This window comes from Chlamydotis macqueenii, chromosome 7, assembly GCF_036417535.1.
Source record: "Chlamydotis macqueenii isolate bChlMac1 chromosome 7, bChlMac1.mat, whole genome shotgun sequence".
NCBI classification, from domain to species: Eukaryota; Metazoa; Chordata; class Aves; order Otidiformes; family Otididae; genus Chlamydotis; species Chlamydotis macqueenii.
Window position 1 is genome coordinate 11,233,569 of NC_141562.1, and position 72,089 is coordinate 11,305,657.

The 72,089-nt window shown below is 43.9% G+C and overlaps 1 protein-coding gene across 1 annotated transcript; it reads left to right on the plus strand.

Moving 5' to 3' along the window:
- Positions 1-14,899: 14,899 nt before the first annotated feature.
- ZNF365 (zinc finger protein 365) lies at positions 14,900-35,090 on the plus strand. Its single transcript, XM_086752736.1, has 5 exons — positions 14,900-14,992; positions 15,278-16,021; positions 26,875-27,055; positions 29,069-29,106; positions 32,590-35,090. Exons 2-5 carry the CDS (start codon positions 15,291-15,293, stop codon positions 32,834-32,836), a joined length of 1,197 nt encoding a protein of 398 aa, XP_086608862.1. The 5' UTR covers positions 14,900-14,992; positions 15,278-15,290; the 3' UTR covers positions 32,837-35,090.
- The last annotated feature ends 36,999 nt before the right edge of the window (positions 35,091-72,089 follow it).

Here is a 72,089-nt window from a genome sequence, read left to right on the forward strand (position 1 = left end):
CGGCACCTGTTCAGCAGTTCCTGTCTCCATCTTGGGCCATGTTCCTGAGGGTAAGGAGGCATCGAGATATTTATGAAATACCTTCGTGCCATCCTGAAGTCTTCTGCATACCATTGGCAGGACGCATGCCACGACTGGGAAGCCCTACCCCAGGTTATGTATTTATAGACACTATGGTTTTTCCTGGTTTTAGATACTCCTCCCATTCTTTAGCTACTGCAACTTTCTCAAAAGAAGTCTTTCTGCACTACGTCCAGTGGTGAAATCCCATCAGAGAGCCAAAAGGCTTTTGCTTAATCAAGGTATGATCCTTACAAGATGCACATGGACAGCCAGGACACCTAAGAGTGGGTTTGAGGGAGATCGACAGGAAAGCCTCCACGTAATCCTGGTGCTTCATGCATCCTAGCAGGAGCCTTGCATTCCCATCTCTGCTACAGAGTTCAGGATTTCAGACACATCAAGAGAGAGCCATCAAAAGAAGGGAGAACCTGAGATGCCAAATCAGAGTGGCCTTTTGCTTCAGGTAAGGCATATCTCTTAAGGTGTGGTCTGGTCGCTGCTGAATCCATTAGGGATGGGATTTGAGCCTCAAAAATCTCTAAGTGATTTTCTGGGCTACAGAGGAAAACTAGAGACAGGAATACGTCACGGAGAGACCATTCCTGGAATATAAGTGGGGAGGAGCTCCAGTCTCAACAAATATCAATGGCTGAAACCCTTTGTGAGTTTTATGTAAACCGTGGGAGCAGCTGGAAATTATAGCCTTACCATAGAGATTAAAAAATAAGGAAAGAATCACTGTAATTCTGCCTCACCAAAATTAATTGATCAACTGACAAGATAGTGTGCTACCACAGAAATCTAACACAATGTTTAAAAAGACACACTGAAACGCTTTCCACCCAGTACCATCCCCAAGCAGTTCAGCACTCCAGGTTAGACTTCAGAACAAACTCACTGGTTCAAGGTTGTCAGAAACGCTCCCTGCGAGACTACCGAGAACACCTGTCTCAGGTGTGCACCAAAAGGGTTTCCTTCAAAGCCAGGGTGGCTACATGGATGCTATAAAAATCACTGCAAAAGGACAAGTTATGCCCCAACCTGTTTCAGGCAATCAGCATCCCTAAAGCCATTTTTGCTGGTGGTGCAGACAGCTCCCAGGAATCTGTGGCAGCTTTCCAATAATTTTAGATGCTAATTAGCATGGTTTTGCAGTACAGTCTGTTCAGCAAATCCTAGTCTTAATAAGTCCCAAAATGTGACTAATAGTGTAAAAAGCCCGTGCCTGCAGCCCTTACACGTTCCTACTGACATTGACTTGAATTGGAACCCTTAAGAAATCAGTGGGAGTTAAATGTGTAGGACTCAGCCCTAATTAACACGAACAGTATCTTCTCAAGTTCAGTGCATATCGGCTCTTGAGCTGGTTCAAATGCCCAGTTTTCCACTACATGAGAAACATGTTACTGCAAAGTCTGGCTTTTCACGCTCTTGCACCTGCTTCTGCTTTGGTCCTTCTTTGCATTCATTTCCTAGAGACATTCCGTTTTTTCTTTATAAAATCAAGCTTCATAATTCAGTTGATCTGTCAGACGCTTAATTTAAAAATTAAACATTTCACCAAACTTCTAGTCCTTTCTCTTAAGGGAACATGAGACTGAGGCTTTAAACAGCATTTCTGGAGGTGCTGTATGAGGCGAGATGTTCCCTCTGCACTCCAAGCCTAGCTCCAGCTACGCTGTCCTGCTGTTGCAGCATGCGTGCTAACTTGAAATGAAGAAGGCTTTATGCCATCTGTATTATCCAGAGAATTGGGATTCGGCTAGCAACTATTCTGCTCCCTAATTTAAGAGTAATCCCAGCAGACAGCAACAATAAAAAAGGAAGCATTGTAATCGTGTTTTCTTCTGCAGACAAGCCTCCGCTGAAGGGCAAAGAAACCCAAGGCACAACCTACAAAACAAGGAAAATCCTGTGCAATCACTGCTGTGCTAGCGCAGAGAAGCCAGAAGGGTGTAGGGTAAATTAAATAGGGGATCTATTTCCTACCTTCTGGGCTTTCTTAAGTGAAACATTTTATTCAGATGAATCACATCTTCACACCATCCTTTTATTTGCCGCTCTATTTGCATTGCAAAGCATTTGGCTTCCTTCTAGTATTAGGGAAACTGGATAGCAGAGGAAAGATCATTGTCTATCTAAATCACTCTTCTGCTCCAGTGTTACATCAGCATATTATTTTAAATGTTAGGCCCATCATTTTGGTTTAGCAGGTACAAAATGTCTACACCTACTCTTGACAGCACTGCAATATTTTTCTTAATTTCTTAGTTCCCACAGCTTGCTACACCTACTCCTTGAATATCATCAGAGTGTGCCAGTAGAAATCTATTCAATTCCTATTCAGATTTATCCTAAATGGAAATAGATGAAGATTTGTAATGAACGCATGGAAATGAATTTGCTAGGCTTTTTATAACTGACTTCTCTTATTTAATTTTAAACTGAAAAACAAACTGTTGTTACTGACTTTGATATGATCATTATAGATAGGTTAAATTGACAGAGACTCTGAAATTTAGGGTGCTTACCTGAATGCTTACTGAAGGCAGGGCTAAGTTAAAAGGCAAAATTATTATTAGCCTCGATAACTCATTTCTTCATTTCAGGCTGCTGAGGTCAATTGAAGTCTTTCCATTTGCTTAGCTGGGCAGAAGGTCAACATGTAGTCCTACAAAACAAATTAAATATGGGTAACTACCTCACTGTCATGTTTTGGTTGGATAAGGTGAAAATTAATTATCTGGCCAATGACAGTGAGCTAAAGCCTAACCCTATCAAGGTGAAAGCAACAGCAAGAGAAGAGTTTGTAGGGTCCATTTTACCTAACTGAGCAGCCTGAAGTAGGTATCTTCTCTAAGGCAGTCATAGAGTCAGTCAACGAAGACGTCCTCCTAAAACGTGCACATGCCTAAATTAGCTAGGTTGCATCATCCTTACCTTTCTTTGAAAATTAGACACAGAGGCCAGACTAGCTTAGAGTAAAATCTTATTATTTCAGGTTAGTTTTACCCTGAGCACTTGCTCATCTTCTGCTCAAGGTTTTTTAATATTCTGCTCTCCTCCTTCAACTGCTGTAGGGCTCCAGGTGGCACTGGGGCCACATCTCTGTGTAATGGTTTCCTACAGTATTTGTGGCACTGTCAACAAAACATTGATACCAGGTGCTTCAAAGAACTATTCTGTTGATCACTGTATATTCCTATAGGATTTCTAAAAGAAACTGTAAAAGACTGAAAAAGTGCAAGAATTGTTTTTCCTTTTTCCAGATAAGAGACCAGAAACTGTCTCTTCCCAGGACTCCTGATGTCAATGCCATCTCAAAATGCCTCCAGATTGAATTACTCTAGCCTGTTTAAATCACCATATATGAGATAAATGCACTCAAAATACACTTAATGACAGAAATATTAAGTCACAAAAAATCCATCCCCATGTGAATTTGCAAAACAATTTCTGAGATCAAACCTAAAAACCTTAAAAATCAAATTAAACAGTGCATGACATTAAACTGCTCTTTGATGGTGCTCCAAGTCTTAAAGGTCGCTCATGCACAAGACAAGTTATGAGGTGTGGTTAACTGCAGTACAGCAGTTACATGTATTCTTCTGCTTCTGCTTAGGAGACCAGGGGCATTGGTTTGAAGCCAATTCACATGTGGTCCCCACATAAGTACAGAATCACCCCCATCAGAAGTCTCCTGTTGGACAAGGATCCTCTCAGGTGATTGACAGCCTCACTAGAAGCCTTCCTCCAGCTGAGGAGACACTTTATGTGGACACACAATGTCTAACAAAGCATGCGTTTTGAGCGTTTCCCTAAGTTTAGAAATGTATATGGTCTCTATGTGGCTTCCTATCTCCACAGCAGTTGAAGGAATGACGTTATCTTTAATTCCTTTCAACATCAAAGCTGGTTGAGATTAGCTACTTTTACCCATTGCTAATAGGGAGACATTTACACACACACACACAGAAATTATGGTCATATTTGATATGCTGTGTAAAATGATACTGCTGTGTAAACCCAGAGAGGTCCTTTCAGCTGCTCAGTATTAAGGGGATGTTCAGTACAAAAAGGATTACTTCGAGGTTCTACACTGTCACTCTTATATCACACCAGGATTTCTCTGTTGGGTATATAGTCCTGCTTTGATTTCTTGTGCATTTACTGCAGGTGGCGTTTGGTGTATAAAATATCTGTCTGAGTTGCATCCAAGTATTTGCTGGGCAGCCTGCTGGTGAAGTCACCATTTTGTGTCACAGGAGACTCTAACTGGGCACTATATGGTCCAGTTTTAGGGGCTGGTCTGCTACAATTTTTCCTAATTTATCTTGCACAGGCAAGTGGATCATTTAAATGAATTGCTATTTTGAATTTGAAACAGGGAGTAAGTGCACTGAGAATATCACAAATCTAAAGATAAACTCCTATTTGAGAAAATAATTACAGGAAATCACCTTCCTTTTGGTAGCCAGAGGACTACCATCTCTTGCCGGAAAAGCAGCCCACTTCTGATAGCAATCTCCCAGAAAAAATGAGAGATTCTCCATTTAGCTCTTGGGATAGGCATCAGATTTGTTGTCTGAAGGAGGATCCAGTGGATACAAGCTAAGTATTTGCCAATGGGCTCTTTTTTCCCATATGATTTAGAATATCTCTGCAGAACACAATACTTGGCAAATGGTCTCTGCCTGAAGTGAGTTTGTAGTCTGGTCTGATTTTTTTTTTCAAAAAAAAAAGGAGTATAGGCATCTAGGGAGAGAAAAATGGCACAGCAATGTGGTCTTGAGGCTGAGGGACAGAAGCTGCCCTCTGGGCAGCCACAGGCCTTCAAGTTCCCCCACTGCACTGCAGCAGTGCTAAGGAGGTAACTCGCGACTGTCCCTTACCAAGGCACGTTTTGAGGTGACAGCTGCCCTCTCAAATAACTGCGGCACAATAGCTTGGGTCTGGCAGGACTGGTGAATCAAACACTTATTTCTTTGCATTTCCACACTTTTTGGATTGTTTTGGTCCTGTCTCAGGGAGGATAATCAAAGGGGTGTGGGTAGGAGTCTATAGTTTACTGCAAACTCTCACTTTGCCCTAAGAAATGTTTCTCATCAGTAAGCAATTAGTTTGTCTCAATAGTTTTCCCAGTTTCACCTAGGGTTATAACCATCTATAGTTCTGTAGTTCTTCCTGCCTGGTCACAAAGCTGTGGTTTTTCTGCATTTTTCTAAGTCCTGAGTCAGGTACCAGCTGGATAAATGGGCATTTCTCATATGGATCAGGCTGAGAGAGAGAGCACCAAAACAAGAAGGATTAAGGCAAATGTTATTTCATGAAAATAACAGAGTAAAAACCAAAGAATATCTCATTACTGTCGATAAACTTTTTTTTAAGCAACATAATAACCATTTGTGGTTGGAAATGTCTATTGGAGGTTTTAAGCCTTCTGGACCTTAAGGAAAACCTGGCTTGCAATTATGTCCTGTTTCGCACAGAAATAGATAGTGACAAACTACTGAGCAGTTTATCACTCAAGTGCTTAGATTAAAGAAATACATCCATAGGGATAAAAGGATTTAAATTTTTAGAATTGCTAGTTAGTTTTCCATTCCAAGCATTCCCTAGTCTGAGCACAACTTCCCCCTAAATCCAAACTTGGCTGCGTGTTTTGTGCTGCCAGCAGTGACCAGAGGCAAGGCAGTGCCCTTTCCTCTCCCTTTTGGAGTGCAATAGCACTGTGAAATAACTTGCCTCCAGGAAACCTCAAAAGAGCCGTAAGGCAACAAAGCGCATTTGCCAAGGCGCAGCCGGTTCTGGGACCCTGCGCAGGGACATAAGGCTGTACCTGGGAACAAGTCCAGTGTCAGAGACTACGTCTTTTATACAGGTGATGACTTTTTGCTGAATCACTCCAGTGTTGGATCAAAATTGTCCATTCACCTGTTAGAGGGACTAAAATATCTTCTTCCTAAGGTAGAAAGATCTAAGGAGAGAAACTTTCTGCAAAGGACCCTGTGAACGCCCCACAGCCAAGGTGACAGGCAGCACATCTTCTTCAAGTTCACCACGGTGTCACTGTGGAAGCCGGTCCAGCTATTTTTACCTATTTCTCCAGTTCCCTTTGAAGTCAAAACCACAGGGAGGGGGTGACATTGCACTACACTTATGTTCTCCTCAATGTGAGATGGAAACGTTCCTTGCTAATGATAGTATTTTTTTGCCTAATAAGATGACCCATTTTTACTCACCACTATGAAAAAACAGGGGTTGAGTAGCAAATATGAGTAACTACCTTTTACCTGAGGTTGGTTTGTCAGAGATTTCTATCATCCTCCTAACCATTTCACACTCAGCACAGTTAAATGAGCTGAGACAACACTTCGTGTCACTGTTAGCATTTTAAATTATAAATAATGGTGACAATAAATAGCATCTCATGTTTTTACAGACAATTTCATCTGGAAGAACAAAAATAACTAGTTCTGCATGGATGCATGGATGACTTACACACGTGCACATATTTACTTGCTTATTTTAAAAACCAATTTGAGTTCTAGGAAGCTATTTCTAGCACTCCATTCTAACCATGTGTTTGTACAGTGTCATTAAAATGTAATCAGGCTGCTTAAAGAAAACCCAACAAACAGCAAGTAAATTTTTTGTAACGGGTTCTCCAAGCAGCTAACGCAGAGCCAGGGGGGAAGTTATCTAAGTCTGACCTAGGACACAGGAGATCACCTTTTTAAGATAATTCCTGAATATGTTTGTGCAGGCAGTGTTTGTACACTAAGGCCCACAATAGGCAGTTTTAACCAACCAGATAAAACCTCTGCTTTTGTTTATTCGTTCTCTGTTCGGGAATGTCTTCCCTGACCCCGTCCATCAACAATCTCTGCAAGACTGAGTCATCCTACTTACATATATAGCAAGTAGATTTTGTGAGGGAAAACACAAGCAAAAGCAAACCACTACCTAACATGAAAATCAATTTTACTTCATTTATTTCATAGTGTGGACACTCACACTACAGTCCCCTGTTCTGTCATACAATCTCTTCCAGACCTGTATCAACTTCCATCTTTAAAGCGCCAGCCCGGGAGGGAGCTTTGAAAGGCACGAGTGAGTTGTCGCTCCTGCCCTTTGTGTTGCTCTGTGTCTCTCCCCAAACGTACATCTCCACACTTTTAGTGAGGAATATGTTCTTTCACACATATATGTGTGTTGTTACATCTGCCTGTTACACAGACAAGTACATGCTCTTGCTGAATTGATTTAAACAGGCAATTGGCACCAACAGGCACTGAAACACCCAGAACATCGTTGGCAGCTTTCATGCAGGCAGTGCACACACTGCTACTCTCAACAAGTTTTTCTCATCACCACGACAGCTGCACAAATTTTTAGGCATTCCTTCTAAATTACGTTACTACATGGCATCACTATATGGGTGGAGAAAAACTACACCTTTGACCATTTTAGGGGTAATAACTTTCATACATGATTGGCACCATATTAGTTTACACACCACCAACTGAATTTTACTGGCAGTCATCTCGATAGCTGGCTAGAAAGTCATCTACAGCAAACTGGCTTTTCCAGGCTACGTCTCTGAGGGTTCAGATTTTTGTAAGGGACAAATCATTCTCTTGTTGCTAGTGGTTTCACCTCTAGGCATTTCTAAACTAAATTTACTGATCTAGCCAAATAGCCTGAGTTTAGGATAAAATGTTTCAATAGACAACAGGAAGCTGACAGTGTGCCCTAACTCAGATCCTGGGTAGCATGGCAGCTTTCATGTAAGCCTTGGAGAGAAACTGGGGGCAAAATTTCACATGCCGGGAAGGCTCACCTGAGTTTAACAGAGGAATTAGTCAGTCTGGAGACGGGAGCAAACCCCATTTGGATGGGATCAGTTTGGGCTCTGTTCCTGCTCCCTGTGGGAGGATCTTTGGCTGCGAATTACATAAAGTTAACAGCCATCTGGGGGCAAGAAATTTGAGGAAAAGATAGAATGCACCACACCACAATACTTTTTTCCTTTGCTGAAGACATGTTCTTCCAGTTTCCAGCCTCATATGGAGTTAGAAGTGTCTAGTCACACAGCCTTCAAGACCTCCTGCCTGAAAGACAGAAGTGTATGTGAAAACATCTGGTTTTGGGAATCAAATTCCGTATCAACTGTTACTTATCTTTCAAATTATAAGTGTTCTTAGGTTTTCATTGCAGATGTGGCAGTGGCAGGAGCACAGTATTTCCAAAGGACTGCACCTTTTACTTATTTAATTTTTCCAAGCATACATATATGTTAAAATTGGCTAGAGCACAGTGTTGTCTATTTCCTACCTGCGTATACATCTTCATTTTTTAGCTCTTGTGAATGAGAATGTAATTGACTTCAGAGCCTTCTTTTGAAAATAATCTACTTTGTGCTGAACCTACTCACATGCTCAGTCAGTGCCTCCAAAGTGGTAAATATTAAAGATGATCCATCACCTTGCTCTGAGTACTGCAGATTTAGCAATTGCAAAGAGTAGCATTCTTTATAATAACAAAAATAAAATTGTCCTTTGAAGGACAATGAACTTATGCCTCATTTTGCACTAAACAAGACATTGTTTTACAGGCCATTTGGCACAAAATACCAGTTGTAAAAAAAAAGCCCATTTCTGCAGCAAGCTAGCACCTAACACTCCCATGATATCTACCATTCAGGCAAGAGCAGGGCTGCAATGAGGGACAAACAATGCCTTCACCCTCTGCATCTTACAGATTTCGGTCCTTGACACACGCAACCTGTTGCGGAAGAGGCAAAGGACTTCAGAACGGCTGTGCAGCCATGTTCCTTTTCTTGCTCAGTTTGAGCTGTTGCTTGACTGCGACATGAATACTGAACATTGCCAGCAAAGCTAAAACACCAGAGAGAATCAGGCTCTTTCACCTCAGTAGCACTTAGGAACTTTCCTTCTAAGCCTGTCCCTTTATTGCAGATCATGTCCTTCTCTTTGTCATATAGGAAGCCTGTTGGTTTAAGTGAGCCCCTCTCCAGTTAGTTTGAAAGCCTCATTAATTCTCCCCATTCGTCCTGCCCAATTGCAGGAACCTCCATCCTACCAGTCATTCTCCCAGGAGAGCAACAGTTGATCCCCCAGACCTTTATACATAATGCCAACTAGAAAATGAACTGCTCATATGAATATCAGAAAAGAGGAAAGAGGAGAAAGCATGGAGGAATAGAAGCAAATTGTCCCTTAACATCTAATAAAATCAATATACTTTCAGGTGGCATTAAAGACACAGGTCTGAACTGTCTTCTGTGTTCCTATGTGATACCTGCTGTCCGTCCTAGTAGGACCAGGTAGAAGCTTTGTCGATTTGGTTTTGTGTTGGTTGTTGGCTTGTTCTGCTTTGTTTTCACATTTTGTTGGTTTAGGCTATGCTTTAAAGATGGTTTCCTGACAACTTTGATGTGAGTTGATATCACATCGCCTTTAGTGGATCTTTTATCCATAATAGAGGTGAAATATAGTTCTGCCATTCTTTCTCCCTTCTGCAGAAATGCAGTTTTCTCTTCCTCAGCATGCTCCCTATAGCAAGGGTACATCTTTGATATAGATGCATCAGCATAACATTCCCACCCAGCAGGAGAATTCCTCACTTGGTATTTGTGAGCAGGTAAAAACACCCTGATATCATCCTCCACGGCACAAGGCATCTTTAAACAGAGGTAAAAAATGATGCACCCCTGAATATGGCCACTTGCTGTGCTTTCCCTATGGTGCCGATATGTCTGTTCAAAGCCAAGTGCAAACCCCAGGAGACAGGAATCCCTTTGCTTTAAAGACAACTGGCTCTCACCTGCCTGACAAAAGATATTGCTGCAAAGGGCAGAGTCCCCTCTGGGCCCAGCACAGATGTCAGGGACATGGCAGAACAGGGGAAGGGAAAGCACAGCCCCACTGCTTCCCACAGGGCTTGAGACTGCTCTCCCACATGCTTGGATAAGGCAGAGGACTGAATTTGCCACCACAGCTTAACACTGTTCTTTTCATGTCTCTGCTTATGTAAATTAAAAACTTTTAAAACCCCAGTGCGTACAGTTAGGCACCAAAGCAAGCTAATTAGTTATAGATGGCAACTCTCAGTCCTTTTATGACCTTTTTGGGCATTTTTTTCAGCTGAAAAATCAGTGTGATTTATTTCACGTGTAATTCCTCAAATGTGGAAAGCATGTGGTATGACCATTTAAAAGTGATGTTCCTTATACCATCTGGTGTCCGTTGCAAAAAGAGCGCTATCAGAACAAAATAGCTTGAAATTCTACTTTGATGGTGTGCTTTGTACTTCTCTTTCCTTTGGAGAAAATATCTATATTTTAATAAGTCCCAATGAGGGAAAGGCTTTGCTGTAGGGAGAAATATTTCTTTAAAGATATCCTGACACGGGGTTTTTTGCCATCTTTCAGTCTCTTTTTTGAGTGGGGCAGCTTCTTCCAAAAATGAATGACCCCGTTTCTGCAGCAGATTGTCTTTCATTTCAGAAGAGCTCCAGGAACAGCAGAGGCTGTACACCTCTGCTCGGTTGCATCTTCTTTCAGTGCATAAATCTGGTAGCTAATCCCACAATTAATACCTGTACTGGAACTCACTTGCTGCATAGAGCTGGCTTAAGCAAGGCCAGTTTGTTGCAGCCATATAAAACATCCTGTCCCGGTTGGACAGCTGTGCTAGGTTTGTCCCTCGCTGTCACCAGTGATGTCCTGACCCTGTTCAGCTGCTGTGACTTGTCCCTGAGTACGGGACCTGAAGGTCCCAGCACCATTGCCAGAGGCAATGCTACACTGTGGAAGATTTCAAAAGGCCGCCAGCGTGAGGAGCAGAAGGGAAACAGCTTTGTTAAAAGGCTTCACCTCATTCTCATGCACATAATGACTTTGAGCCTAGACTTTCATCCCCTGAGGAAAAGGCATTGGAAACTTGGTCCACAGAGGGCTTGCTCCACAGAGTTACATTGCCCTGGGACTTCCGCTCTGCTCTGGCTGCAGCAGGAGCAGCCTTCAGCACAGGGCTGCTATCCAAGCGGCTTGCTCTCTTGAGAGGTGTTAGTTATATACATATATATATATTTTTTTTTTTAAACTAACTAACTGAAGTAACTTTTGTCGAGGAGAAATTGAGATGGCTGAAGTGCAGGCCATACCCACTGCCCACACTCCTCCCCACCAACTTCTTCTCCTGTCTTTTGGAAAATGTGCCTGCAGCCATCTCACACCTGACAACTCTCACCAGGTATGGGCTAAATGGTGCAAATCAACCCATAAGAGAACACTTTGTTCTCTTTTTTACCCAGAAGAGCATGCAACAGTATGGGTAGAGAAGAGGAAAGCTAAACAACTGGAGTCAGCTCCAGCCAGGGGTTACCTATGGGAACAATAATGACTTTGGAGAGTCTGCAGAAAGGCTGGAAGCTGATGGCAAACTCGGCAGAATAAGCTGCTGCAGGACCAAGAAGACTCTCACAGCATGCTCCCTCTCTGGTCGCTGGGACAACAAAACTCATTTGAAACACAGGCTTTATTTTTTTTTTTTTAATTTCAAAAGATAGTAGATTGACTTTCAGTGACCAGATCTAAGGCCCCCTAAAGAGGAAAAGACAACAACTAACCAGCACCAAACAGCCACACAAACCAAATATGCACATTCATGTTGTCCTCCTTCCCGTTGGCTCTCTTTGCAAGTGGAGTGCTGCTCAATCAGTATGCTAGAAATGCACCACCGAAAGTCTCTTTCCTCCTAGGTGCGTATGAGTGCCCATGGCAGTAAAATAAACTTTGTTGTATGTTTGATGTATCCTGAATATATCTGCATGCAAAGCTAATATGAATTAGTCTAAGCCACCACTACTGTAGAAGTCACTAAAAAACTTATTTCAAGTTTCATTGGTCTGTCTTTCAATAAACAAAGAGAGGAGATGGTGAACATTAACTGCAGGTAAGTTTCAGCAACTCAGATTATCACGTGAATTTGTGGTTCATGCTCAAACACCAAGAAAAACACAGCACTTTCAGCATACAAATTAACGGAATTGAATAGGCATACATCGTTTGGGCACAGCTTTTACAGGGGGGAACTGTGGAACAGGGGGACTGTGCTACGTGCCAGAGCCAAACTCACAATCCCATCTGTATGCAGTGGTAACGGATGTGCAGTTGCGTGCATCTATCTTTATATACCCATATATAGCCCAGTAAAACTTCCCGAACAGAAACTCTGTGCAGATTCACGTCCTCTATAAAATTGCCAGATCACACAACAAAGACCTGGGTGGGAAGCGCTGGCATGAAGGGGAGAGATAAAAATTTCTGACACCCCTTTTCAAAGCAAACCAGTAAACAAACAAGGGAAATCAGAGGCTGCTGAATGCAGCCAAAGTGATCATAGTAAATCCAGTTCTATGCCACATGAAAAAGGCCCACCATAAACATGTCAGCATCATGAGCCTAAAAGGGAAAGTGGATGCAAGTAAAAACAAAACTGGCTGACCTATTTTCCTTGTCTAAGATGAGAAAAAAAATCATCAAACTATGAACAACTAGGAAAACTCTTGAAAAGCAAATTGATTTTCTAAAACTCCCTTTTCTAGCCTCCTTCAGGAAAGTAGAATTATAAGCCAAACAAAATGTACATCACTTCTGAAATATGATTTTTAAGCTTGCAAAAACCCTCAAAATAGGAAGAGGTCAGCTAATCAGTTTCCACTCAAAACCAGAAACTACAAGACCCAGTATGGCAGATACAGATCACTACCTGAAAAAAAAAGCTGAATATACCACCTTCCTTGCAGCATCAGGCAGGTTGGTACATGCTGGTTTCATTTAAATAATTTTTATCCTCTGCAAATCTTATTGCAAAATGTTTAAAGAAATCTTGAAAGGGAGAGATGCACACAAATAAACTGGATAATGCCTCCCCAGCACTTGGCACAAATTCAGAGATGAGTCATACATTATGGCTGTGTAAATTTGGGCTTTATGTAGGTGATAGTGTTAGATTCTACCCACTCCAAATTTAAATCACAGGGGATGAAGCTCAGACATGTAATGGTTGATGTACATCCTCTACTGTAAAATGCACACTTACTGATATATCAAAGGGAGACTGTTCTCTAAATGCTGAGAGAATGACTGAACTGCACATCCAAATGGAAGCATCAGGAATAGATAACTGAAGAGATGAAGAGTCAGATCTCAATCCAACAAAACAAATACTTAGAGTGCAAGTAAACGCTGAGAAATCTTGAAAGAAGAATTGCTGTGGCTAGATGGTTGCTGGATTTCAGATCTAACTGACCAAAACCACGTAGCTTAGGCTGCAGATCAATAGGCTCCTTCAAAGCCATCAACATTGTCTGTTCCCAAGACCCTGAGGGCTCTCATTACAGTCAGCTGGAGTGGGCAGGGTGGGTGTCAGCTCTTCTAAATGTGGATGGATCCTTGGGTAACATCCCACCAGGCTAAGTTCACCTTGTATCGCATTCATCTGCACCTCTGAGCATCAGTACAGAGTATCTTCCCCTGATGTGGAGGAGAAGGCAGGAAGGCAATGCGTACACAGAGAGAGATAATGGACAACAGAAGACAAAAGCAAAGAAAACAGGGACCAAAACAGGGTCACGCCTCTACAGCTGGTCCTATGAACGTTTGCCTCTCCTTCAAAGAAACAGCCAGGAGCCCTAAATTTGGAGGCAAGTACGGTTCAAAAGTCTCTTCTCTCCTGACCTCCCTTCTGGTTTTTGGTACTGCTTGATCTCAAAAGAAAGGAAAATCATCACAGTTAGACAAGGTAATACAGGACAACTAACTAATGCAAAACGTTGCGGCCTGGATGGTAGCCCACACGCTTTAGAGATTAGCTGAAGCTCTGAAATGCAATTTGAGTAACTTCCTTTGATGTGCCATCTGGTGAATCATTTGCTGGGAACGTCTTAATCACATCAAAGGCATCTATCAATGCACTCTGATTTTCTCAGCGTTTAGGACTCTCCCTGTATACTGCACTCAAGGAACAAATATATTAGTACAGAATTAAACTTTACCACAGTGCTTTCCCCCACAGTAATTAAAAAAAAAAAAAAATCTGCAGCCTATTACCACTACGGCCCCAAGCACTAGATTTTAGGAAAGCTGTATTTCACCATTACCTCAAAAAGGCTGCTACTCTACAATCGGCCTTGCTCGTGTTTCCAAAAATTTGTAAAAACAGACACACATAAAAGAAAAAGCTATAAAAGCAAAGCTTAGAAGCATATTCCTTTACTGAAGGCTCCCACTGGCAGCACGCGCTAACACTGCTCACATCCGCTCCTCATGCTCAGAATGGAAATCCCGTTACTGCTGACTCCCTCCTCCCCAAATCCTGAGGCTAAATTAGGGTCATATTTAAATATATATATATTTCTGGCTGCTAAATACAGTTTAAAAAAAAACAAACCACACACAGTGATATTCCCAGAAAGCTAAGGCTGGGTTATACGGATTTGGAGGCGTCGCTCTTGTCTTGCTGCTTAAACAATTTTAATTGCCTCATCGTTCAGCATCTCCCCACACGGCTCACTGCGTTCCCGCGGCCGCAACAGCACCCCCGCAAAACCCCACAAATGCCCCCTCCAAGTGCCCAAGGCAAGCGGGGGGCCAGGAGACGGCCCCGCCTGAGCCCAGTTCGGTTTGGCTCGGCCCCCGTGCCTCACGCGCCGCTCCCGCGGCCCGCACCATCCCGCAGCCCCCGCCGTCACTCCGCCCGCTCCCCGCCCCGGCCCCGCCCCGCGGCGGCGGCCAGAGCGCGGTGGCGGCGGCGCCGCGCTCGGCCTGATTTACGGCTCTGCTGAAAACGGCTCCCCCGCCGCCGCACCGCCACCGGCACCGCCGCGAGCAACAAGTCGGGTGAGTGCGGCGACCTTGCGGCCGGCGGAGGCTCGCGCCCAGCCGGGGCCCGGCCCCGCTCCGCTCCGGCAAAGGCCCGGGCGGCGGCCGAAGGGAGCGGAGCGGAGCTGCGTCGCGTCGCCGGGGCCCTGCGGCTGGCCGTGCCGGGCGGGTGCCTCCCCGGGCGGAGATGGCCCCGCACCCCTGAGAAATCACCGAGAAAGTTTCCCCAAGTTTCCCGGCGGGCCTGCCGGGCCGCCCCGGCCCCGGGCGGGCGTGAACGCGGGCTCTTTTCTCCCACTCCAGGGCCCGGCGAGGAATGCAACAGACCGCCCGGGATGAAGGCAGGCACCCCTGGCCCGAGCCGCTCGGCAGCGTCAGCGTCTGCCTCCCCTTCCGCTGCCCGCGATGCGGCGACCGCAGCCGGTTCCGGAGCCTCTCCTCCCTCCGGGCGCACCTGGAGTACAGCCACCCCTACGAGGAGAGAAGCCTCCTCAGCAAGAGCAGCCTGTTCTCACCCCTGAAAGACGCCGAGCTCATCTCCCCGCCGGAGCCCGCTGCCCAGGGTGGCCTGGGGAGCCCTGCTGAGGCCGTGCAGCAAAAAGGGTCCTACCTGAATTTCTGTGATGCCTCCTGCGAAAGAGCAAAGCGCGGGCAGCCGCTGGAGTTGGAAGCCGAACGGCCCGTCTCCTACGTTGCAAACTATGTGTCGGCTGAGTCTCCCAGCAAGCAGATTTCTAAAGCCGGCCTCCCGGCCACTGACTCCAAAGCCTCCTTCGAGGCACACGTCAGAGAAAAGTTTAACAGGATGGTAGAGGCTGTGGACAAAACTATCGAGAAACGAATCGACAAGCTTACCAAAGAGCTGGCCCAGAAGACAGCGGAGCTGCTGGAGGTGCGGGCGGCCTTCGTGCAGCTGTCCCAGAAGAAGGAGGAGGTGCAGCGACGGGAGCGGGCCTTGAGCAGGCAGGTGGACGTGGCGGTGGAGATGATCGCAGCCTTGAAGCAGCGCCTCACAGAGTCCGAGGAGGAGCTTCACCGGAAAGAGGAGTAAGCGGGGAAGCAAGAGCTGATGGCTTTGCGCAGGCTGGCCAGCACCTGTGCGAGTGAAAGCCTTTTGGGGGAGCAGAGGGGGGACGGTTCGGTTGCTTCCTGGTTATAAAACAGCCTGCTTTGATTGCCAGCTTCTGATCACTGCATTTCTGGAGATGTAGTCCGTGTGACTGTGTCCCTGGCAAGGCAGGGAACAGCTCCCTAAGCAGGTGGCTGTCATGCCTGACTCCCCAGTGACTAACTTTCCCATTCTCTAATGCCTGTGTTGTGTCCTCGGTTTCATGGGGCTAGGGTCAAGTAGAAGCTATCATCAGCATGTAATCTGATCTATGCTGACACCTCTAATCCGTTAGCTTTTTAAGAAGAGATGGGTGGGTAGCTGCTGGGAGAAGTATGCAAGAATACCAAATAGCACCCTTTCCCTGAAATCCCCCCACGACGGTCAGCGGGCTGCCCGCAGAGCGGGACGGTCTCCCCTGCAGCAGCAAAGCTGTGCTGGAGACAATGCTGAAAAGGGTATGTCCGAGTAGGTGTTTTAGATGGACGCAGAACTGTGAAACTGGAATTGCTTATATGGGAACGGGAAGCAGATGCCAGAGTCGTTCTGACTAACCTAAATCTAAAAATATCTTTGTGATACAGCCATTAAAAATGTAGTGATACCTGATATATTATTTATACATGAACTACTTAGTTGATTCAGCACTTGCTGAAACCTTTCGAGCTTCTCGGAGCAACACAACTTATTTTAGAGGAATGCAAATAAAGAGCCTTGGTAATGGAGTGCCTCTAAACCAGTTCATCAGCTTACAAAGGGAAGATGAGAAGTGCTAGTTGCCATGACGCTGCTCTTAAAAGAAATAAGGAAGGTGGTGTAGGAGTTCAGTGTAGGAAGTTTGGAGGGCTTTCATCGTTCCTTCCTGTAGTCTAAGGACTAGAAAGAAAAGATGGTGATGGCTCCTGTATCAGTAGGAGTCATCTATCTTGAAGCAGTGCTATAGATTTCCCAGGAGTGGGGACAGCAAAGGTGTTGGGATTTGAGCCTCTGGGGGTTGTGTCTTCCTTGAAGGGATATTCAACAGAACCTCTGATTTTGAAATATCAGATGATCCTCATGGAAGAGAAAATTGAAGGACTCAAGATGAAGCTAAAGGTAATAGTGGAACTGAGACAGATTTAAAAGTGTGCTGGAAGGAAGCCATGAAGAAAACTTACACTTTGAAGCAGTTTTGGTATTCCCATCTAGCCAGGCTCCCCTTATGGGCCCTTTCACAGCGTGATTCATCCTACTTGTTCCATAAAAGTATCTTAGAGGGAGAGGGGTTGCTCTGTGGAGGTCCTTCCTCCCTCTGCAGACCAGAGGGGGACCTCAGGTAAGCAGCCATTTTAGGCTAGATGCTGAGCTTCAGATATCTAAAGTTAAGGGGTATAAACCTTACCCCAAACTAAACACAGAACATCTTTCTAAAATTCAAGGCTTGGGATCCACAGGAAAAGATGACTGTCACAAGAAAGCAGAAAATATTCAGTGGAGCAAAACCAGAGTTCTGCAGTGCTGCAGGAGAAGAAAAGAGCTCGTGGGAAAAGAGGAAAGGGGGAATAGGGTTACCTGGGTAGAAAGAATGGGTCTGATATGGGGAGTACAGCAAAGGACACTGATCTGTGGGAAAAAAAAGCAAGGCAGCAAAAGTTGTGATTTTTAATTATATTAGGAAAAGGCACGAGGAAGAGACTGCTTGCCCCTTTGTCATACTGCTTGCTAGCAGCAGTGGCAGGCTGTGGTTCTGACGCCAGAAAAGACTGAACACAGAATGAGAGGAGAAGTGGGGGAAAGGCTGTCCTTCACACTAGGACATTGCCAGGCTTGGGAAAGGGGCAGGAGCTCAGGATGCTGTTATAATTCTAGCCATCTCTAAAGGAGGAGGGTGAATGCACAAGCAGATGAGGAGGCAGCTCCTAAGTTGGTATTACGGCGGGGGGGGGGCTGAAGGTTATTTTACTCATAAGAAACACTAACCCAAAGAGGCAGTTGCACAAGAGACTTCACCTGAGTAGCCAGGGAATTGCTCATCTAGGATTATAGCTAGATTGCTTCAGCTTTAAATAAAGAAGATAAAAAACTTGGAAGCAAAAGCATCAATAGCAATGAATATTACACAGTGGTGTGTTAATTTCTAAAGGTGAATGAGCCTAATGCTTGCTAGTGGGTAGGATGAAAGAATAGCAGCTCCAGAGCATGGAGAGGGAAAGAGGGGAGTAGTAGTATATTCTTGCACATGCCCATGCCTAGCCCTGTAGTATTACCTCTTAGAAGTCACTATGAAGGTACTCTGAGGAGGCTGGGAGGGTAGGCAAGGTGTAGAAATAGGTAGAGTTCACTTAGGGAAATCTGTTGTGGTTTGTTTGTTTTTTGGTTTTTTTTTTCCTTGTTCAGACGGTTCCTGCATTTCTCATCTTGGAGGAGGATAAGGGATAGTGCCATAGAAAAATGCACTGTGTGGCTTCTCAATTAAAAGATCATTGCATAATTAGAAAATTGAGAAGGAAAGTAGATACAAATACTGCTTTGTAAAAGCAAGACTAGTACTTACAAGGGCAGCTTTTCAGATCTGAACCTCTAAAAATGTCTGGGACACTTAGCTTTGCACCAGTAGCTGGAAGGCACTGGATGGGAGAAGAAAGGATGTTCACAGCTCTGGTAACAACAGTGTCACTTGTCTGGTTTTCTCATGGACTGTTGGTAAAGTGTAAGACCTGTCTACATATTCATTCCTTTGTATGTTAAAAAACTTTCTTATTTGGTGTGCTGAAGAGACCTTCTCCTTAAAAAAAAGGAGGATCTCAACTTTGGCTTTGATTTCTGGAAGAAGTCCAGATGATTAGAAAGCCAAACAAAACTGCTTAATGGAAATTGCAGAAGCAGGAGTTCTCACTGCAGATTGTGGAAAGTCAAAGGCAGCCCTTGGGGACTGCTTCGATACTTGCTGACCTTCAGAAATAAATGCTTTCATCAGTTTCTTTGGATTTTTTTTTTCATCAGCAATCTCATGAATATGGATAACTTTTCCCCAAAACTAGCGTTGATATCGAGCCACTGTAGCTGAAAATTTGCTGCTCTCTGTAGGAGGAAGAAGAAAACACCTTCTTCCCTGAAATACCTCCTTGTCTTTTTTGTAAGGAAGTAAAGGAAACCAGTCTTCCCTTGGTTGCTGAATGGTTGTCCCTACCATCACAGATCATGGAAAATGGTGCATATGAAGGCAAGAAAGTGTTTACAATCAATATGCTCTTCTAGATCTCAAAGAGACGGAGGTGTGGCTACTCTAGAACAGTCGGGGGGGGGGGGGGGGGCAGGGGGGAACACCACCACAGAACTATCCAAAAGAAGAAAAAAATTCTAGTCCAAATCTTAGATAAGGTCACAAAAACTCTTATTTGGAGGCTCTTCTAGAGAAGAAGCTGAAAACTGTTATGGGGATCCCTTCAAGTAACTCTTGAAAAATAACAATGTTCTGATAAAGAGGTTACAGATGTTTATACTGGGCCCATATTTGAGTATTCCTCTGTGTCCACCTACTCTGTTAGTGGCTGTCCATTCATATACGATACTATCAGTGATCAAATTACTCCATAATACTGAATTTAACAATCCTGTATATTTTATAATCATAGAATAGTTTGGGTTGGAAGGGACCTTTCTTTAAAGATCATCTAATCCAACCCCCCTGCAAGGAGCAGGGACATCTCCAACCAGATCAGGTTGCTCGAAGAAAGACTTCATCTTTATAAAATGTGCCCAGATAGCCCAGGGGCCTGTCTGGGCTGTTAGGCTAGACCTGGTTCTGCATGTAAGAATGGAAGAATTCACCAGATATGGAAGGTGGAAGAGAGTGTTATTTGCAGGTGTAATCATTACTCCCGACATATAAGTTGGCTACGAAGAAAGGAAAAAAAAAAATAAAATAAAGTTGGGATTTCATAAACTTCCTTTTTTGGAAGGGTATACAAGAAGTTGACAGAAAATAACAGTAGAATTGCACTTTGGGAAAGCTAAGGGAAAGGAGAAATGTGCGTTAGCAAGCATAATTTGGTTAGGAAGCCCCAAGTAGGCTTAGGGAGGAGAGATCTAAATTCTTTGTGTAAAGATCTGGGTTTCCTGAATAAGGAGGTGGAGCTCTTCTAGGCCTCACATCTTTCCTTTGTGCCCAGCCTAGTGATGGCAGACACCATGCTGCTGTGACTCTGGCTGTCCTCAGCAGAGGCAGCAGACTGGAGGTCACTTTGAATTGATGAAATTTCATTTCTGCCTCTCTGTTCTACCTGTGAAAGCCTGTATATCCTGAGCCTTTGCCTGGACCAAGTGCGTGAGATATACACATTAAAACTGTGGTCTGCCAAGTGCCCACATTGTCAGAAGCTGGTTTCTCTGATGTGTTCTCCAAAGCAAGCAGCAAGTCTGTAAACTTCATAACTCTACAGGGAGTAAATTATTCTCAGAGTTACACTGTTGTTGCTAATCAAAGCACTAATTTCAAATGACAGCATTATGAGGTTTTACTGTTGACCTCTCATTCTGATGAGAGGGAGGAGTGTTGGTTTAAGCCACCAGCAGGCACAGGGCTGCCCATCTGAAGAGTTTGTAGAGTCAGTAAGGTTATTTATTGTCAGTTAATTATTTTTTGTTTGTTTTAAATAAAGCCTATAGCAGTCCAACAAAGGCAGCAATAAAGTAAAGATATCTTTTTAGTTACATTTTATTTCTGTTCCTTTACAAAAAATGGCTGTATGTACTATTGTACCAGTGTGATGCCCTCGTGGAGATGAACTGTGTTGAGGGGTGTGACAGGTGGAGGTACCGTGCTAACTATACTAATTCATAGTTGTAGTAGTACTATTCAAAGCAAAGTCTTACAGCAGTCACTCTTGTGTCACTTATTCTCATATTAGAAAGTCCAAAGATTTTGGGTTTTGGGAGGAGGAGAAAGAAAACAAAAAAACTGGATGTTCTAGAGAAGCAGGCACAGCTACCAAAGACAGATCCCAGTTCCCCAACCTGCCTCAGTTGGGCCCTGGACAGTTTTGACGAATGATGATACAGGGTCAAGCTTTCAGCGGAGCTGCTGAGCAAAGGAATGGTTTAATTAGAAAATGTACCCTGAAAGGGATTATTCTATGTTTGATGGAGAATGCAACTCAGAGTGAGTACTGTGATGTTAACGATAGCACAGAAGCCTGTCCAAAGGGAGTTGAATATGGTATCAGGAAAATCATTGAAACTAAAACCAGCTATGAACTTAACTTCTAGAGGACAGAGAGGGGTTTGTTTCTGGAAGTTATGTAAGAAAATGAAACTGGTGAAGCTTGATTTTCAGTAAGTCTGAACAGGATAAGCATTTGAAGTTATGGTCCTCAACTGAAAGCTACCTTCAATGGTGACTTAAACAATTTCACTTTCTCTCCTCATTATAGGGTAGGAGCATCAATGTAGTAGGTTGCCACATCTCTGATGGTAATTTCTTTAACCAGTCTAGTGCATTTGTTTTGAGACTGACTGGTCATCCTTCTGCTCTGGCATAGCCCAGAATCCAAGAGCTATTTCAGAATAGCCATGGTGGGGAGTAGTTTTTCTTGCCAGTGGCTTCACTTTAAATTTGCAATTAATGGAACTGTCTGTGCAAGTGACATCTCAACAATGGGATTAAGAGTTGGCTCTTAGAGATCACTGCAATTTATGCCTTAAAACAACAGCTTTCCTTAAAATACAAATTTCCGTTGTACAACACCACAGGTTTTGTTTTGCACTAAGTAGAATATGACCACAACTACACAGTGTTCTTCCACTCTCCGTTTCAGGTGGTCCCACTCCCTCTTCCCTGTTTCGTTTCATCTTCCCACTCGAGCGATTACTCCTCCCCAGCTGCATTGGTTCAAGTGTAGCATGACTATCCCACAGAACAGCTCTGTGAAATAAAGCATTTTAACCTTCACAGTGTCACCCCCCAGTAAGTTCAGGGCTCAGATCTAGAGCACAGCCCACTGAATGGGTACAACTGGTAGGACAATAACTTTCTGAGGGGAGGAGGTGTGAACCTCTTCAATCGAATGTGCTGATAGTGGTGTGGGAATGTGAAACCACAACCTAATGAATAACAGATAGCAGCCTTCAGGCAATTACACCAGCGGGATGATGGATGAGGTCAGTGGCGTTAATACTTAATGAATGTACATATTTTAAATATTTTCACAAGTAAATCACTTGTGAAATTTTCACAAGTAAACCACTTTACTACTTACTGTAGTAGGAAATTTCCCATCTTGAGGTAAAATAAAATAAGTGTTTGGCTTTCTGTTGATTTTAGGTAGTTATTCCCAATGCAGTTCTTTAAAGAGATTTGATACTTGGGTGCAGAATCTGCATAGAGCCTCATGCTTGTCTCCACCTACAGAGTAGTTGCAGGTGTTGAAGTTGCTGTAAATAGTCCTGGAACTAGTAGCATGCATCTGTTGGAGGGCTTGGTCGCAATGTGAGAAAGCATTAGCCCTTCTTGTCAGTTGTTAAGGAGCTGGAGCTGTCCCAAGCTCTGCATCTACTCTGCGTATCACGTGCTTAACTGCTGAAAGCCGTACAAATACTAATGGTATCTGCAGGGTCCACGTGCCAGCAACTGCTCCAGTAAACAAGAACTGCAGCTCACTAGTCCTGCAAGGAGCACTGTATAATCCAGTGGTAAAGGCAGAAGAATAAATGTCACCTAGTCAGGCTGTGATTCATAACTTTATTTACCACAGCTCGTGCTGTTTTGTGACAATAGCCTCCATAAAGGTTTCAGGAAAAGTTACGAGGCAGGCTAGCTGCAGTTTTTCTGTGAGGGCAGCTAGGCTGCAGTTGGAATGCAAAATGCCAAACTAGTTAAGTCTGGTTAACTATAACAAATTAACTCCCTGGCAGAGTCAGCTTAAAATAAAAGCTTTGCAGCAAGTCTTTCTTGCCTACAGTGAGTCCTTCCCTCTGCACTTGTTTTTTTCAGCTGAGAACCTCTGGGTTGCCTGCTGCACTGCAATAAATTCACCCCAACTCCTCTGGCTCTGGGAAGAGCTCTTCTCCAGCAGTCCGGCAGTACAGGCACCTCCTGCTCCTCTTAGACACCTCCTGGATTGCAGCCCCCTTGTCTGCTTTGTCTTTCTCTCTCGCTCGCCTCACTCTGTCACCACAAGCTGCTGGCAGTTCGATGTGCCCTCTGCTCTCCGGGCAGCAGCAGCGATCCCTCCTCCTGAAAGGTTTTGTCTGATGAGAGCACCCACGACAAAGCAAGAACCTCACCTTTCTGCCTGCTGCCCAGTCACAGACTTTTGACAAAATGCTTTGCTATACAACATACCTTAATATTAGTAAACTTTGAGCAAACAGATGAGATCACTCTGCTATCCATTACAGAGATTTAAGCTGCACTGATCATCATCGACTCTCCTCAGAATATTTAGTGGTAGGATCTAGAGCTTACGGTGCTACAGTGAGTGCCAGGGTGCAGCTGAATGAAAAGCGGCAGGAGGCTGACAGGCAGAGAGCAAACGGAGGAGCAGAGTGAGAAAGAGATGATGCTGAGAGCAGAGGAGTTCAAGGGGAGTTAATAACTCTACATAACCTTTTCTTAATATAGCAGCAGTGCTCCAGATGTAGGATAGCTGGTGCAGGGTAGCAGAGACCTCTAATTAGAAAGGGCAACACTTCAGGTATGAGCCAGGCTTTAACAAATTATTCCTGTTTGAAGGTGAGTGCTGCTGACAAGGCTGTTCTGTCAAGACAGAGAGCCCAGCAGGCCCGTGCTGCTGTGCTCTGGTTTATGCCTCTACCAAGTGGGCCCCACAATATTCACGAGCCCAGCTTCCCCCTGACTTCATGAGGAACAGCATTTGACCTCTGTGAACATCTGTCTTTCCACAAGCATAAAAGCAGAGAGTAAAAGATAGAGATCGTATCACATAATCACCCCAAAATTGGCAGAGGCCTGGAGAAATAAATTGAAAGTAAAATAAAGAACATAAGCTAAAAATCATCATAGGTATCTAGAAACAGAATTGAAGGGAGAGGGTCATCAGTATGGCAAAGAAAAAGTCTAGGCAAACTACAAGAGACAAAAAAAGCAATTAAGCAGATAAACAGTGGCTGCAGGAATCTACACAAGTTCTTTGAACAACTTCCCTGTGTTCATGGTAGGAGGAGGGTAAAAATTCTTCTGGGAGCTCCCTTTCAGGTAAGCAAGGCATAGCCATGGCGTGGAGCGAGCTCTCTGAGGAAGAGGTGTTGCAGCAAGTGGAGGGACTTGTTAGCAGTCACTCCTCAGGGCTTGATGTTGTTCTTCTGAGAGATGAGAATGAAGTGGAAACAAAAGAAGTAGCTGAACTAACAGAAGTGCTGCTTATCAGGACTGGGTATATTCTGGCTCCTGACTTTATCAAGGGAATTTACAGAGTGTGAGTACCATTTCAGCCCAAAGGAAAATTTTTAGATAAAAGTTATTGAAGGCAGGTTCATGGGCTGTACAGAGGCAGCTAAACAGATAAATTATGGAAATGCTACTACTGCTGCTAATAACAGTCCTATAAATAATGGCATGTAGGATGCCAAGTTATCTTGAGTAGTCTAGAAAGCAAGGAAAGTAATAGGGAATTTATTGACTCTATATGTCTGTTCTCCTCCTGATAGTGATCTGAGTCTTCCAGAAAAAACACTGCTTCCCCCTGCCCCTGCTATAGCTTAGCTCACTAAGGAGGTATCTGTAGGAAAGAAAAATTTGTGGGTGATTCATTCATGCCGTGGAGCAGGCGATTAATGAATGCTTTTGAATTACCTTTGCTGACACAATTTAAAATGTTAGCATTCATTAAACTGTCACCCTTTTAAAAACAAATGCCAAGTCCTTGATGCTTGTGGCCTCCCGTTGCAGCAAAATGCACAAGCCGACAGTGGCCCTGGGAGGTACATCCTCGTGGTGTCCCAGGCTGGCAGCTCCCCACTCTGCCCCAGCCTTCATGCAGAAGGGCCAGCAGCCTGGCAGGCCACGCACAGTTCTCCTTCCTTACCCAAAGGGTAAGGGATTTGGAGACAACCTGCTGAGTTTCTGTCCTTTGGAGCTTCCTGTCCACTGTAAAAGAGGGGCCCACCGGAGTGCCAAGGGCTTCGGGTTGCTCCTACGCTAACACAAGTCTAGAGTGGCATCATGAAATCCACGAAGTTACCATGCTGTAAGTGAGGTGGGAGTAAAGCCCTAGAATTGTCCTTAATGAGTTCAGATTGGCTTCTTCCTAAGCATTCTTCAGACTTTCTACTACAGAGTCGCTCTTGGCAAGCTAATAATCACAGAAACTGCACAGAGCTTTGAAAGTGAATGGATTAGCTGAGCTTAACAAACAAGGTACCTCTCTTTCTTAAGCCAGATTTTGTGGGTAAGTTAATATAAACTAATATTCATTGATGTTCTTTGTCCAAACAATACGTACTTGTTTTCACCTCATTCCTACCATTAGATCAACTGTGCAGACAGCCTCTTGCTGTGATCTGCTGTGGTTTTAAAGCAGGCAGACCCAGCCTAAATCCTAGATGGCAAATTTCCATAGCTGACCACTTGTGCCCAACTCTTCTTAGTGCAAACCAGCTCACCGTTAAAACAACTATACTGCGTTAAACCAATTATCTACAACTCTAATGAGTTAAAACAATGAAATGTAGAGAAACTTTGCATTTGTTGTAAACAAGCTTAAGTGTTGAAAGGGTCTTACTGCTTGCTACAAACTGTTTCCTAGTTTCTGCTTAAAACACTTCTTCCTCAGGTGATGTATTTCTACCAATTCATTTGGCAAGCACTGGTTCCCCAACTCCCACCCTTTCCGTTTCATACAAAGCAAAAATTAACCAGGTTTCACTGGCAGAGCAAGAACTGTTCATCCAGGTGTTTTATTAACTGGGGAAGTCCTACATGCTCAGATTTGCCATTTTTTGTAATACATGTTTCCTTCTGTAACCAAACTTCTCCCACCCAGAAACTCCTGATATCAGAGGTCCAAGTGGTGGCCTGATAACTGATAGTAAACTGTTAGTATGCTGAGCACTTAAAACAAGCTATGTCTCAGTACAGAGCTGGGACTTTTCACACTCAGCCCTATCTGTTTCTTCCAACCGTGTTACCAGACAAGAAACATTTCTAAACTCCTGACCTAAAACTTGCTCTTCCCACACACATACTCTGTGGTCTGTAATCTGCAGATTATCTGTTAATCTCCCATGCTCCCACTAGCTCCAGATGATAACACTGCACTTTGATGTACTTGCAGGACTGCAGCCAAAATCAAGTCTTACAGCCTCAGTAGCTCTTTTAAATTAGGAGCCACATTAAACTACCATTGTGAGATTATGATGAAGTGGGAAGATTAATTTTGGGGGTTCATCCACTTCTCTTCATGTTCCAGGGCTGATATTCACATGGGTAAGTAAAAAAAAAAAAAAAAAAAAAAGATAAGGTGGCTGTAGCTATCTCCAGGTACCTAGAGAGGTGATGCTTAATTACATTTCTGCCCTGTGGACCACTAAGGGCTATTTCCAAGAGACCTAATAATGTGACAAAAAACCCCAAACCCACTGCCCATGGATTTAAATTCAGCATTCAAGGTTCCGGATCTTCACTGTATTCACAAAAAAGTTTAAATCTTTGAATAGAGGTGAAGGACAGTAAATAGCCGCTATGGGCTATTGCCATGAAAAACAGGAGAAGCGTCAGTAATTTTTTGACAGCAGTGAGACCAGAGCTCTTTTCATTATTTAAGTGTGGCCTCTTTGCAATGTTTGTGTCTTGCAGAGAAGTTGTTACTTTCAACCACTTTCTGGAAGAAGCGGCAGAAAAAGAAGTGCGGGGAAAAGCCAGGCTCCAGCACTTCATTGAGAACCTGTTGCAGCGGGTGGATCTGGCAGAAAGGCAGCTAGAATATTACCAAAATCAGCAGATGGTGTGCAACCACACTGAGGTCAGCGAGCATGTGGTAAGTCCTTTCCTTCATTGTCACCCACCACTGGAGGGAAAATACTGGAGTTTGAATATGGATGGCTCAGTGGGACAGGCTAATTGCTACTTCAGACAGATTTGGATTCGTAAAATGTTTCTTCAGGCTTGTTTTATTCATGTTTTAAACTGCCACTTCACACGAGTGAAAGGAGCACAGCGTGTAAGAGCAGCAGTAGCCAAAGATGGGAAAGGGAGAGCAGAGTATAATGAAATACTTGCCAATATTTAACTTTTTTCCCCCAGCTTTGGCTAATGCTGCTGTTACCTTTGCAAGGAACACTTTCCTTTATGTCACGGAGTGACTTGGCATTTTTTTGGACATCTCTAAAGACTTTCAGGAAAGATGTGGATCCCTACAGAGAACATGGCAGACTGCTGGCAAGTCAGGTTGCTTTCTGTAGTTACCTATCACGGGACTCGTAGAAATGGTGAATGGTTAGAAACCAGAGCTGCCTGAACATTGTTAAAATACAGGATTTCTTTAAAACTCCTCATTATTAATACTTAAACTCAGTATTTTCCCTACAATGCATTACATTTATATGGCAAGTTTTAGCCACATGACTTCCAAAGAACATTTCAAGTTAAATGAGTAGCCCATCCTGCCTATGCTGAGTTAACTGCTCATCCTGGGAGGTGAGAGGAAAGGCATTTGATCACGCACAGCACGGAGCAGGTATGAAATGGTGTAACGGTGGAGAGCAACAGTTCCTGTAGCCACTTGGAAGACAAAGAACTTTAAGCAAGACTTGAATAAATGTAGATGTGCTGAAATCTAGCACAGGACATCTCAAAGTGTCTGTGAGAACACTGAGGGGGACTATAAAGATGGGCCTCAGTGTTAAATCATCTCCCCTGCTCTTGATATGTTTACTGGGATCCTTGGCTCAGCAGTGTCCCTTGGGGAAGGCACTAATTTTTGAGGCAGCTGCCCTGCTTTCTCAGTGACTTCAGCATTCCTCTAAAGTCATCCATCCAGATATTGACCAGCCTGACCATCAGGAGGTAATTACAGAAAAGCACGCCATGAGATGGCTCCAGACTCCATCCAAGACAGTTGGATGGGCATCCAAGCAAAGTTAAGCTGGGCAAAAATCCATCTGCACAGTGTGGACAATACCAGGGACAGAGGGAACATTTACAAGAACATAATCATTTTTGGATGCCAGATCTGACTTGCTTGGCTCAGTGACTTTATTAAATGATATTCAAAGGCTCAGTCTAGTCACACTGATGGGAGATCAGTACAAAGAACCGATTTAGTACCCAAACGACTTAATGCTGAGCTGGCATTAAACACCTCCTTTCCTGACCCTCACTAAAAGAGGCACCAAACAAAGTGTTTCCATGCTGTGAACCAAACTGTTGTAAAACATGAAGTCGTGCAAAGTTATGCTGACACTGAGGCTATGCTATCCCGAGCTGGTCGCGGGATTTGGGGTGGGAAGGGAGAGGAGCACTTGTGTTCTCATCCTCCACCCTTCAGTGCTACTGTAGGCAGAGCCAAGGGTTTGTAGCTGGAGTTTCGTAGCCACTTCTGTAAAGGAAATGTATCACTGCAAAATTAAAGGCTCTGAGAGAAAGTTAATTTAATACCGCTTATTCATGCACTGTCCCTTATTAATTATCTTGAACACAATAATTACTTCTCATTGTATCCATACTGTTTAATGTAATGTGAAAGTTCTCTGTTCAGCCCACACTTCTTTAGCGATTTACTTTGATTATAGTTACAATCAAAATAATGGGGAAAAATCCAACCACTAACAACGCACATGTTACAAATTTTAAAAGCAGATCTGATAAGTTGGGGGGTAATAATCTGTAAAAGTGGGGGGTTTTTTCCAGTTCTTTCATGAATATTATTCTAGTTTTAAGAGCAGATGAGAATGGAAATATGATTTTGAAGACTGCTTATATTTATCCCTGTATTTTAGCTACTTGATAACGTAATAGTAATATTAACAACTTGATTCTGTTTTCTTTGCAGTTTACAGACATTTCATTAAATAAGAAACCCAGATGCCTGTATGTATATCTTTTTATTTTTCTCTTACTTAAATATACTAACTTGACATGCTTACATTTCTGCTTTTGCATTTCACCTTATCCAGAAGCCTGAATCAGGTTGGGTTTGAATCAGGTTCTGTACCTGAGTATGATCTGTATTTATGTCATGTAATAGAGGAAAACCAGATTTCTGCTAAATCAAAGCTAAAATCAGATATTAGTTAAAGAAAAAAAGAAAAGAATAACTTATGTTAAATGAGTGACTCCTTCCTGCTGACGATAAAAGCTACAGCACTTGAATCTCTTCAGCAAACACAGGCCAAGTTTCAGCTGAAAATGTCTTTAACATTCTGTAGGTAGGAGAGAGACAGTTGTCATTTCCTTACTGACACTAACACTGTCAACTTAAAAATCACGTGTAAGCAAACAAGTGTCCTGACAAAGCACGGGCACTAACAACAACTCAGGTTGCTCAAGCAGCTGTCCTGGGAGCAGCAGAACTAATTGGGGCTGGACTCCCATATCTTTGCGACTTGGTCGTAAGTCCCAGCAGCTGTTTCGGAGCACCATGCATGCTGCTTGGCCAAGCGATGGTCAGGCAGTGCATCCTCCCTCAGGGCAACATTTCTTAGTGGAAACATGAATTTGGGTCTTCTTCCCATTGCCATGAAACCTGGATGTCTTAATATGACTGGAATCAAGAAAAATAGAATTAAAATATAACCACTGAATTCAGTGACTTGGTGAGATGAGTCCTTCCACTGACAAGTCTTTGGTCTAAATGTAACACAGTTTGGTAAAAAGCATTAATTGCTGACAAATAGTGGGAGTTCAAAGGCATATATGAAATTGTTTAGAGGTTTCTGTTTAACTACTGATATACTTCTCCTTTGAAAAGACACTGTCAAAACTAGAATTTAGTAGTAGCCTTTATTTTGAGTTTCCAGATTTAAAATATCCCAACTTGTCCTACAAAGCAGGGAGGATAAAGGAGAGGATACTCAGAGGGGTAGGAGAGTTTATTTTGCTCTGTTCTGTGAATGAATACAGCATTTGTGTTCACCATACCAGCTTTTGAAAGAGCTCTAACTCAGCTAAGTATATAACCTAAGGTTTTAATTATATATACCAGTTTAAAAAATTGGGAAGCGTTACTGCCCAATCCAGAAGAATTCAGTGTAATCTCACGGGGTTTGGGACCACTGGTGGCTTACGTTGTTTGGGATCAGTGGCTGCACTTGCAGTACCTCTTGTTCCAAGTCCTCCGACTTGCTTCCAGTTCCTTTTCTCCAGTTTCTCCTGGCTGCTTTCAGGAAGCGCCCCACTGAGGGCACAGCAGACCTTTGCTGATGCTCACTAACCATTTCTCAAAGGCACTGAGACTTGCCTGCACATCTGTGCGTAAATCAACTTTAAATGCCGGCTCCCATTGTGAAGAAGCCAAGAAATAGGTCTCTCGAAATCATGAGACCTCTCTTGAAAAATACCTAATGTTTGTGAAATGCAGCAAGAATAAGATTGTTCTTAAGTGCCTGTGGCAGTGGGGTTCATTTAGTCACATCATTTCAGTCCTTCTCCATAATGTAACAGATTAGGAATATGTTTGAGTAGAAGTTCAGATTCTCATAGTCACTTGTACTGAGGAGCTGCTGCTTTCAATGAAAAAACATTGAATCTGGAGCTGACAGCATTGCATTTCATGTGCAATGACCTATATCTTAATCTGTCTTAGATACCTTCTTACCCTGACTGTGAGTTAGGGACAGAGGTCCATCTTCTCCACGTAAACTCATTAAATTCAAATAAAGTGTTTAGCGCTTTTAGGCAATCCCCTCTGATCATATTAACCTCAACCTTGTTCTGGCTTTAATAACATATTCAGTGCAGCAGAGGAACAACTAACATCACCTGCAATCATCTGCAATAACGTCTGCATCTGCTTTGGGAATGAATGATGTAACTTTTTCACCATAACAACATCTGAGAAAACCAGAGCACTACATCTTTTAACAACAACTAAGTAATGGACTGTAACAAACAGTGCCCGAGAAGTGATCATAAACCCAAGTGGCCAACAGCTGTGCATTTACACAAGTCATTTCCTAATCCTGGCAAGTGGTCAGAGCCCAGACCTGCACCAGGCCAGCATGGCACAGCACCCTGCAAGCTCCAGCTTGGACCTGCATGGCATTTCCCCCCCCCATATTTCCCCATAGTGAAGTCTGGTTGGCAAAGCTGCCGACCAGGTAAAACTGTTCTGTAGGTAAGGCTCCTGTGCTGTCATCTGGCCCTCGCTGCCTCCCACCAACAAATACAGAGGCTTTTGTGACACCCTTCTGGTCTTTTACAGAGCAGGAGAGAGCTCACACTGTACGCCTTTGAACAACCGCAGCTTTTCCCAAACCTGGCTTTGTCAAGTGTGCAATACTGTTTAACTCCCAGGAGAAGTAATACTACACATACATGGTTTCCAGAAAAAAACGAGCTGTGGAAAATAGCCCTACGGGAACCCTTAAGAGATCGACTTGTACATCAGCACATCTGTTCTTCGCTTCAGTCACAATAGCTGGGCAGACGTGCGCTGATGCCTTATCTTTATAGTGCTGCTGTTACACTACATGTATCTGCTGTAAAATATTTCAAGATTATGTTAAAAGGGACTGTAATGATCTTCCTTAGCTAAACTGTGGAACTGCGGTTTCAACGTAAAATTTCAGAGCGGGGTGCATGGTTCAGCCTTTGCAGCACCAGGCATCGTGCTGTCCCTCCACGTGCACTCACCAATCTCAGCAAATCCTGCTGAGCCTGAACCATTGCAGAGAGAACAAAAAACTCAGCTTGCTTTGGCCTTTAAGCTTTCGCACCCTTTTGCCCACCAATTTCTGTATTCCCCTTTGCTCTTCTCCCATTTCAAATCAAAGCCTAAAAGCAAAGTTAAAGTTTCCCTAGATGGGTGGCCAGCATGGAAGTAGGGCCTGGAGTTTCCTGAGCTATTTGCCATGAGTAGCAGCAGTTCCCTGGGGCCTGGCCGCTGTCCAGGGCAGCACTCAGATCCCACCAAGAAGTTCCTACAGTTCCTGCACCCATTTTCTACTTGTTATTGGTGCTGTGTGGTCTTCCAAAGACCATGCGATGTTCATTCTTTGCAGAAGGTTGCCATGAACTTGTGCATCTTTACAATCCCTGTAGATCACCAAGTTATGAGAATATAGACCTCAGAAAGTGTCAGGACTCCAAGATCAGCAGAATGCTATCTGAATAAAGGTGTAGATGAGCATGCGTGAAAAATCCACCAGTAACACATGTAGAGGTTCTTGTAGTGAGGGATGCTTTTGAGTATTGAGAAATGTAATCTTGCAACTCTCTTTTTAACTTTCAGCCTGGTCCTGTAAAACAAGGCTATATCTGTCTTCCAAAATCTATGGGTTTGAGACATTTTGGGGACCTTTCGCTTTGCAAGATTGAATAATAACTATTAATAATCACTATTATTAATTTCAGGAGCCGAGGAAGTCAATATGCTTCATATAACATCCCTGAAGCAAAGCCTCATTCCTTTCAAAAAGGAAGAATCTTGTTGAAAAAAGCGAAGGATGAAAAAACCAGCTTGCAGGCAGTGAAATGCTTCTATGAACCTGTTGATTACTCAAGAGAAATATGGAGAGCACAAAAGAAGAGTGAACCAGTGTGCTCTGCCAGGAAAGTGAGCGCAAAATCCAAGATGGGTAAAAAGGCCAAACCGCTATAGGAATCGTTAGCAATATCTAGTAATGCAGGAGCTTGGCTTCAACAGAACAAACATGGAATGAAGTTAGTCATCCTACCTTTTCCTATCCATCTGGCCATGCCAAAACATATCAGATATAATATACAGAAATATATATAGTATGGAAGATTTATATTATTTAGTAATGCCATTCCCTCTTTGGGCGCTATAAGAGAAGGGACATTTTATTTAGTTTACATGGAGTTTTTTCTATTTATTTATTTATTTACTTATAGAGCTTATTTTAAATGACTGCAGTTATCTTGCTGGGCAGTACTGTGGCTGTACGTTTAATTCTTTTAGTGGCAGCATGTGGCCTGGTAATTTATTTTCCATCTGTGCTGTTGGTAAATTTCAGAAGAATCCATTTAATCGGCACCTACATACTCAGTCTTTCAGCTTGGGTAGGTATAAGATCAATGATTAACTGTTACCTGCACAGACATACTTAGATACAAAAGGTCTACTTGAGTTGCTTGAAGGCTGTTTACGGCAGTAGATTACTACTCTGGGTTTTCTGCCATAAGCCCAGTGGACACATTTCCACATTTTATTACATGTATTAAACCACTCGGTCCTGGCAGCAGCCACTTTGTCTGTTGGTACACGTTTGGGCTGCCTGGGTGTCTGAAGCACACCTTTCAAATTCCAGACGCTTTATGGTTTTGCTATACGTACGAGCCTCTCGTGTCATTTAGCGAGGGGACCAGAAGCTGGTACCGCAGCACTGACAAACACGCACCGCATTGAGCCAGAGGAGAAATTTCAGTACCAAGTGCCAGCAGCAGGTTGTTGTAGCTGTGGCGCAGCAAATGAAAGGCGAAAGCAACGCTTTACACAGCATAGCACCACATTCAATGCCTCTGCTTGGTTTTAGGCGTGGGAGACCTAAAATAGCTATGATTATAACTGAAACTCTTCACATCTTTATCTCTGTAAAATCTCTACAGGGCTGAGCGATCCCTGAATTTCAACTAAAAACACGAGAGCAAGTTAGATATGATTGCAGGACAGGAATGCACATGTTTACATGGTTTTGTGCCAATTAAAAGGATCCTTATTTATCAGAGTATATATCAAGATGATTTCTTATGTGCAGTTTTATCCTAACGTGAATCCTCATGCCATGTTTACAGATACGAACATCTTGTCAATGTTACTGATGAGATTTGTTTTCTCAAGAAAAGGAAAGGATAGGTGAGACAAGTCTGTGTAATTTATTTTTTAAATGCTCGTAGCAGATGTAAATTGTTTTTGTGGAAGGTGATTTTTACAGTATGTGTACAAAGATTTGTGAAAAATGTTTTTCATTTTTTATAACTATGACTGTAAGCAGCACTGAGTATAGAAGACAGTGTATCACTATGATTACTGCTGCAATAAGCACCTGAGCTGCAATATTTTTAAAGCAGAAGATGACTGATCAGTCAGCTAGGATCGGGTAACTACAGATGTCATACATTTGTCAGTGTACAGAGCTCCCAGAAAGTAGCAGAGTAAAGAAAGAGTATTATTCCTCACTTTTATTTTAAATAGTGTATATGGAACAATCAGATGTATGTTTAAAGTTTCTCAGCACTGTTTCAGTAGAAAGTCACAGTGTAAAACCAATTCAGGTACTTAGGTTGTATGGACATTTTAATATTTATTTAACCACATCACAAGGCCATACTTGGCCTTATGCTAGGCAGCGCGTGCGGTGAAAAGGAGTTGTTAAATATGTTGCATGGGTTTGGGTCAGATCGTATGTTACGACAACTTTCTTAGGCAAGCCACAAAATAGAAACATCCTTTAGTTTTTTCTATTGTTTCCCACATCCTTTTACAAACCTGAAAAAAATGACTCTTTTTGAAGATTATAAAGGTGAACTTTAGAAAGATAACAAAGTAAAAGATATTCACCTGTTCCTTTATCCACTTGACACTGAAATAATATTTTTATTTTAAAATGCTTATCTGCTCTGTTAGTCACCAAAGGTAAATGCTAGTTCACAAATGAGATGCTTATTTTATTATTTATTGTGCCAAAATCTTGACTGTAAGTTGTCCTTTTGGGGGAGGAAGAGAAAAAGAGAGTAAAAGAAGTTGCATGTTCCTAAACTTTTCAAATCCTAAGTTACAGTTACTTACTGAACAAACGCCAGGTTGGTTAATTAGAAAGAAATTGGATTGTACTGTAACCCCGGATAAAAGTTTTTAGACTATAAACATTCTAATAATAAAGATATGTTTCTCAGTTACTGTGTCATTTAACTCTGTGAAAATACAACGTTTCTTTCAGAAGCCTACCCAACAACAGAGCAAAAGACAAGAAACAGCAGCCCCGCCTGGACTCCTGGTTATTCTTCAGATAAACCACCACATCAGTGAAGTTGGGCTGTGATCTTTCAAAGCATTACAGATTAACCTGAAAGACAGCTAACAGCATCTTGCCCACATAGCTTGCACTCCATGTCACCTGCCCCTCTCCTGCTGTAATGATGCTTGAAAATTATTCTTGAGATAATCCACATGGTCAGATAACCTGCCCAAAGCAGAGGCAGGGGTAGTGGAGGGAAGGGTCGAGGCAAAGGAAATTAAGGGCAGAGGGGCTCGTGGGGAACGTAGGTGATGAAGTGTCCCTCGCATTGCCATTTGCTGAATCATCATTTCATCAGATATCTCCCTGGTTGTACTTGGAAAAAGAGGTTTTCCCGTGGGGGAACCAGGTTCCTGTTGAGATGATAACCCATGGGAGAGGTGCTGTAGAAGACTGGACAAGGAGTTGAGGTCCCTCTGACACCTGAGAGCCTGAATAATGTTCATCAGGAAAAAAGGCTTTTTCCCAGTCATGTTTACACAATTTACTAGCTCATTTTTGAAGTTAATGTCTGGTCATCAGCAGAACTTGACTGCTGGATATATCACACCTACACATCATGTTCCATTAACAGAGGTGCGATGCTTGAGAAGGATCAGTGCACACACTAGGCTGAATGTAACTAGTGTTAGCCTGGGGGGACTTTATGAGGAGATAACAGTGGAGTCAGAAAATGTACATTTAAAAATATTTTTTAAATCTAAAAATGTTCAAAGTTGATCACTCATCTTTGAAAATGAAGCACTGTTACCACATTTTGCTCTTTGAGAGGCCTTGAAGACATCTAGGTGGGTTGTATGTTCACATCGAAGTGAAATTTGGTAGGACCTGGATGTCTCATTCCCATATACATTTTTAAAATCACACCTCATCTATCACTAAAAACATATCAGAGCAGCATATATACTGGCTGGGCCTTTACAAGTGAGCTTTCTGCTTAAAACAAAATGTTCTGACTGACCATGTAATATTCCATGCGAGGAAAACAAGACACTAATTGAAACCTAGACCTTTAATTACAGCTGTACGTATAAAAAACACAATCATTTTGAGATGCTCCTGCCAGCTAGAGTGTTTTAAAGCACTTGATGGCATCTGACCCCCGCCTCTGGCTCAGCAGTAAAAACAGTCTGCCCCCGCCCAGAGGAGATCTGAACACATTTGTTTTGTTTCCAGGAGAGTTACTGAAAATGTTCAACGGGATATTTGTATTCAAAGGGATGGCCACCAATTAGAGCAGTTACTAGGTCAAACAAATTACCACTTCTTTCATCCCTAATAATCCTTCCAATGCCACCAGCTCTTTCCATCTACTTGAGCAAAATTCCGCACTTCTCTCTCTTTACTCTGCGTCACCAGATAGTTGCCTCTATTTGTTCTTACCTCAGACTAATGCTGATTATTTCCATACATCCTGTCTGAAGTGGCTGAAGTGCTCTATTTTGGTGCTCTCTGCAGTGGGCATGGGCATTATTTTTTTTAATTTTATTTTTTTTTTAGAAAAAATAATCCCAGAAGTTATTTTATGACATGAAACATACAACAAGCTCTTAAAAATAGATCCTGTTTTGTCACGAACAAAATGTCCTTTCCCATTTTGTTGCTAATGCCACCCTCTATCTAGCCATGCTTTTTTTTTTTATTCTGGTCTCTTGAATTTTCATTTGTACATCTCTCCAAGGAGAGGGAGAAACAAGCAATATAAGTTAAATGCAGTCATTAGCGTTACAAGCCTTTTCCCCCTCACTGTCTCTGTCCTAGCATCACACACTACAGGCAGGTAAAAGTTGGCTCAGATTTTTCATAAAATGGTGGGAAAAATATATACAACAGATTTCAAGTTCATTATAACGTTATGAAAGAGGAAGAAGCCTTTCTGAGCTGAGAGACTGGAAGAAAGATGAGGAGAGATCTTCCACTTGCTTGAGAAGTCACTTTCAAAATAAATGTGATGGGTTGGAGGAATTTACCGTGTGTTGTGTGAGCTGAGGGAAAACCAGAGTTACATGTAAGGCTGCAATGAAAGGATGGGGGACACGCTACTGCCTGCTATTCCTTAGAGGCTTTGACCTGCAGCACATCAGAATATACATGGCCTGACACATTCAGTCCTTAAATCACACTGTAGACACTTGTTTTAAAGCCTAATTAATAATTTCGCAGTTAAAGACGTTAGGACTAGGGCTTCCAAGAAATTCCCCAAACTGTGCCCACAGTATTTGTTCAAACCATAGTTTATTGGCTTACAATGGTGACTGTGCTAACGGGGGCTCGTCAGCAGGGTGAGAGGGGGGATTTCTGTGCATGTTTGGTACTTACTCTCTCCCATCTCTGCTTGGCGGCTGGCAGCTTTGACTCTACTCCAGCTGCCTGTCCGCCGGTTCCCACAGCAATGCTTTCCTTTACATCACTTTGCCCATTTTTCAGGGTTTTTCGCTGCTTGCCAAGCTCCCTCCCTATCTTTTCTGACAACTCAGTACCTTCAACTTCTCTTACACAGCAAGCACCTTTCCTGTGCCTCAGCCTGCTAAGAAGTGACTGCATCGCATCAGAGACACTTGTAAAACGCTTTTTTTTTTGGCAGACCAGTGGCAACTGCTGCAGTAAGATGGCAGATTATCCCCCTGTGCACAGCACAGCTGCTTCACTTGCCACTCACCAGGTTGGCAGAGGAGATGGACCATTATGTAGTATGCTACACATGCACAATATTGTCATTTCCCCACACCACAGCAAAGCTCAACCTGTCTAACTCCAGACACGACTACACCTACGTGTACTTTTAAACCAGCCTGGGGAGCAGAGGGCCAGGCAACAGTCTTGAGTTTAGAACTAAATGCACATTTGAGCCATAAAGACCAGAGGCATTGTGTGAATGTCCAGCTGTGTGCATCATAAGAGATCCCAGCCTTACAGCACACAGGTATGTGGTTGGCTTCAACCACCTGAAATGGTAACTCAAAGCCTCGCACATGAGTTGGACGTGCTGGGATAAAAAAGGCCTTGTCTTTTACAAGTGCATAGAGTTGGCGCTCTGGTGCTCTCCACTGCAGCTGCCTCTCTGGACCAGACGGCTGCTCGGGCTTTTGCTCCTGGCACGGCATCCCATTTGTTCTGCCGGCTTTACACCGCCCGGGTGGCAAGCCCGCCTGTCGCCATTCATGCTTCTCATGCCTGTTTGCAAACTGATGGTGGACCAGCAAGGAAAGGTCAAAGGTGTGTGTTTCTGAGAAGACACGTGCGCCCCTCAGCTGGAGAATGAGGGTAACCTTGGCCAAGCGTCCTATGCTTCAGAAGCATGTTCACAAGAATATTATTCATATGGTAATTGCCCTTCACTGAAATACGGCTCCGGCAGGTGTCACAGACCTCCACTCCCAAAGGCATTTCTGATCTCCCACCAGCCAGCATGGTTCTGGGGTTTTTGTAAAAGAGGGGAGGCTGAATATTGGTCATTTGAACAACATGCAAACCTGCAAACTAAATCCACACACAGATACACAGAAACTACAGCTCAGGTGTACACACTTAGAAAAGGGTCAAGAAAACGAGTGAAAGAAGGTTAGTTTTGTTCTGATTTCTTTTCATTAAATCGCTATTAGATAGAAACCTCAAAAGAAACTTTTCAAAATAAAACTATCAACAAGCTAGTCCATGAATGGTATATACACCTTCCACTGAAATTCACTTTTGGCTCCACAGAACATATTCATCTGAAGCAAGCAAATTTTCAGAAATTTTCCCCCTTGCAGAAAATAGTAGACTCAGAAGATATTTATTTATTTTTTTCTTGTGGGGAAGAAAAAAAACAGACAGAAAAACTGAAATGTTTTATCACGGACCAGCATCACCCCAAATCCATGAGGCTTACGCTAAGAAACTCACCCACCAGTGAGCCTTTAATTGTTTCTGCTTGGCCTACCAACTGTCCCAAGGTCCAGAGCACAGAGGTAACCTTGTAAATATGACACAGTTTTAATTATCCCACCCTCTGAAGCTTTGTGCAAGCACCTGTTTGAGAGGAGCACGTGACAGTCACCGGTTTTGCGTGCTGCCAGAGTATGCCGTGGTGTTCATGCCAAGCTATGCCAGGGGCCACCCCCAGGCAGAGGCCCTTTGCGGGGATTAGCCTTAGGTACCAAGGGATGGGATCATCACCCAAAGCCTGGGGACGGCAGCCGAAGCCATTTGAATTTATAGGAACTGAACCCATTTCTGTGCCAAGAGCCATGACTTTCTGGCTCATCAGTGTGCCTGTACCAGCATGGCTTTGCACTTCCTGAGTCTGCTTAGGCTCACCACGAACACTATGAAATATTTGGGGTAATGGGAGGCACGGGCATATGTTGAAAAACTCTCTTGCACACAGCAGCTTTGAAAGCAGAGTTTAAAGACACTGAGGGACCATTGCAAAGGGCAGTTTGTGAGAACATGCAAGCTCATTCTGCCCTTCCCTGGTCCCTTGGAGCGGGAGGAAGCATTTCAGCCACGCTGGGAGCCAACCAGTTTGGAGAAAGGGCAGAAGGAGCCCGCTCTGCCAGCAAACACCCTGCTGCCGTAGTCTTACGGGCGTCAAACATTTTATTCATTAGCAAATAATGAAATTTAAAGCATAATCACAACTATAAGATGACTATAAGATCCAACTATAATGAAAGAGTTGTAATTCCTTTGTCAGTTAATTTGATTGCCACGGTGAACAGACTGAACTGTTGGGAACAAGTTTTATTGCAGAGTCTTTCTCTAGCCGAAGAAAATGTTGTTACCAGACATTATCCGGATTTTACCTGCAGACTCCCCTCCGAGGGAGGCAGTTGAGGGCAACAAGCAGAAGGCAAAAACCTGAGTCCAAGTGAACCAGGAGGAACATTTGCAGGGGACAGGCAGAACTTTAAGTTTCCAGAAGCGTGGGTGGGGAGAACGAAAAGGAAGATGCAACTGATGCAATTGAAACAGATTAACATGGCACATGCTAAAGAAGGGACCAGGACCGCAATGCAGTTTCTATTGCCATCTATTCTTTTAGTAGGTTTCAGTAACAACTTAGTTTTGTCAACCACTTGTTAAGAAGGAAATGGAGGTGCCTGTCCACCTCAATCCCATACAGTACTCCCACCCCTGTTTTCTAGGGTAGACCATTAAAGGACTTAAAAGAACCAGATTTATTTTTTTTTTTAATTTTGGGGAGAGGGGCTTCTGTTCTTTTTGTTGTAAGTAGATGAAAACCTACATCACAGATCCCATCTCCTTGGACTTCAGCATTGGGTTATATTACATGTGAATACGGGTGGTGTAAAAGGTCTGTTCACCTCCCTGGCAAAACGTAAAGCACTTCTATTTTATCTGTGTACGCAGTCGAGGTGCCTAGGACGCAAACATGTAGGAGTGAGTTTAGATGTCAGTTTGCATGGAATGAAACTTCACATTGTCATAAAAGCCGGTGTGAGCCCAGAATCGACCCTGCAAATGTGAACCCTGTCTGAAAATTCCGTTTTTAGGGGAAAAAAACCTTGAAGGAGACGCGTGAGTTGGCAGACGAATCCAGACAGAGCCTTTTGCCACTAGGTGGTGATGGCTGATAATGAATTGCCGCAGCACGGCCTCAGCCCCTGTCCCACCGCAGCAGCTCCCGCTCCCCTCCCCGCTCCCGTCCCCCCGAGGCGAAAGCATCGCTGCCAGAAGAGGCCGAGCCCCCGCCGCCTCAGCAGCACCGGGCAGCAACTGTCCGGTCACAAACACCCCGGACCGCGGGGCCGGACTCTGCACCACGCCACGGCCCTGCTGCCCCTTCCCCATCCTGTCCCCTTCCACGAGCTCAGCAGTCGCTGCCCTTCCTACCAAGCACATTTTATCCTGCTTCTTCCTAACCCTAATTAAGGGGATTTATTCTTATTATAGAAATTAAGTCTACTTGGAACAAAATAGCAATTTTCTGTTATAAAACGATGACTTTCTGAAAGACATAAGAGGACTAATGCACTTGGCAACGGCTAATGACTACGTGCCAAATGGCCCTTTGCTTTTAGTGTGCACCCATCCGCTTCTTGACGCTCTGCCACAGCCCGTGTATCGGTGTCTACTGAAGACCATTCCTGCCGGTAAGGGCATCTGTAAAACAGGGGCTGCAGGGGATCTGCCTGCTCTGCACAGAGATGCCTTTGCCCCGCAGCCTGCCCTGGAGCAAAGGGCTTTGCTGCCGGGGCAGAAAGCCATGGGCGAAGGAAGGGAGATGGAGAGGACGGACCATGCATGGGTAGGAACCAAGGCAGAGGGACGTTTCCCGCAGTCCCGTGCCTGGCAGGCTCCTGCTCAGGTCCCAGCCCAATGCCAGGCGTGCAAGATGACCAAAGCTATGGCAAGTCTCACCTAGGTGAGGCATTAATGATGAATTCAGCGTACCCGTTATGCCCATCATCACTACACCGACCAGCTCAACGTGTGCACGAGCCTGACGATCAGCTGTTTCCTGCTCCAAGAGAGCTTAAGGGAGCTTTATGGTTGCAAATATATATTAAAAAGGTTAGGAGTTTTTTCCAAATGTCATTAGATGTCCTAAAAATGTTTTAATCCAGCTGGCATAGCTCCTCCTTCGCTCCAGAAATTACTCCCACTCTTTCCTGGAGTGTTTCAAGGGCCACTCTACCTCTCTGCGCCTCGACTATCAGCACCCAAGGAGGGGGACTGGCCTGGTCACCCACAAGCAGCCCCAGAGTGACATGCTGGTACAAATGCAGTATTTGTCACTCTCTGAGCAATCCACAAGCAGAAATTTGTTTTTATGAAACATTAGTCATTTTAGATAACAACAAATCGGTACAAATCCCATATTCACATAAATTACCAGCTCTGAATAGCTGACCCACTTTATATATAATCTTGGCACACAATCTTGACTATGAAATTTGAGGCAGATTGTTTTCACTTTGGTCAACTTGAAAAGAAAGAAATTAAAAACATGTTAATATAAGGCTCAGAATGAGGGCTTCTTTCCACTTTACCTCAGGCTGTCTTGTTCTTCTTGCAGCGATACAGGGACTAAAACCTTCTGCAAGTGTCCTGTTCAGATTATCTGCAGTTTGGTTTCCCACGGAAGTAAATACCAGTGACAGGCACAGCTTGAACCTGTCCTTTGAGTACTGTACTACAAGTGTGGCGAGTGTCGCTCTCCTCGCTACCGTACTCCAAACCCAGCGTTACGGGGCTCCACCGAAAGACTGTTCTACTCATCGCACTGCGCAAGTATGTACGGGGCAGGGCACAAATTTCTGAAGACTGCATTAAGGAGAAAGGTAGCCACTCCGTACTAGGATATACACATCTTTAGCTAAAAGCCCAAAGCATTTCTAATCTGAATTTACCTACCGAATCTCTGGGACCACAAGTCCTTGCTGTTTAACAAGCATTTGCAACCGCTGTGTGATCAGAAACAGCAACACTATGTAGAAAAACTTTTATTTTTAATAACACACAAAAAGAGGACTGAGAGCAAAGCCATTGATTCACTGTAACAGAACAGCACGTCTGTTTTACAAGTGTGTAATTTCTGGTTGGTAAAGATTTGAGGTGAGGGAATACAAGCAGACAACTCCCAGGTAACCAGAAGAGAGAACTATACATGAGAGACAGGTCTAATATTCAGAATACCTGCCGACATTAATAATGTACTCCTGTCAGTAATCGTAGCTCGCAATGAACAGTGGCAATGGGGTTCTTGTGAATTGCACGGACTCACGTAGCTTGTTATTTTAAATAAATACCATAATCGGTATGAAATTCCAGCAACTAAAATATGAAAAACAGTATGAACTACTAGTCTTTTATGGGACGGAAAGAATTATCCACAGTTATCCAAAGGCTAGTTTGGCTTTCATATACTTGTATATAAACCATGAATCACTTAACATCACCTGGCCTCCAACTCTTTGCAAAACATAGAGGTTTTGTTAGTGGTGTTTAAGCTAACTGCAGGTATTCTAGGTTTAGTTTGTGTGGGATGGAAAGAAATACTAGCCTTTTGCTTAAAAGGAGACGAAAATGTAGATTCATATTGATACAAGGAGAACAAGGCGAGGAAGAGTACATAAGCAACTGCATTATGAAATTCTTAGTATCAAATACCAGAGGGTGTATTTCTCTTAGGACAACAGACAGAACCAGCCCCGATCCTGCAAGGAGAACACGGCTGATCTCACCTGCAACCTCTCTGAGAAGGCTCTGCAGGACTACCCCGGCGCACAGGCAAGCCGATACCCTAAAGCTGTATGCTGCGTAGAGATGCACAGCGTTTCAGGATGGACATGAAGACTCCTGTCTTAGGGCAGTGTCCCTACTCCTTGCCTTGAGTTTGTACCCGACGTTGCAAGAGAGAAACAGGGAGCGTCGGGAAGCCCAGCTGCAGCCACTCGCCCCCTCTGACAGGTCATTGCCGTTTTTTGTTTCACTTTCCTCACTTATAACATTAGAATAACGATTACTCCTTTGAACACTTTCAGTCTTTTTGATGGAGGTTGTCACAATTACAACATTACTATTGCGGGATATTAGATTAGCCTTACTGCTCTGTAGCGGAGTGTCCAGGTGAGTAATTTGTCCATTTTACAGACAAACTGAGACACTGAGATGCTAATACAGTAAATTAGCATGAGAATGGAAAAAATGGATGATTCATTTTCAGTTTCCTCCCTTAGCAGCTACCAGATAGATACTCATGGGAGTACAGAGGGCGCACCCTAACAGCTGCCTTAAATTTTAAGTGCTCTCACTCATTTTAAAGAAATGTATAATACTTCTGCATTAAACATCATGTACATTTTCAACTTCTAAAACTGACATCAGTTTCAGTGCTTTGCAGTGACCTGGCAACCGCTGGCAGTGAGCTGGCTGCTGCCTCTGCCAAAGAGGATTAATGCTGAATAAAGTTGACTGAAGGTAGAAGACCTAATTCTATTCCTAGCCACACTGGTATGAAGCTGGAGTGATGTCTACAAAAGATGGATGCAGTGGTGTAAAAGGATTGCAGCTGGAGAACATCAGGCTCAGAGGAATTGTTGGTGTAGTTTTTTTTCAAGGACATATGTGCTTAGAAACTAATGGAAATGTTAAATTTGCTATAAAGATTTCCAATGGAAAAGTAACATTACTTCCAATAATCTTAGCTGCTGTGAATAAATGTAATTAGGACACATTTAAATTTGTTTAATAGTTACCCAAAAAGGTTATTTGCCATCTGTAAAGTAATATGCCCCTAAGTGTTATGGGTAGCACATGATTTTGTTAGCAGCAAAACAGGCAAAATATATTGCAAGCTGAAATTCCTTTTCCCCCTCTCTAACAAAAGCTCTCCTAATCTCTTATACTAGAATAGTTGCAACAGAAAAAGGCGTCCAAGGAGTTTATTTGGATTTTGTTGGGTTTTTTGTTTGTTTTCACAGAACAGGAGACATTTCCCAGTATATTGTATATCATTTCTCTTCAGGCAAATGCACAAAAGGACATTTGCAATTAGTAATTACAAATTAGTAATTACAAAAAAAAAAACCAACCCAAAAGCTCACAGTAGCTGTAAGCGCTGCACAGAGTCCCCCTGAGCCTCTGTGTGAGGTCAAGCAGTGAAAGGTGCGAGGAGGCCAACCAGTCTGCAGCTTCTCCCCACCAAAACCCAGCCGCATGAACCCTTCCAGAGGGTGAGGAGAGCACGCAGGACATGCACAGGCCTCTCAGGTGTCTGAATAGGGTCACCCCAGCTCCCCTGGCATGTTTGGGCCACACAGCATTGTCTCACCCCACGTAAGCATCTCTGTTAGACAGAGGAGCTGTTCTGGGAGTGGGGACAGGGCTGGGATGACCAGCTCAGTGGCAGCAGCTGACGGGGTCAGCATCTCCAGTCATCTGGACCACTGCCTCTTTCAGCATCTTTCTAGGACTTTTAAAGGAAAATATTGCTTTCTGAATTTACTGAAATTTAATTGTCTTTCCTTGAACTCCCTCAAAGTGAGAACTTGTCTTCAGCATGCCGTGGCCAGCCAGGAGAAGTCCAAGCACTTATCTAACCTTCACCCTTTCCTAGGGCAGGACGAGGCACCCATAGCAATGCTGACTGCACGGGTAAGACTGGAACCGTATGTATGGCCACCGGGTTAGAGATTCTGGCTGTTTGCCAGGCGCACAGCTCAAGATGAGCTGCCGAATGGGCTGAGACTGCAGAGAAAGGGGCTGCAGTTCCACCCTCGCCATGCTTTCTGCTGTTAGACCAGTTTTGGGGACAAACCAGAACCAGCTGAGTGTCAGATGGACCTGAAGAGGCAGACTGACCCGCTCATAGACCAGCAAACGATGTGGTGGTACTTCACAGTGACCCTTCCCTAGGTATACTACACCTAAATACTTTCTCTCTTCAGCTTCTCACTCATCAGTGGTGGGCTCAAGGACGAGATGGATTACGTGGCAGGGCCAGGCAGAGTACCCCACAGAGGGATCTCATCCCAAGCCAACAATGCAGCCTCGCAAACCTGCCAGGGGTGTGCTGACCCTGGCACTGTGAGTGACTACCACAAGGACAGAGTGTGGGATGTGAAGCCTTGTCTTCCCCATCCCAAATACTTTCAGTATCAGGAAATTAACAAAAATGAATACAATAAAGGAATACACAAAGGACTACAAAAATCCCCTTTGTTGTATCTGATTTGGATCTGGAGAGTTTCCCAGCTTCAGTCTAGCCACTCGATAATCTGAAGTGGGGAATGCTACATAAATTACTCATTATTCCCACCAGATGAGCTGTCAAAGGCTGCGGAACTGCTGTTCATGTTCACTTCACCTCTCTCTGCTCACTCTTTGCACTTACTTCCCACTCTATTAAAGTCCGTTGTTAAACACCTTTTGTCTCAAGACCCTAAGAGAAAGTAAGAAAGAAGGAAAAAAAAATAAAGAAATCCTCCACCAGCATCCTGGAATTTTACTTTTGAACAGAAGTCCAGAAGGACACAATAAAAGCCAAAGCAATTGTTCTTTCTCCATGAGCTCACCATTACAGCCCACAGCCATCAAAGAGCCTTCACAGCCTCGCTGTCTGCCTGGGGTTACCATTGGTACAGATACAAGTATCCAGCCCAAGGACTGCAGGAAAACCCCAGTTGAACTCCCCTCTTGCCAGAGGTGATCCCTGAGAAGAGTAAAGGCAGCTCTGAGGAAAAGCCTGTGCATTTTTTGAGTTGCAGCTACTTGTATTTTTTTCAAAGCAATTCAGAAAGGTCAGATTATAGCATAAATATGGAGCACTACTGCTTCGCTGCAGCTGCGGTATCTGCTCAGCACACCTAGGAGCTCCAGCCTCCAGGCCAATCAGCCCAGAACTTGGCAAAACAATGAAAGTAACACCTCAGGAGTTGTTTGGGCTTTTTTCCTAAATGAATCATTAATCTTCGACACTTCCAATTAGTCACTAGAACCTATATTTCTGTCTGACCATCATCCCTAAGGTTTCCTGTTTGTTGTTGCTTCCGTGCTGCAGACAGCACAAGCGGCAGAGCGCTATTGCTCTTGAAAAGAATGTTTTTACATATGGCTCTGCCCCAAACACCTGGAAGTACTTGTAGCCCTGGAAAGGCAAGCCCAAATACCGGGTGGCCCTGGAAAGCCAAATGTCATTTCAAGTTTGCAAATGCTTCCTGTCATCACTTCTGGGTCAGACCAAAGTCTTGGAGTGAGCTGTCCCTAGGGTTACGAGAGACAAAGTTTGAACCAGGATGAAATCTTGCACCTCAAGTCCCTCTTGCATTATCCTGTTTCCAGCATGCAGCTGGCTGGCTCATCTTGGTGCAAGTTGCCACTGGTTTTCTGTGCTGTGCAACATCAGGCAACACCTTCAATTTTTCTGCAATCGCAGCATGGTGCATTACTGCCAAATGCCACGTCCCGGGCCCTTCGGCAAAGGGCACTCAGTGCAGCCAGGCACCACAGCAGCACCATCCAGCTGGGAAGCAGCCATCATCCCAGGACTGAACAAGAAACTTGAAGGCTGGAGGATCAACCCAGTGCTACATCCCTCAGGGCAGTGGCAGCAACAAGGACATCTGACCCAGGAGGGAGCCCTGCATCTCCCTGTTTCACAGCTAGAAAAAGACAGAGTGACGGCTGGAGCTGCACTACTCTCTTTTTCTCAGTACAGAAGCTGCAGCCAAGCACAGCCACCAGTTTGCTTCAACTCCACCGTGAGCCAGCTGGATGCATGACAGCTCCAGACTACGCAGGATCAAAGAAAAATAGGATTGGAAAGGCCCCACAGAGGTCATTTACTCTGGTCCCTCATCCCCAAGGCAGGATCAATTTTCCCCTCATCATTCCTGGCAGACTAAGAAATAGAGAAGAATAAAGAAACCAAACCTCAGGGAACTGGGACAGGCTAAGTATAACTATGAAAGTATAGCCTGAACGCGCTTATTCTAGAAAACCATGCCACCAAAAGAGTGTCAGGAACTTGACTTAAAATCTTTTTTTTTTTTTTTTTAAATAAACAAACAAATCTGGAAGCTTTAAAGTTCAGGATATGGGCTGAGAACTATTTCATAATCCTTAGTCACCTACATAGTCAACCAATGCGGAAACGCATCATATCACATCCTTATAAGCAGTATGCAAATATTTTTGTAATCTAGTGCTAATGACACCAAATAGTATTAATAAGTCATTTGGCACGCTACTGTAAAAATAATATTTAACAATGCATTAACTGAAGTTGTAGCAAATGATGTATTTCGCTAATTGTATGCAATTAAATAAGAATTAAATAAGAATTAAAAAGGGGATATTTCATAATCTTCCTTGCTTTTCACTAAAAATCTAAGCAGGAAATTCAATAAATGAAAGCTGCTGGAAAAATCACATGAAGCATCAAGCGCTGGAACATTCATATAGCACAAAGCATCATATGTTGTTCATCTAACTTTATTAAAAAGCACACCAAGTTTAAATCTTCGGATATTTCATACTGAGCTGAACTTCACTCCTCTTTTTTTTCTGATTCCGCATCCTAACTGTTATATCAGCCGGGCTTAGATCTGTTGCATCATTATATCTGGAAAAAAAAAAAAAAAAAAAAAAAAAGACACATAAGTGATGAAATGCCTGTGTCTGGACTGTGGAAGGAATGCAGATCCAACACTACACTTCATCTTGAATAACTTCTCCCTATAGCATGCACGTGTGCTCCTTGTACTTCTGTCAATCACTGGTAATACACGTGGGCAAAAATAAAAGTCTTACAAACTGCAGCACAGTTTCTGTCAGGAGTTTGTCCTTTGCCGCACCACTGGTGGTTAACAGTTTGTGTGAACATTAAATGCCTGGATGTGCTCGTGCTTTTGGAGAGAAGGACCAGGAACTCACCCTGTGACCAATTCTTTTTGCAGTTGGTTATTTCAAGGATTTCTCTGTGGATATTGCTCCAACTTTGTACGCACAACTGTTCTTGCAGTACTTGAACCTCAATAACAAGGACTTGTGCATACAAATTTGGCCACTAAGGATGCAAATGAACAATTTATCTGCACATCCAAAAAAAGACAAAACCAGTTGCTTGTGCAGCACCATGTTTTAATTTTCTTGGTTGTTTTGGGAAACGCCTCCGAATGCACGGACCTACAACCAAACCTGCTAACAGAGGTCAAGCTTTGCATTCGCTTTCTCCCTCTCTGGCAAGGGCAGCCCTGCCCCAGCTCCTGCTGCAGTCACAAGTGGTATCAGTGCTGACTACAAAGGAAGTTGGATCAACTCTACACATCATACATTTCAGATTGCGTAGTTTCAGCATAAAGCTTTGGCAACATGTCAGGACTTTTTTTCCTGATGATTCCAGCTGCTGTTTCTACTATGTCATATAGGCATCCATATCAGCAGAAAGCTTTGGTAACACATTTTGACTTCTGTATGGACATTGTGCTTTCCATCCACAGAGATGGAAAGATCTGCAGAGATCCACCTTCCCTTACCCCTGACTGATTTGCCAAAGAAGCCAAGTTTACTGGTGTTTGGTAACCCATCCCCTGCACCCAGGATTCCTCCTCAGACGTAAGGAGCAGCAGCAGTTTAGGCTAATGAGCTGCTTGTCTGCTCATAAATCTTTATTTCCAGCCCAAACGCAGTGAAGACTTTTTCTGTGTCTGTGCTTGCTACCAGAGGAATGGGGCATGATGGGGAGGTGGAAGAGAGAGGCATTTGCACAGCAGGAACCTGCGCAGGAGTCATCTCGCCATCCCTGCCTCCATCCATGTCTGCTGAGGGGCTCAGGCCTCTGCACACAGGACCCCATGGTGTCAGGAAATGAATAAACACGGTGACCGTCTTTCTGTCAGGAGCTGTTCCACACTGCAGGGAAAGCCTGAAGATCCCTCATTTTAACTCATTGTCTGTAAAACCTCTATTGCGCCACAGAACACCTGCATCTGCTCGTAGATGCTCATAGTAAGACTCAGTTTTCATTTCTAGCCTAACAGACATATCAGAGAGGAAAAGTTAAAGAACAGATTTCCTATTTAAATACAGAAACTTTGATGTCATATGCTGTTGCAGTTATTGACCAGGACCTGCTGGAGACAGAGGGAAGCTCCCATTCACCTCACTGGTGCTGGCTGGGGGTCCCAGCTCTCGGCACCTCCTGCTATCCCCTGCCTCACCGGCACGTTCTTCAACACCCTTCCACCCAACAATGGCAACTCAATGAAGCACTGCCACAATTTAAAGTTATTTGCATTTCATTAACAATGACTACATTTATTTTAATACAGTTAAATCAGAGTAGCATTTAATTTAATTTTAACAAGATAGTTATTAAGCTAACCAAATATCAATTGATTGCTCAAGAAACCACATTGTGAAACAAATAAGTTGAGAAATAAATCTTGTTGCCAGGCCATTAATGTAAAATCACATAAATAATAAATGTCTAATTAGGTTGTCTCTAATGAAGAGCTCCAACTGTGCATTGACATTCTCCGTGAGGGCTGGTGCCCTTGGATGTTGGCTGTTTGGGGAGAAGGGCCTGATCCAAGCACCTGAAGGGCTGTACAGGCTGACCCAGGCTGGGTAGTCAGGTTTAAAGAGGAGCTCAGCCTCCCCCTGTGCTGCCTGGTTGGGACAGCCTCGCTCCGTACCCCTCCAGGCACTGGGTGCTCAGAGACCAGAAGCAACTTACTCAGGTGTAGGTGGGATGCCCAAAGTCAGGGAACAAGGATACACCACAGGAATCTGCTCCTGTCAACACCATGGAGCTGGAGGGTGTGGGGGTCAGCCCCCCAACAAGTGCCACATCTTAACCCTTTCCTTCTCAGCACGAGCAGTTTACCCTCCTTTCCTGCAAATTGCCCCCTGTCTGGAGTACCAAAACCAGTTACAGCAAACATAAACATGTCCTTTTCCAGTATTGCTAAGGACTTGTAATTTTCATCCATTTGTATGTGTGGATATCATTTTCAAGGGGTTTGTTTGTTTGCTTATTTAAACATAGATCTCTTGGGGGAGTTATTTTCATAGCTTTTCTGACCATCTGCTCTGTCCAGCTGCACAAAACAGACCAAAAAATCTCACCCAGGCAACTCTGAATCAAGTCCGCAAGTTCTGCTTGAAGCATATTATATTACATGCAGGCTCAATTTAAAGCCTTCAAGTGATGGAAAATCCACTGAATCCCTACACAAGTTGCTCTGATGGTTCACTATGCCCACTGTGAAAAATACCTGCCTTCTTCCGAGCCTAAATTTGTATAGCTTTAATGTTTATTTGCTGACTCTCCTTGTGCTTTCTTCTGCCAGATTAAAAAAAAAAAAAAAAAAATCACCAACAACCAGAAATAAATTATTTGGTCCTGAAACTGCCAGAGGATTAAGGTATAAACAATCTGAAAGCAAACCAAAGAGCTTTATCTGGGTAGAGACAACTGCCACAGGTGGCCCTTTCTTTGCCAGCCCCAGCAGTCCCTCAGCCTCTGCCTCCCAGGGGCTGCCTGCCACGGAAGAGTGCAAGGGCTCTCCGCCCTGCTAGCATGACTTTTGGAGGGAGACCATAGCCATTTCAAGGAAACAGGGTCAGAAAGCCAGTTTACTGGCTTACCCCCCCCCCCCCATTTTCCTTTTTTAAAAAATAAGAAAAATTCACATGTAGTATAGCCCTCATCCTTTAAAAAAGTACCTGAAAAGACGCACAGCCCATGCCCTCAGATAACCCCCACAAAACCGTGCTTCCCCCAGAATTTCCCCTACAGGCACACAACTCCTCTTGCAACTGGACCGCTAGAGGAGAGGCAGTTGTTTTCTGTTCTCTTTTGTCTTACGGACAGTCAATAGGCTGTGCATATTAAAAACTGGTGAGTGCCCAGCGAGAAGCTGCTGTCTTCACTAGAGCTGGAGAAGCCCCCAGAGCTCCTCTGCCCAAATTGCATCTGGGAGGTGGCACCAAAGGACAGTCACCTCCTGCAGACAAGCACTGGCAGCAGGGAATGAGAGGTGGGAAGGCACATGGGGAAGCTCGGACCCAGGCACATATGTCCCCTTGCTCCCTCCAACCCCTGGGTGAGCTTTTCATGGTAAACTGTGAGCCAAAGTAAACTGCGATGGATTACTCATGCTTAGTAGATAACCTGGATCCGCGCAAATTAATTCTTGCAGTAAATGTGGCTGTAGTTCACATCACGGCACCAGGGCTCATCTAGCTGAAAGCACACTTCTGCTAAGGCGAGACAGCCTGCCCAGGGGATCAAACGCTGATACAGGCTAATTTTGCACAATTTTGCAGTACCATGCTGAGGCAATGAAGCCACTGCAGTCTGGAACTGTAGTGTCTTGTCTCCGCATGACCCTGCCACATGGTGTCCAGCACCAAACCTAACTCTGCCAGGTCTCTCCACCCCACTTGCTCGCACACAGGGAGCAGGCCTTGAGTAGAGGCTGAAACAACGCAGCTCGTACATCCCTAATCACAATAAAAGCAGCGACCTGGATTTGTCGGTGTTACGTTACACAGATCAGAAGCTGAGATTTCTAAGAGGGAAGCAGATGTTTTGGAATATGATCTATTTTTCCAGAAGCATGTGATAAATACTTTTCAGCTAATTATTTTGCGCCAAACCACAAGGAAATCATCTCCAAAGAGGACTTGTCAGCTTGGAAGATGGTCAGGACTTTACAGCAAATTTTAGGCTTGACAGTGATCACAGGGCAGGATGGGTGGTGGCAGCAAGGGATCCAACCCTGCCTCAGATGAATGCCTGCCCCAGGATCACAGCTTCACTTGCAGCCATTGTGTGGAAAATCACACTAACTCTTTTTCTTGTATCTTTCCATTGTTGTTTTCCAAACAAAGCAACTTAAACACATCTGGGAAGAAAATAAAGGAAGAAAAAAGAAAATGTGAGGGACCTTGTGCAATATAAATGAAATAGTTGTTGAAGACTGGCTGAAATAGCACATGGGCATAGAGACTACTGCAGGCTGGGGAGAAAAGTTTGTCAGCCACAGAGTCAAAGAACACATGCCAATCCCTTCGCAATCAGAAGATGCTCCTTTTGTTGGGCTACAGACGCCCATCACCCCTGAAATGACCAGCACGCAACAGGTTAAAGCCATTATGCTGAAAGGGGAGAGAGTCCGCGCAAATATTGTTAGCACATCCATCACTCACAAAAGAGTAAATTATTAACTCCTCCTAATTAGGTGCCACTCCCATCCCACCTCTTGGTGTTACAGGCTTTGAAAGGACCGAGCCAGCACACGTGGAGGTTTAACAATGCAATCTCCTGGCCACATGACTAAGCGGGACCAAACCAACACCACCCATCCATTGGTTCTTTTGGTCATGGCAGATGAAAACTCACTTCCCCTATTTACCCTCTTGCGATAAACCTCGAACGGAAACATTTTTTTCCTGTAAGTGACAGCATTTTGAGAAAACACCCACAGATTCCTCCTCAGGCCTTTGTGACAGCCCTGAGAGACCCCACCAATGCCTGCCAGCACAGGAGGTGTCTGTGAGGGCTCACGCCATCCCTTGCACTTATGTGGTGACTGCCACAAAGAGCCACCACCAGCACACAAGAGCCATTTTCTTTCTTGCAAGGAAACAACAAATAAGAAGCCTGAGTTGATGGTAACAGGACTCTTCATGTAATCCCCTCCTATCTCATCTGCTCCCCCGTCACTGGCATGTGCTTCTCTGCCATCTGACCAGCGCTATTATCCATGTATTACCTGGCAGCAAAGTGCTAGGCAGGGTCTCACGGAAAGCACGAGGGCCAGCCCACTCCCTCCTGTCTCCCATGCAGTCCCACCTCTTCTGCCAGCCCTGAGTGGCACAGCAGCCGCCACGGAGGGGAAAGGCAAAGTCTCACTCAAGGCAGAGCAGGAGGAACAAGGGGGAAACCGAGGCACAGCCACTTGGCCTCAGCAGGCAATGCATCCTGCCCTAGCACACGCCGGGAGGCAGGTCCGGGTGTTTAGGAGCAATCATTGCTTACTTAGCTGTATTAAACTCTACCAGTAACCACATTGCCATTTAATAACTGATTATGTGTAACACAAGAAACTCTGTAAGCTGAGGGCGCTACATCACGACAGGAATTATCTTCTTTCCTGAGGTCTCCCTTTACAGGGCTTAGTAAAACCTGCTCAGCACAGCATTTCAGTTTCCAGGTACAAACAGGTTGGAAAAAAAGGGGGAAAGTAAAGCAAAGCATAGCAAGTGTGCAACAACATTATCATGAGCTCAGATGATGTTAAATGAATTGATTCAATTCATTCTTAAATTTAACTGGCAAGATTTAATGGTTCACATTGAAAGCATGAATAACTATTTTGTTCCGCGAATGACTACAGTTTAGTGACTCTTGATGTCAGTGTATTTTGCCCAGGGTAAAACTTGCTATATGAATTATTCACTGCTGGGTGGATGGAATGAATGGGGCCATGCTCATAGACAGGATGCCAACTGCGGTTATTTGACATGACGGGGGCACACTCAGTGCTGACAAAGGACAATAGTTAATTTACAGTGTGGTACTGGGGCTCAGTCATTCTCCTTAAGATCTTTATAGAAAGCATGGCACTTTTTGTCATGTACTCCACATTAAGATGGATTCAGTGTGCCAAAAAACACTGAAGCATAGCTCACTTTTTAAAATGTTCACTAGTTTAAAGGCAAAAAAAAAAAAATCTACCTTCCTGTCTTGTTTGGCTGAAACATTGCTCCAAAGAAAATGTGTTCAAGAGCAACTTAAAAACAAATGGAGGGACGCATCTATACATCACTTGAGCATCTTGTCATAGATGCAGTAGTTGATAGCTGCTAGGACTTCTCCTTGATAGGAAAGGATCTGGCAGCCTCTCACAGAACAGGGTCTCGAACTGGAAATAATAGTGCTTTTACCTAAGCTTTTATTTCCAAAGCCAAGAGAGAAGAGACTGGGCAAAGTTTCTGCGCTAACATATTTACAATGAGCAATCGGAGTAGAACATTTTCCCAGCCTTCTTAAAAAGCTGTTGCTTTAATGCAAGACATTTGTAATCTGGAAAGACAGGACGCAATTCAGCTTGATCTGACAAATGGGCCACAAAAGTTTACTTACGCATAATAATGATACATTGATCTTTACTTTACACTTCCCAACTGCATGCTTATTGCAAACATCTGTGTTGCTGAAACGACTGGCATTACAACTCATTTATATGGTTTAAAAATAGTGATAGATGAAAGTCGGGAGGGGGAGGGGCGTGAGGCACTTTTTCCTCCTGAATTTCCCAAATACTTAGTTTCATCTTCAAGCATTTTTCTGTGAATGGGCTGAGTCAGTGCCCTAGTGTGTGCAGAAATAACTTCGTGGGTAACTTCCAAATCATCAACACAGCACAGACCTTGGTGCATCAGTACTGGACTGACAATACACCTAATACTTAGAAAAAAGTCTATAGCAAAGATGACTAAAAGGTGGCTTGATTTTCATTCCATGTCACACGCCCTACCACCCAGTGGCAGGAGAGGCCACCGCTCTGTAGGACAGCATCTTCCTTCAGCCAGCAGCTACTTGGCCACTCTCAGATCACCAGTAAAGCAGCTCAACTCTTAACGTCATCCCCAAATTCAAGTATTTTCTTGCATCACACAAAAATGCTACACTTTTTCTCAAACTACAGTGTGCTGGAGCACACACCTACCTCTGAAACAAGCCTGCCCCTGAATTTGCCCAGCTTTCCTCCCTCCTGACACAGGATGATTTGTCATAAATCCTGCCTGAAACACAGTTCACACAGTTAACAGTGAAATGTGACATTTCTCCTTGGCTCTCAAATCTCAGGTATTGCATGTATTTGCCTTTTGACCAGATGGCACCTCTGCTTAGTAGCTGCACACAAAGCATTGTGCTCACATGTGGCAAGCATATAACATCTCTGGGGACCCTGGATACAGGTTAGTATACCAAAAACATTCCCAAGTAGCCTTAAGAGTAGTCTTTCTCTCTTCAGACATCCAGGCATTATTATTTGACTGCTTTTATTTATGCCATGATATTGAGTACTCTCCGTAGTCACGTGGAACATCTCAGTGATCCTCTAGCCAGGCCAATGGACAACTGAGTGTGAGCATTTGAAGCCTTTGCCATAAAACACTTCACGTTTAAGCTGTTTAAACGGGTTCATGGCCGGCTTGGTTGGTTGTTTTGGTGTATCTCAGCATTTACAGTAAAATTAGCAGATCTGTGTGTTCATGCCAAGCTAGTAGAAGACAAGAAGTTAATTGTGAACACACTGTATGATGCATCTCTAACAGCACTCGCATACTACTCTGGCACAGCACTCACAGTAACATGCACTGAGGACTCTGAGACTGCAAGCTAAACAGTGTAAAAAAATCTCCAACGGCTTACAAATGCTTTCCATTCACACATATTCCCTTTCTCAAAAACACTGGTCAAACTTCTTACATGAACCCTTCTGCAAGGCATTTCATTTCATCACCTCTTTGTTTATTTGTCGCTGAGGATTTAGCACCAAACTGAAGGCCACCTCTGCCTGGAGGAGCGATGCCTCGAGTCTCACAACACCATGCTGCTCATCGTGGAGGCTGCCCGCCCAACAGACCAGCTTCGTACCAGTTTTGTGTTCATGTAGCCCCACTCCTCCTCACTGTTTCTCTGCTAGCACCATGTGAGCCATCAAGAAACCTGCATAAACTAGGTCAAATTAATTTCAAATCCCAAGAGCTACCAAACTGAGTTTATGTTTTCACATGCAGGCACTTCGGGGATTGCTTTTGTGCATTATGGGTCAGCTCATAGACAGGGGAAAGCAGAGTACCCCACAGAAGCTACTGCAGCGATTTCCTCCCTGCACATCTGCTCTGGAGGCACGAGAACCTTCTAGCAGGTTGGATTCATGGCCCTAGCAGCCGGCTCCAGCCTGTGGGCAGAGGGCACACCGGGCTCTCTCACCAGGACTTTTTCACATGCAGGCATCAGGAAGGCAAGGGGGAAGACAGGGAGAAGGAAAAAGAAAACAGCTGACAAAGAATGAAGAGTAAAGTAACGAAAATGAATGCAAAGTAAAAAGAACAGCCCACTTCCCTGATTCATATTGGTCTCTGCATTCATCAAGAAAGGGTTGGATGGTGCAGCAAAGCAGGGCGTGCAGCTGCATTAGGAGGAACACCTGAAAAGTTCTGTCTCACTGCCACTTTCTTATGAATACACCCTGCAAATATGGCCCACTTGTAGAACAGCTCAACAAGTGCAGCTCGTCGCAGCGCTTACGCAATGGCATGACTGGAGGGTGCACAAGGAGAATTCACTCCTCTTTAGCCTTTTCAAAAAGAAGAGCCTGCACCACATGAAGCCTACAATTGAGAAGCTATTAGTTCGAGGTATGTTTTCCAACTCCTGCTATATTATTTTCAGGGCTGACTGCTGCAGACTGAAGAATACTTCCTATTTTTTTTCTCTTTCTGTACATTCTGAAAGTTTATTTTGCATAGACATTTGTCCAATTTCAGATAATTTCATGTCTGGAATGTCGACATAAGTCGGTGTGTGGGACTATCACAAGGCAAGAATAAACATGGTTGCAGGAATTGCTTCTTAACTCCGAGGACTTTTCATAGAGAAGATCTGTGCCTTAGTGTACGCGTGCTATCAACAAAGATTTACTGCAAGCAACAGATCTGGATTTTGCTTGTTTGTTACACTTTCTATCAGGTGTACAATCTGTCATGCACAGAAAATCCCTTTCATTAGGAAAAATGAGAGCTACAGAGCTCTTCACTGCTTTCTTTGTTGTCCCTCCGATTTCAGGTACATTACCGATGAATAATATCCTATAATAAAATACAAAGATTGCAGTAATTGGACATGTTAAATATTGGTGATGCAATGGACGTCGGGATTGCTAAGCAGCAATTCAACAGCACGCTCTCGAAGCAGAAGCATGCTGAACTATGCCATTCCCTGCTGCTTCCAACTCCTACTGACGCTGGTAACTATCTTCCTACAAAGCACAGTCGGATAAAACGTTAAGAAAAATGTAAAGAGTGCACCTTGCCATCCGAGCACACTCAAGTGCCAATCAGCTAAAGGCCATCTGGGAACAGAAAGACGCAGCTATTATCTTATCTCACAGTCCACACTGCCATTGCTGAGACGGGATTTTTTGAAAACACATGCAAAGTGTATCCTGTTATTTTTATATTTAACCTGGGGTTTTTCCATTGAATTGCAAAAGGTACGCTGTCCTTTCCATACATGGCTTCATTAGGTCTGTGCAGGTAGAGAATCAAATCAGAAGTGATTCTTTTTCAGAGACTTGTTGAATTAATGGACAGAGCACACTCAGAGCGGGTTACCGCCTCGCTCGTAGCACGATGCTTCGGGAGGTAACAGCACCAGCCGCTCGCCTCTCTGGCACAGCTACAGCGAGTCACTCCTGGCAGCGAGAGCTGGTGCCTCCCCAACTCTAGCTCACAGCTTATCCATTTGTTGGAAATCCAGCTACAACCACTGCAATAACAACAGGTTCCAGTCTGGGGATCACACAAGATCTTTTGAGCTTTCCAATGTGCTAGGAAGATCCTCTAACTAATAAAGGACTGAATATCTGACACATGCTGTTTTACTCAATGGAAAACTCATAGAATGATTAAATTTAAACCACAATACTCTTGAGTATTCCCCTGTTAACTGTACCGTTTCCCACATCCCTAAGGGCCCAGATCCTGGGCGCTAAGGAGCCACATACCTGGGTTTGGTCAGCATGCTCCCAGGCAACTCGCTCCATCCCCTCCTTGCTGCCACGTCCCATGGAGGAGTTTGACTTTAGCTGTTAGCAAAGCACTAAGAGATGTGCCTCTGCACACCCTTATTCTGGCACTGGGATGCCTGTTTGGCTTGGACAAATGGCCCCCAGGGGCCAGGGCTGCAATTTTGTGTGTCCTGGCCCTGCTTCTGGTCACTACAAAAGTAATCATTCTGCTCAGCTTCTGAACAAGAGGGCAAAGAATCTTGTGGAGAAGCCAAAGCAAAGGTCCTGGGGCTGAAATCCTGTGTATGCACATACACACACACAATCACTCTATTCCTGTCACCCAGATTTGTTGATCCACTTGTCTTTCTAAGAGATGAGAGGACTGAAAGAGTGGGCTTGCTTCTCACAAATACCTTGATTTTCGTTACTTGTTTCCAAGTGTCACAGACCCCTTGGACAGCCATCACTCCCCTCCTGCCTGAGGCGCTTCTCCCATGCATCTGCCTGGAGCATGAATGCCAAAACAAACATGCTAGATACAGAGGCGTTTCTCAGACTATTACAGAGCCTATTTTAACAGATGACTTATGTCTGTGGAGTAATGTATGTGGGAAACAGAGATACATTTCACACATTTAGGAAGCTTAGAAAATTGTGATACTTCTAGGAATACAAATAACACGGGATTAAGTATGTTGAAGAATATCTCTGTTACCACCTTGTTTAATTTCCTTGCACCTGGATTTCAAATCAGTTTCTATACTACGTACCATTTAAATGGCTAATGGCAAAAAAATTTCAATTATGTTAATGAATATGGATCATCCCTCGTTTCTGTTGTACAGGATTTTGTTTACACAGGCCATGGAAAGTGTGTTGTGGTTCACATAACAGAAAATATTTCAGTGGTTGGTGAATTTCTGCATCAACCGTTCAGTATGGTCTTTGGGCACAATGCTGATGTTTAAGAACCCACAATCTCTCCCAGGCAAATCTACCAGCTATATTTCTATTATTTTTTATCTAACAGGAGGTAAGCAATCAGCTGTAGAAGGGACATTTGCAAGCATGAGAGCAAATGAAACTGTGGGAGAGGAAGGAGGAGGGAGGATGATAAGTGCTTTACTAAAGATCTCAGCAAAATATTGTTACTAGATAGAGTTTCTCACAACAAAATGATTCAAACAGAAGCGACACAGGCAGGACACTGACAGAACTGTGATCCACGGGAGTGGAGCTCAAAGATGATGTGGATTTGGGCTGCTCACAAACACCACACAATGGACTCTTCTAAAGATCACAGTCTATTTTTCAACAGACACCCACGCATCAAAATACTGCCTACATTTGGTGAAATCTAGTAATATAGTTCTTGTCACTTGTAACTATTGGAATTCAAAAGCTGAAATAATATTTGGTTAAATAAGTGCTATTTATTTTTATAAAAATCCTACTCCACTCTTGCCACTTTGAGAGTAAAATGCAAGGTCTGCAAGAACAGATGGATGACACAAGACTTTGCTGCACTTTATATGCATAGGCAGAGATCAACTATGCTGAAAAAGTTATGGAAATAAAAATAAGTCGTCTCTGGAGAAGTCTGAAAGAGAAAAAGCAGCCAGTGTTGTTCTCTCCTGTAAAGGAGGGATGCAACATAAGAAAAAAGTTTGAATGTCACATGGGTTGAGACTTGCAGAAGGTGGGAAAAAGTATCCTCCAAAGGACATATTTTTGGAGCTGCTGCGGGAAATCTCTCTGCAGGCAGATCTTGCTGTGGGGGAAGCTCGCACCCTGCCATGAGGGAGGACTGGCCCATTTGGAGCTCAGGATAAACACTTGGCAGGAAAACAAGCTCCATCAAGGATCCATATCAGGACTGGGCATGTCAGTCCTGCAAAGATTAACACATATGCTAAGCTTTCTCCACATTAATGTTCCCACTCTAATCCATGGGTGTAAACATATGCGTGTGCGTAAAATCAGGACCTCAGCCCCTTTTTTCTCTAGATCACATGGAAGTTTTTCTGGCTGTAAACGTGCAGGAAGGGCTTTGAGCAGAGTTAACTGAGTAACCTCTACTGCACACCGGAGTGTTTTGAGACAGGCACATAGTCAGAAATATGACTGGTCCATACGGCTTATTGCCATGAGATTCTCTCAACAGAAGTGCCTCTGACAACCAGGGAACTATTGCTTTTATTTTTTTAATCTCATTTTTTGATTGCTTCTAAACCCACCTCTCATCTGCCTAAATGTACCTTTATATAATGGTGAATTAACGTTCATCTAGATTCTGCTACAGGTTAGTTTGTGGCATATGGGAGCCATGTAAAACTAATCTGAATACTCATTTTATTACAGTTTTGTCCAAATTACTTAAGATTGTTCACATTTTCAAGGGAGTTTTTGCCTACATATTCCTTACTAAGCCCAGTCTACTCAATATTTGATCAGATTTATGTCATTATCAGTGTTCTTATCAAGGGGATTCAGGACACTTAACATCACTGGATTGTTACACGTATTATGGGCTTTTTATTAATACTCTTCAGATTACGACATTAATTTGTTTAATTCCATTTTGTTATACTCTGTCTGATCTGCAGCTCAGCTGCTGGAACTTGAATTTTGAAGCAAAATGATTAAATGAGATGTAGTCTGAGTAGTCAGCTCTTCAAGCAATGATGGTCTTCATATTCAGATCAAATACTTGTTTGTAGTTCACCAACAATTTTCCTTTATAGAAGGATAATTTATACACTATCTGACCAATGTATTGTTTGCAATCATGAACAGAAAAGCTGTTCAATGTACAGCAGGAATTAGTCTTTCTGGGTCTCAGCTGACTGCCTTAACCAAGAATATTTCTCCTGTGCTGGGAAACTGAGGTCTCTTCACCAATTACTGCTGCCTTTTTGTAACCAAAGAGGGGAGGAAGAGAACTTTGAGGCTTGGATTCTACCCATGATTTGATTGAACCATGAGTAAATCAAAGGGGAAGATGAAAAGAATTCCTGGGAAAGTATTTGTAAACCCACAGGACTGAACAACAAGCATCCGAGATTGCTAACAGAGCTAATAAAGGGAAGTGCGATACCTTGAGCAGTGACTTTTGAAAGTTCACGGAGAACAGATGAGGTGCCAGAGGATTTCTGAGCCACAAAATACAGCACTCAACTGAGTTATAAAAAAGGGGCATCCAGGAATTTACTAACCAATTCATTTAACTTCAATAGCGAATAAACTATGTAAGGAGTCATAAAGAAGCCATTATGAGAACTTAGAGCAACTCAGAATCATAAATAATTGGGTGGGAAAGGGCTTTAAGAGGTCAGCTAGTAATCTCATCAGAAATCTCATAAGAGTAAACATTCAGCAAAATATGGTACTCGGATATACACTTTTCAGCTGGCCCTTTGTACACATCCACGGAGGATACTGAGCCATTGCCTGGGGAGACGGAGCATTCCTTGAACAGAGCCCATTTTAAACGAGGGACTTTCTTGCCTTTTCTGGATGGTTTTGTCTAAGTATTGAGCAAAAATCCTCAGAGGTGACAGGAGAAATTACATCAGTCGGCACTGGAAAGGAAAGCTGTTAAACTTGTTGATCCCCTTTTTTAAATTAATATATCCTGGACAGAGACCCAAGTAACAGATCATCTGTGAGCTAATGCCAGAGTAGAAGAGCTGGGAGGGAGAACGCTCTGGTGAAGGGAGATCGTAAAAGAAAGCTTCTCTTACCGAACACTGTAGGGCAACAAAGAGGTCAGCCTGCCTTGCCCGAGAACAGGAGAGGCTGTGGTTGGCATCAGGGGGAAGAGGAGCCAGGGTGCCTCTGAAACGCTGCCTGGAGCAACAGCTGTACATCCTCGTGGACAAAGCACAGGGTGCCCACCACCCAGGGACAGGCATCACGCGGGCAGCCAGGGCATCCACCAACCACCTGTGCAAGGTCCAACACCACCTTGGGGTGGCCAGCAAGTAAAGCTCTGTCATGGACAGGGACAAGCGCAAAAGTTACTTTTCTTTAGGGCTTGAAAGACTCTTTATCCATTAATTGGAAACTTTTAAAACCTTTATTTGAACTCATGCTTCTCTATATTTTTATATATATTTTTTTTTATATAGTTAAATCCTTCACTGCAATGTTAAATGGTAACTTTGAGTACTGTACTGAGTTTAGTGGAGTCGTTCAGTAGTTACAGGAAAATACTAAGTGACGTGAGTTTAATTAGGAAACCAGGATAGGGTGTCTGGCACTCCCTCCAAAATGCTCAATTGCAACCTGACCTTGACAGAAAATCACTAACCCTAAAGCACCAAACTGCCACTGTGATACAAGAGCTTTACCTCTGAGGTGAAGTCCTGCATCTTTCCTTCTACTCACACACAGCCGCTCACCAAAGCCAACCAGCCAGCCTGCTTGAATTCTGAATAAAGTAGCTATCTGTGACTGCAAAACTTATCTAGGACTTTGCCCACCCAGATATATGTCTATTATGTATATTTTCCTCTTAAATGCAAAATGACACGAGGCCATTTTGAAAGGAAAGGGAAAAAAACAGAAGTTTATTTGTCATTAGATATAGATAGTAATAACCAAAAGCAATAACCAAACCATGTGAGGAAATTGAATACAGACAAACCACTATGCTAAATCAGAGAGGAGTACCAATTATGTGCAACAGAGCTCTTATTATATGGCATTCTCATTACCTTAAATTATATTTTTTTAACAGACATCCATTTTTATCTTTGCTTCTAAAACAGGTGAAGTTCTTTTCAAGTATTGACGTCAGCTAGCCTCATCAATTGTTCCTGTAATAGCTCAACTACCACTACAGCCACAAATGCAATGAAAGAGCTAAGTACTCCCTGCACAAAGGGGATTCGGTTTGGTCATTGCCGCAGCGTGTATGCATGATATAGTCTTTTACAGTGTAGTCATTGATATTGATTTTGTGTGGTAGAGGTCTCTCCCTCCATGCATTGGTCTTTATTTAAAAAAAAAATAAAAAAAAAAAAAAAGTAAGTTAAAGACATCATGATCCATCTTGAAAATAAATCTATTTTTTTTTCCTCTTTAAAAAAATGCAGTGAATTTAGTACTCATCAGATGTGCTGGACTGAGTCCATGGCAGACCTCCAGCACAGCCCACAGGAGAGCAAGTGTCCACGTGGGCCTGCCTGTGTTGCTTGGCTGTGCTTTTGCGGTGCCCTGTTGGGCCAGCACAGCAGCACAACACAGACTTCTCTTTGACATAAGGGTCCCCACCACTCAGAGGCCACGCAACAGAAGTACCATGACCCACTACAACCTGGATCGGAGGCCACCAGCCCTTTCAGCCATCAGCTGGTAATGTGGCTGCCAGTTCGAAGTACCCGGTCACATCCAACCCCTGCTGTGTCCCATCCTGTCCCCTCATTCTTTCCTGTTTGGTCTTTCCTTTATGTTTTGACCCTTAATTACTACTAAGGCTGCATCCTTCTCTCTCACAGGAGTCCTGGATTGCACTATTTATTTATCATTGCTCTTATTTTGGTTTTAAAAGACATCCAGAACTTGGGGATGTGTGCGGGGGAGAGTGGATGCTACCGTGAATGCCTGGTGACGGTTCAACGGAAAACTTCAAGCTGTGCCAGGCTAAACAAGGAAGGCCACGAGAGCTGCAGAGGCCAGCTGAGTACAAGGGAGCACTACAACTCCCCAGCAAAGGCAAGGGAAATCTACTGAAAACACTAAAATGACACTTTCGCTTCCTTCCTGTTTATCAGATGAACGCAACTGGCGTTTTACTTCCAGGTGTGAAGAAGGTTTCTACCAGCAGGCAGTTTCACATGGCACTATGGAGGAAGGGCTGGAGGCTACTGGTGAGCTGGCCACCCTCAGAGCACCAAACGCTGGCAGCATGGGGCATGGAGGCCTTGTAGCATCATGTAGCCCAGAAGCTTCCCAAAGCCGTACAGAACCACTTCTAACCGACCACGCAGGCCTGCTGCTGAAACCTGAACCCTTGGATTCTTTCACTCCTCTGCGCCTCGAGAAGGATTTCACATTCACTGAAACATCTTCACTGGCCACAGATTTCAAATGCCCTTGGATGCAGTTTTTGTTTAAGTACTGTGTTCATTTATGTACCTTTCACAAGCATAAGCATACCTGTTCCAGCTAACTGATGGACAAACACCACTGTCAGAGACTCAGCTGACTGCTACCCAAGCCTTACAGATAAAACCAAATGTTTTTGAAGGTCCCTGGAAACGTGCTCTCCCATAAGTGTCCAGCACCTCTTGCTGCAGCCTGGGCTAAAAATACTACAAGTATAGTTCAGGCTTTTGTCATTCCCACTGCCCACAGGAGCAGGATGTGCAGAGGCAGAGGATATAAAAAGTTCATTCAGGAGTTTGTCTTTTTTACATTCTTAAAGTGACCCCAAGCACTGTAAGTTTCCCATTCAGTTTTGACCGGAAAGCTTGGCTTTCTCCTGACTCTCCCCGGCTGGTGGGAAGCAGGAGTCAAAGCCTGGGCTGTCACTTTGATGCTGCTTTCCTGTGACTGACAGCTCTCCTGGTTCCCGTGCCCATGAATCAGCCATGCCTCCCTGTTCCTGCCCAGCGGAGCTCGGCATCCCTATAGTGTCTGTGCTGCAAGCTCAGCAGCGGAGTCGCTGATGGCTGAGGCTCATGGCAGCCCTCACCCACCTCTTTCTGGTGCCCTGTCCTCTGCCAGAGCAAGGCCAGCACAAAATGGACTCCCAGATGCACCTGGAGGCACCAAAAGAAATTGTGTCCAACAACACAGAGTAGGGCAAACTGTACCTACTGCATCCTCCCAGGATCTCTCAGATTTAGGTCATGGGACTAACTGAGCCTAGCTCCTCTGAAAAAGCTACAAAGCAAGATTTTACATTTCTTCTTTCTGTTCATTTTTCTCAATCCAAGATTAAAAGCATTTCTCTCTGAAACCTGAAATCTTGCTGATAACCCTTGAAGTCCTAACCCAAGTGGTAGTATGATTTGGAATGAGGTGGTGACCATGTATATAAGATGGAGAAGATACAGAGTTTTCATTTCCTACAAATTAATTCTCTACAAGCTGTGTAAACTTTCCTTAGTATAAACAACGTCTTTACAGACAAAGATGTTAGGGTTTTTTCCCCCCTTTCAATTATTTAGAGAAAAAATAGAAACGTGATTTTGCTGTCTAGGCACTTCAGCCAGTACCAGCAGATTGAGAGCTGCTTTGCCGCCTTCCGCAGTGCACTTCCTCATGCTTCTGACTATAAAACGAATGTAAATAAACTTGCAAAGAAACAACCTTGTGCAGCCGGATATTATTAAGCAGTTTCAAGTTTCTACACTAGGATTGACACCAATTTGTAGTCACCCCCCAATACAAATGCCATGATCTCTTCCCACAAAAGGGGAGGGGAGCTGCCAATCTGCTTTGCTCTGACTCTCGCGCTTTGGGTCTGATGGAGCCTCTTGGGAGGAGAAGGGAGTCGTCCCTCCCCGGAGAGCTCAGGGCACCCTCAGTGTGGAGAGGGAGCGTGAGAGGGGGCAGAGAGGACTGCAATGCCCGGGGAACTTGGCATGCCTCCCGGGAGGAGTGAGGAGCAGCCTGGAGCCAGTCTCGGTGGCGATGGAGAGATGGTGGTTTGCCTGGGGACATGAGGGAGTGGGCTGGCAGCTGTAACCCAGGAGGCACTGGGCTCAAAAATGAAACTAGTGGAAGGACCTGCCCTCCAATGACACAAAAAGAGCCTTTTATTTTAACCTGAGATTTTTTTCTGCTTCAAAAAGTTACCCTGTTGGAGTGTGTTTTCTGAGAAAATGTGGCACCAGTGAGTCCCTGGGAGTCTCCTCACGTGCAGACTTTCAGGAACAACGTTGGGTGTCTACCAAGAGGCCTCACTCACAGGCCCATTAGACTTGGCTTTGCCAAATAGACAAACAAGTCATTATGGACAAATATAAAAGTACCATCAGAAAGCAGCAGTATCATCCTTTAAAAATACTCCAGAGCACTTAATTCCCACTCATATTCAAATGTACGTAGGACCAATTAGAAATGCTATTTGCTGTTATTTGTTTTCCTTCATTGTATTATTTCGTATCAGTACATTGCATATCATTTAAGAGGAAGAGTGCTTTCATACATCAGAAAGACATTTTTATCTTATTAATGCCCTATGCCTAAAAATAAAACAAGATTTAAAATGAATGCTCGTGGTATTTGCCTACCCCTCAAAAGAAGATCTCCATGCCTAAAGACGCGATTTCCTAGAGAAGCAGTGGACGCCTCCTTAGAATGACGCTCTTTAGAGCAAATAGAGCAGAAATAAAAGTCACTGGTGCCCATGGCTCCCCACATGGGTCTAACCTCTACCTTCAAACGTTTCTGCACAACTCTTTGGAGAGCATTTGAGCTGAGCTGCCCAGGGCTGAGCGCTTGGGCTCCGGCACTGGGAGGAGCAGTGCTGCTCTGCTGCCGGGAGCCCTTGCTTTTGCCTGCAGTACCAGCAAGCGAAGGTCACTGGGAGATAGCGTCATGCCTTACTCTGGCTTGTTCTGGAGTACTTGGGGATTAATTCGGGAGGGCAACATTTCAGAGCGGCAACTTCTAGAGAAGATAGTTCACGTCAAGAATAAAATAACCAGAAAATATTTTGTCAGTACAAGCATCTGTACTTCTCTGAAACAACCTCACTGGAAAATACTACTGTTACCCAGCTCTCCCCCTGTTGATGATGTATGGCTGTCATGCATGACAGCCTCACACAAAGGCAGGGCTACCTCCTCCTGTGTCACTGCTGTCTGCAGCCACCGCTTCTCAGGACAGATACAAACAGTCTACAGCTGAGATAACAGTCCACAACTCGGGTTTGGGGTTGTTTTGGGTTTTTTTTTTTTGCCTTATCTCTCCCCAGTGACTGTAATACCTGTTTCTGACGGTACTAATGGTTTGACTTTCCAGCTTTAACTGGAAAAAAAATAAAAATAACAGCAGTGAGAATAGATGCCTTCATACTGCTGCTCCTTAAGTTAATAAAGCCAAATATGTATCAGAATCTGATTTCTCATTTTTCTTTATTAGGTACTTTATCATTTGGGCTCCATTTTCCAACCTGATTTGTTACTACAAGATAAAGCAATTATGTGCTAAAATATGACTGCACTGTAGAACTCCAGCCTGTGAAACCACAGCCCAACAACAGACACAGCTCTGCTGGTGATGCTGTGGCTAGCAAAACCAGATCTGTTATGCGTGACACTTGAGGAAAGCAGTGACCGAGAGCCCATGCTATCCCTCTGCTCTGCTGTTCCCCAAATCTCCGAGTTCCGCAGCACCCAAACTGGGGAGGAATCACCACCGGGCCTGCCGCAGAGGGCAGCAAGGCAGACAGCTCCTCGCCCCCAGTGCTGGGACCAGCCAGGGGGGAAGGTGGCCGCTGGCTGCTCGCCAGCACATCTTGCATTGCCTTAAATATTGTTCTGACTATGTCCTGTTCGGTATGAAACAAACCTACCAGAGGAAATGAACAGGATTTCACTTTTAAAAGTATTGTGTCAGGTACATTAACAGTTCTACCATACATGTTACTCAGCTCTTCAGAGAGTGCTTGGGTTTCATTTCTGCTGTAATTGTATCAGCATCTTGCTTTAAGCCTCTCCTTGGCTTTCCTGCTACTTAATTTATTTTCCTTTGCAGTCATACATTGAGAGATCTACAGTGCTCTGCTGGCTGCTGAGTCTCTGGAAACACATCACACCAAAGGGTTTTAGTGAGTCACCTATGGCTCTCGTTTGCAGTTTTTACTCCTGTAGCAAATACCAACTCTGTGTTTAGGACCTATTACTTCAATTATTGCTCTTTTTTTTAGCTTAGCAGTTGCTGAGCACAGATAGTAAAACTGAAGACTTCCGTGGTGGAAAAGCAGTCATTTGTCAGGTTTTAAGAAAATCTCTGACACGGAGGTAGCTCACAGAAAGCAAAGAACTATCGTCTAGTTATTAATACAATAAAGGTGAACATAAACCCAGCTGACATCCACGAAGCAGTGAGTCATTAAGCGGGTGCTGCAGGAGGCCAGCAAGTGGTATCAGTTCAGTTCCTCTGGCATCGGTGATGGGGTGAATGTCACTCAGCCTATTTATCACCAACATCATTTATTCTGTGTTATTTATTGCTGGAATATGTGAATTTGACAGCGATCTGTGAATGACAAGGAGCTAAGAGGTATATGAAATGCACGAGCCATATATCATAAATGCAGATGATTTAAACAACTCTGAGATTTGTCAGAACGACAAGACGTGAGCTTTAATGGGAGGGGGGGAAAAAGCAGATGTCACACTGCACCTGGGGCAGACATTCACAGAGGATGGATAAGCCTGGCTCGCTTTGCAGGAGCAGAAGTGAAAGGAGGAGGTTGGCCGCCCATGAGTGCTGTTAACAGCCATCACACTCTCGCAGATACACCAGCTTCAAGAGGATGATTCTTGACTGGAGTTCGCGGGTATGAAAAGTCAAGAAAAATTGCATTTCGCTGCTTCAGGTAAGAGATTGTGTGGCCCAGAGCCATGTAGCCTGGCTGGTACTGCTGCTGCCCCCCTAGGAGAAGAGGGAGTGTATTTTGGGACTGTTTGTATCCTTCCTTACCCATAGCCACTGCCACATGCACCCTGATCCTGTCTCATGAGGCAGCTACGACTCTGGCTCTCTACAGCACAGGCATTGGCAACGCGGGCAGCGAGGGCACAGCTCTAACTTGGGTATTTATCTGTATTCGCCAATATTTAAAACCAGGCAGAAACAGACTCTTAAGAGTAATTATTGATCCCAGAGGCTCATTACAGCTGCCTTTACTCCCCCTGCAGTGATTACGAGCAGATTGAGTGTTTTAAACAGCAAGGTTGTGTCTACATGTCTGCTAAGTGACATTTAAATCAGTTAACTAGTACCTGCGTGGAGATGCATTTTTCAACGATGGCCTTTTTTCCCCCCTCTGGCACAGAGAAAGGCAGCAGGCAGAGCACTTCCCTCTGCCATGAGGAGGCTGGGAAAAATCCTGCGTCTCCCTCATGGTCCCCTTGCACCTCGGTTGTCTCCCCACCTCCTCCTGCCTCGGTATATTCTATCTACGGGGAAGTCCAGATGCAGCGGGAAGAGCCGCAAGGGAAAGGGAAAACATTTTGTTTGCTTCAAGACTTGAAACAACTTTTTCTTGCATGGGGTAATGCCAGCATCCCTGGAGGATGAACTCCTGCCACCATCCCCAAAATTCAGAACAATTTTAAGATAGCTTAAGTTTGGGTGTCAAAACCAGCTACCCCCAAATCAACAATCATCCCTTAAAATACACACCAAAAAGGATCTTGGCTGAAGCTGGGGGGAGCTGTCAGAAGTAGATCACAGGCACTCTGTTTAAATGCTTTCAGAGTCCTGGGTATCACAATTGAAAGAAAAAAGGCTCCCCGGAGCCATGGCTGTGGCACACAAATAGCCATCTCACAGAAAGTGGGGAGAGTTATTAAAAGTTAACTGCTCCAGGGAGCCAGCAGCTGTTAAATAGAGTAATTAATTTAGTCTGAAATGGGAGAGCCCTGTCATCAGAGAACTCCTGTCCCATAAGCAGGGAATGGACATCAGCCTGATGAGGTGTCCGAGAAAACACTTTTCATGAGGAGAGGATGCATGAGAATTAAAGAACAGGTGAGAATATCGCTCAGGAGAGAAGGTCATCTCTAACTCAACTCCCAACCATTTACAGGCAAAAATCACTTCATTGGAAAGAGATAAATGTAGTTTCAGCTGAAACAACCCCAAGGGGTCCAACACTGAGGTTTTACAAAGGATATAAACCCAAATAACGAGGCGGGGGGGCATATCTACAGCAATGATCTTTGAGGCCTGAGGAAGGTGGGTGAACGGTGCTGGCAGGCTGCGACAGCCAAGCGTGGAGGCAGGGACCCACTGCTGCCTCCATGCTGGCCACCACTGCCAGGCAGCTGGTGCTGAAAAAGCTATTGCTCCAACTTGGCCACACTCAGCCCCGTCCACGAGATGGTATTCACACCCCACACTAACCCATGGCGGCAGCAGGGACCGTGGGGACGGCGGGTGGGAAAACTCCCAGGGGCCTGTCCTGAAAGGCGGCTGGGAAAACATCTGGGAATAGACCCTCTGGGGTTTCCTGAGGGCCAATTCACAGTAACAAAAGATCTCAAGAGGATCTTGTGGAAAAAATAAGGAGCCCTGCCCCCTCCAATTCTGGCAGTTTCCAGATGGGAAACTGAAATGAAACTTTTTCAGATGTTCAGAAACCTTTTGAACCTCATTAGTTTTCATTTCATACGGCTCTGCACAGAAAAAGTATATAAACCTGCAGCTCTTTTAGATGAAATGATGTAACGTTCTGATTATATCGATCCGAGCGGGGAAGAGAGCATTCGTCTCAGTAATATTTTAACAAAAGAAGTCATTTTATGCAGTCTTTACAATGCTTTCTTATTTCAGGGGTCATGGGAGCTGCATAACACCAGGTCTTCACAGCCTCGGAAACCAAATTACTTAATTTTGAGGAAACAATACCTGCATGCAATTAAGCTCTTAACTTTACTCATGTGAGCAGTTTGAATTAGTGCATGGAGAATACTTGCAGGCTTTCAACTGCACACATGTAAGTTTTGGCGGGGCTTGGTTCTTAACTATGTTAATCTTGAAGCCTTGCTTTCTTTGTTTTCAGCAGCAAACCTAGCAAAACTATAAATACACTATCCACTTTGAAAATCCTGTAAAATCAATTTTGGACACTTCAAGGAAATCAAAGGAAATGTGCTAAAAATAAAATGCTCCCACTTAAATAAAATTTTATTTCCCTTCCAGTAACATACAATATTTAACTAAGTTTTAATACATTCAGTAAAATACGAGCACATTATTAACCTCTTCAAAACGATACGATTTACTGTAAAGTCATTACCATTCTGTTCACTCATGTCTGGCCTCTTTGTTTCAAGTCTGTTTTCCCAGCTTACAGTATCAGGTCAACACACTCTAACATAAATGAGTAACGCGTCTGGAATTTTTCCTTGCAACACCAAACCTCAGACTGAGCAAGCAGAAGGGCCATGCTGTGAATAGGATGGGAAGCGGCCTCAGCTGTACCTCTTCTCTCCATTCTCTGTCCTGTCCCACTTTCCCTTTTAAGAGGCTCCTACATGGGCTGCTGTCTGTCCCTGACTTCATTTCCTCTTCTTGCAGCTCTCCGAAACAGCATCTGGACTTTAGGAAGTCCAAAACCACACTTTCTTAGGGTCTAGTAGACAAAAACATTGCTGTGTTTCCCACGTCCTTTTTCAAGATCTGCAACAAGTCCCAAGGCAAACTTATTTCTGCAAGGTGTCACAGTCTGAGGGGATTTACTCAGATAAAAGTATTTGTGGTCATTTCTGAGGTGCTGCCCGAGTGAGGGTGTGCCCTGCTTCTTGCTATCTGTTGGAGGTGGAAACAAGCGTCCTGCAATCAGCAGAGCTTTATTGACAGCGCTGAAGGTGTCACAGCACAAGAGAGGAGCATCCCTTTCCTCAGCACTTAAAATTTC

What these genes read in the sequence shown, in the direction of transcription:
- ZNF365 (XM_086752736.1), top strand. Translation starts at nt 15,291, where the DNA reads ATGCAACAGACCGCCCGGGATGAAGGCAGGCACCCCTGGCCCGAGCCG. An exon ending in CTGAGGTCAGCGAGCATGTG is followed by an intron (nt 27,056 to 29,068) that starts GTAAGTCCTTTC and finishes TTTTCTTTGCAG; the next exon opens with TTTACAGACATTTCATTAAA. An exon ending in AATAAGAAACCCAGATGCCT is followed by an intron (nt 29,107 to 32,589) that starts GTATGTATATCT and finishes TATTAATTTCAG; the next exon opens with GAGCCGAGGAAGTCAATATG.